Source organism: Dipteris shenzhenensis, chromosome 21 (assembly GCF_047967505.1).
Source record: "Dipteris shenzhenensis isolate YYH24624 ecotype China chromosome 21, Dip_SZ_1.0, whole genome shotgun sequence".
Classification (NCBI taxonomy): domain Eukaryota; kingdom Viridiplantae; phylum Streptophyta; class Polypodiopsida; order Gleicheniales; family Dipteridaceae; genus Dipteris; species Dipteris shenzhenensis.
The window spans coordinates 12,954,943-13,027,031 of record NC_141616.1 but is presented as its reverse complement, the minus strand read 5'-3'; the positions used below and the strand labels follow the sequence as shown (position 1 = coordinate 13,027,031).

The window sequence follows — 72,089 nt, the reverse complement described above, 5'->3', positions numbered from 1 at the left end:
CTCGATATCTCAACACTCCCCCTCGAGCTCAATCCCAATTCCTGCACACCAAGCAGGTCTCTGAACTTGCGCAGCTTCTCTGCGCCCAATGCTTTCGTGAATATGTCAGCTACTTGATCCTCTGTGCTGACATAAAGTAGATCAATAAGACCTAGTAACACCTTCTCCCGCACATAGTGATAATGCACCTCAATGTGCTTTGTTCTAGCATGAAAGACTGGGTTCTTTGCCAAGTGTATGCTGCTCATGTTGTCACAATAAATGACAACTGGCCCATCTGTAGACTGGATGCATATCATAAAGTAGCTTATACAACCAAGCTACCTCACATGCAGCCATTGCTGCACCCCTGTACTCAGCCTCTGTGCTCAACAAGGCAACTGTAGGCTGTTTCTTGCTGCTCCAAGTGACTGCAGCACTCCCAAAAGAGAACACATATCCACTGGTAGATCGTCTATCAGAAATACTACTAGCCTAATCAGCATCAGTGTATCCATGCAACTGTATCTGAACCCCAGCCTCATAAAATAGTCCATACTGCAATGTGGACTTCACATACCTGAGTATGCGTCTAGCTGCATCCAAATGCGGTTTCCTTGGAATCTGCATAAACTGACTTACCAATCCAACATCATAGCTTAGATCTGGCCTAGTAATAGTCATATAAATTAAACTTCCTACTATGCGTCTGTACATAGTAGGGTCTTCCAAAAGCTCACTTGCATCTGTGCTCAGCTTCACATTCTGCTCCAAAGGAACTGAAATAGGCTTACAGCCTGTCATCCCATATTTGGACAGCATGTCCAATCCATACTGCCTCTGCAAGAGCTGTATCCCACTTGGTGATCTAATCACCTCAATGCCCAAGAAATAACGCAGCTCTCCCAAATCCTTCATCTCAAACTTCTGCCTCAATAGCATTTTCACATGAAGGATATCTTCATCACTATCACCTGTGATGATCAAATCATCAACATAAATGACCAGCAGCATAATCCCTTTCTCTGTTTTTCTCACATAGAGTGAGAAATCTACCTTGGAAATCTGAAAGCCAATAGTGACACAATACTGTCCTATCTTGTCAGACCATGCTCTAGGTGCTTGCTTCAAGCCATACAAGGCTTTCTTCAACCTGCAAACAAACTCAGGATGAATAGCATGAACATAACCTGCTGGCTGCTCCATAAAGACCTCTTCTTGCAAATCACCATGCAAGAAGGCATTTTTTACATCCATTTGATGTAAAGACCATCCCTTTGATGCAGCCATAGCAATGGCTGCTCTTACGGTTGCCATCCTTGCAACCGGGCTGAAAGTTTCTTCATAATCAATGTCATATGTCTGTGCATACCCCTTGACAACTAATCTTGCCTTGTATCTATTCACAGAACCATCTGCATTGTGCTTGATCTTATAAACCCACTTACAGCCAATTGCATTCTTGTCTTTAGGCAGAGGCACCAATTCCCATGTAGCATTTGCATCCAAGGCATCCATTTCTTCATCCATGGCTTTCTCCCATTTTTCATTCCCCATGGCTTGCTCAAAAGAAGTGGGTTCTGGTTCCTGTATCACTTTGACCATATAGGCATAGTGAATGGCTGTAAATCCATCATATTTCAGCCTATCCACAGGATACCTAACCCTGGTAGACCTGCGCAAAATAGGCTCACTTCGAGGTGCTCTCAAAACATCCCTGGTCTTCCTTACTCCAGGTGTAACAACAGAAGGAATACCCAACTCATCATCAATGCTCTGTTCTGAGCCACTGGATTCACCATCCACACAAGAGTGACCTGCATTCACATCAAACATGGGCTGATCTACCTTCTCTTTTCCTTTTCGTGATACCTGCATACCACTCTCTGCATTGCTTTGAGGAGATTCTCCTGATCTCAATCTGCCTGTCCATGGCGAAGTATGTGAACCACTGCTAGAGGACACTCCAGGTCCACTAATATTTTGTGATTGCTGCTGTGAATTCTGTGCAGCATTACCATTTTGTGCATCTACATCAATCATCACATTTACTGGTTTATACCAGCTGCTCATCTCATCAAAAACAACATCTCTGATCACTGTGAACTTACATGTAGAAGGGTTATAGCATCTATACCCTTTTTGCTTGCAGAGAATAACCAATAAAGACGCACTTCTCAGCTTTTGGATCCAACTTGGACCTCAACTCATCTGGCACATGGACATAGGCAATGCAACCAAAAATTTTCAAATGAGAAATATCTGGTTTCCTACCAGTATACATCTCCTCTGGCGTCATGCCATGTATTGCTGCAGTGGGAGTCCTGTTCATTATATAAACTGCTGTAGTAACTACTTCAGCCCAATAATAATCTGGTAGATCTTTTTCATTTAGCATAGCCCGAGATACCTCTCCAATATGCCTGTTTTTCCTTTCTGCAATTCCATTTTGCTGTGGGGTATGACTGCATGAATATTGCTGCTTTATACCATGCTCCTGCAAGAACCTTGCAAACTCATTTGAGAGGTACTTTGCCCCTCCATCTGACCTTAGGCATTTTATTTGCAGGCCTGTTTCTTTTTCAACCATAGCTTTAAAAGCTTTGAAGTGCCCAAACACTTCACTTTTCTTTTTCATAAAATACATCCAAAGTTTTCTGCTGAAGTCATCAATAAATGTGACAAAATAGTGACAGCCAATAGATGCAGCTTTAGTAGTCCACACATCAGAGTGGATTAATTCCAATGGCTTTTTACTCTCTTGAACATGCCTAGGAAAAGGTTTCCTTGCCTGTTTCCCAAATTGACAGGCTTCACAAACCTTGTGCATTTCTGCAACCTTGAATTTAGGCAATCCTGCAACAATATTTTGGGCTTGCATTGATTTAAGTCACTGTATATTAACATGACCAATGCGTTTGTGCCAGATATCAATATCTGCAACTACACCGGTCCCATGTGCAAACATTGCTGCACTCAATTCAGGCATGTCCGCATCCAACGTAAACATCCTGCCCTTCTTCTTTCCTTTTCCTATCAAGCGACCGTTATTTTTCATATCCTCAACAAAGCATCCATGAGGATTAAATCTAACCTACAAGCCCTGCTCAACCATTTGACCAACAGAAACCAGGTTCTTGGTGATGTTCGGGACATGAAATACATCGGACAGGTATTTCTTTTTCCCATCCTGCATAGACAAAGGAATTTTACCAATCTGCACAATAGGATGTGCAGTATCATCACCAGTCTCCACAAATCCTGGCTTTTCCATTTTCCTTGCATCTTGCATCCATTCTGCATGACCTGTCATGTGGTTTGACGCACCTGAGTCAACATACCACACATCATTTTGTTCTTCTGCACTTGTCACAGAATTGGTCATATGCTGCACCATAAATAGATGCTCATTTTTGTCATCACCCTGCCTACTAGAAGAAGCATAATTGCCTTGCTGCAATTTTCCATTCATAATGTCATTCTGCTTTTTATAGCAGTCCTTAGCCATATGACCCATTTCGCCACAGTAGTAGCATTCAACATTGCTGTTTGCATTTTGGCCTCTCTGCCATCCACCACGGCCTCTTTGGCTCCCCCTGCCTCTAGAGTTACCATGTCCTCCTGCATAGGACTGGTTTTCTTGCGTTTGCTACATATTCTGACTTCTACCATGGCCTGCAGATCGGCCTCCTCTACCTCTGCCTCTACCTCTACCAGCATTTGAGTAAGAGACAGTTTCTTTTGAAGTTCCTACTGAAGAAGATGCACCCCCATTTCTCTGCTCTTCAGAAATTAGAAGAGCAAACAACTCTTCAAAATCAGGAAATTTTTCACGGACGGCAATGGATGTCCGGAACTGCGCATAATCCTTTCCTAGACCATTCAAAGTCACAGAAACTAGATCATCATCTTCCACTGGCGACCCAATGGAAGCAAGTGCATCTGCAATTTTCTTCACCTTCATGTGGTAGTCGTTTATGCTCAAATTTTCTCTCTGCACATTGTGCAACTCCTGTTTGAGCTGCATTTTCCTGGCTTCTTGCGTATTTGTGCTGTACATTTTTGCCAAAGTATCCCATGCCTCCTTTGGCGTACTTGCATCCTGAATATGCACAATCATGGAGTCCGAAATACTGATAGACAGCCAGTACATAACTTTCCTGGCTCTCTCATGCCATCCTTTGAATGCCTGCATTTCCTGTTGATTGGGAACATTAGGAAGAATAGGTTCTTCTTCATTTCCTGTAATGAACTCCCAATAACCTTTTCCCATCAAGAAATTCGTCATTCTAAACTTCCATGCCTGGAAGTTGTTCTTGTCAAGCTTTTCAGTGACAATATGTGAAAGAGAATCAGATGCCATTACAGAACACTGCAAAATATTCTGTCACTGTAAAAAAACACAGCTTTTGCCTCACACGGGCAGATGTGCAAAACTGACGAAAGTGGTATTTCACCACACAGTCACTTCCTAGTGACGATTTTGCATCAACAGGCAACAAGCATGAATCTGCAACTCCCAATATCTCTGCACACAGGCATACGATGCAATTTCTGCGGCAACTTTCCACCGACTAGCTGCGCAGTGGTCGCACAGCCAAAACAGGGCCTTTTTCTGAGTGCCTGCGAAGAACTTCCGCCTTCAAAACAGGCCCCGAAATGGCCTCGAATCAGAAAAAAAAAAGATACTGAGGGCTTCGTCCTCCCTCGCAGCATATACTGCGCTCTTGCCACACCGCGAAGGGCGTCTCAATCTGAGACAGTGCACTCTTGCACTTCTGGCTGTGCTACCTGCACAGATTTGCTCCCAAACTCGAAATAGGAAAGCAACACTGGTCCTCTTACCAGGACACCATGAACTTGGCTTGCTTTCTTGAGCTCCTTACCACGAACAAGGCTCTGATACCATGTAAAGATAGTGGGAGAGAGGGAAGAAGTCTCACGTGTGGCTTTCTCACATGCACAATGGGGGAATACACACAAAGGTGGAGGCTAAAAACAGTTTTCCTCTTCTTAGTTGTGTAAGCCAAAAGAACTCTAGTACAAAGAAAATAGAAGAACCCTATATGTGGGTCTCAAACCAAACTCAACTAAATAAGGTGGCTTACTAACTGAGCCACAAACTAGAGTAGATAAGGATAGTTGTCATCCAGCTATTATTCGTGGGCGGTGTACCAACCGCATCTCGAGCTAACAAGTCGGTGACATAAATACACAACGGTCACCCTGGCATATCGCGAGTGGAGCTCGATATCTCAACAATTATTCCCCACATTCTCTAAAACATCTTGGGGAACTTGGCTTTTCCGTCAAATGAATCACTGAATTGGATCTAGGAAATGGAAAATCTTTGGGATACAGTTGCATTCATCAAAGCCCAAGAGGAGGGGGGGGGAGGGATGGCGGCTCTTATTTAATCTAATGGTTTTGTCTTGCTTCCTTTTCCCTTTGGTTCCTTCTAAGGTTGCCTTTGCATAAGGATAATATGAGACAACAAGGTCCACAAAAAGTTGGAAAAGTAAATTAATGAATTGATTTACATTGTGCACATTGTGATGCATGATGATTTTTTCTCCGAGCTCCCAGTTCTTTGGTACTTCTTGTCTGATTGGAGGAGTTTTCCTTTGTGTTTAGTCAAGATTCTATCCCATGATAGCATCTTTATTTTCATTGAGATCCATGGCAAGTGATGGTTCTTAGCACTCATCTCCCTAAACTATATGTACACATTTTCAATCATGGAAAATTCTGTGGGTTGTATAAAATACAATGCATGAGATGTGAGAAAAGAGAAAATTTAACAAAAACCACCTTTGTCTTCAAAAGAGTCCAATCACGTGACCCTTGGAGTGGTTCTGTCAAGCGCCTATGCCTTTTGAGTGTGGGAGCCAAGGACTACCCACAACCCATGCCCACTCTCTGCCCACTACAAGACATGGGTCGCTTTTGGACACCAATACAGATGCTATGTACATTTTTTTAATTATAAAAACAAGTGAAAAGTGCCAAAAAATTTGTCGGTGTGTGTGCTGCAAAGAAAGCATCTGTATCATCATCGATATGGGTATCGGTAAGTCAATCCCTTAGTGTCGGTATGGATGTTGCTATCAACATCGGTACATATTGATACTACAATGTCGATATAGGCATCGGTACATACCGATGCTTTGACAAAATTTTTATAAACATTTGTGGGACAAGAAAGCCCCATCCTGCCCCACCAAATATTTTTTCATTAGAATCATGATAAAATGTTACAAAAGAGGTCTACAACATCATGCTACAATGTTACAAAAAAGGTCAACAAAATGATGCGTGCTACAAAATGGCAAAAGTGTCAAAGTTCAAAGTGGGAAATCTACCAAAGTATTGCGCTACAAAATGGCAAAAGTGCCAAAATACAAAACGATAAAATGTCCTATGTGACTACTTCTACTCCTTTCCCTCCGAACTCTCCTCCTCCTCCTCGACCTCCTCGCCCTCCTCGTGCTCTCTACATAGTCCTGATCCCTCTCCCTCCTCCAAACCTATGAGCCTCTCTGCATCTTCTTCTTGAGATCCAGTCTCTGAGAATGGATCTCCAATTGGGTCAAAGTTGTGTCCCTAAGAATGAAAAGCTAGAAAATAAGATAAGAGCGTCGATTGTAAGACAATGATGATACTCAAATGACAACAATGAGGGTTAAGGTGTATCTCACATGAAGCTCTACCACTCTTTTTTCAATTTATTGCATGTCCTTCTTGCTCCATCTCCTTAAACTAAGGCACGGCTCCAATCTTGAATGCCCTTTTGTACTAGTAATCATTTGGAGGCCTTTCCATAATAGATTCCTGTGGATCCAAATTCAAGGAGCTAGATATGAATGACAAAACATTTGAATGATAGAACATATTACATATTCAGTAGAAGATAAATATATACTTACCACCCATGCCTTATTGACTAGTCTATTATCGCTTGCGAGATAGTCTCCAGACGTCTCCTCGCCGCCCTCCGTTGAACGCATCTGGACTCTCCTTAAAGTCCTTCGTTGCTTTCTTCCAATATTTCAGGTCCACCCACCCTAGCTTGTTCTTACCTTTCTTAACAGCTTCCCTCAACTTGTATTTATGAGAGATTAGGAGATCTCCCATGCACATAAGCATAGCACCTCACTCAAACTCATAGGCTATAAGGGTTGGGAAATTTTTTTCATAGGGCCTCTATGATGGCATCGTAGGATCTTTGGTCTTGTTGATTCCAAGGCTTCAAGATATCCTTGGGGAAGTGTGTGCTCATCAACATCCTCATGTAGTTAATGACCCTCCTCCCTTCATTATCCTCTACAACTTCCCCGACGATGTTCACAAGGTAGTAGAGGTCCTCGGGCAAAACATAGTTCAAAGGATACATGGTGGAGGGAATAGCGGAGCCAGAGCATGGAGTGGGAGTAGCAAAGCTAGAGCGAGGGGTGGAGCGAGCGCTTAAGGAGCAAGGGGTGTGGGGGTGCTCTGGCCTATGAGAGGTGTGGGAAAGGGACTAGACTGGAGCTGTGTCTCATGAACATGGAGAGATCTGGAGCACTAGCAGTGTGCAGACTCATCTACATCTCCCGTGCCACCACAACAACATCAACCCTTACTACTCTTTCTGAACCTATGTAGTGACACAGGGGTGATGATCCCGCAGAAGGGGCAAGAGGGGACAGTAGCCTAGTAGGAAAAGCCTACTCTTTCAAGAACTATGCGGTGATGCCCATGTGATGATCCCTCAAAAGGGGAAAGAGGGGACGTCTACCTACTAGGAAAATCTAGTGATATCTCCGTCAATCCACCCCACATTGTTCATGTTGCGAGACAACTCATCAAGACTCCTGACGAAGCCATGGGCTCTTAACAAAGGAGTCACCCGACTTGGGGGGTTCACTTCCAAAACTTTTAGTGTACCATGTGCATTCAAAAGGAGAGGTATTTTAATCCCACTTTTGGGAAAATTTTAATAGGATTACAATTACAGGATGGGTTTTTTAATTCAACTTTGGAAAAAAATCCATTAGCTCATAAGTAAATAGGGGTGTTTTTATTGGGAAAAAATTTTAGTTGAGGGGTTTTTTAAATACCCCTTGAACACATGTGGTACCTAGGATTTCTTATTATTGCAACCCCTGAGTCCCTCGAGGGGTCGGCCCCTGAGGAGTTGGCTGAGTAGAATTGAAGTCCTCTGGATAGTAGAGTCCATGATCTCTCCTCCTAAATGGATTCCCATGATTGCCGAGAGTCTGCCCTCCAGACGTGCAACGTGACGACATGGCTAATTTAACAGGATTGGACAAACACAAATAGAAACAATAAAACAAACACAAAACCAAATAAGAAGCGAAAAAAAAACTTACATTTTACTCTTCTACATCTCGAAAAGAGACCACCATCATATCTAAGGATGGATAAATGCAGAGATAATTTACTACTTAAAACTCAAGTTCTATTAAAAAGCTGAATGATTACAGGAGTGGTCAACCCCTAAAAAAGATATGGGTAATATATATCCAAGTTTTATATCAAAAAATAGAGTAGCCGAACGTATTAGAGGGATGGTTAGCGCTTAAAAAAGACCCGGGTAGTATATATCCAAGATTTGTACAAAAAAATAGAGTAGCAAAAGTTCCAAGAGATCAAGTCCAAGATCTCTGAAGAGCTTTATATTTACGCAAGGCTAAATTTCAAGATAGTAGCTTCACACACAGTAGAATGGGAGCCTTTAGCAACTTACTGCACAAATTGTGGGTTCTTATAACATTAAAGGCCTTCTCGGCATTTCTTTCTGCAATAGATCCATCTTGCGAAGGACACTCTCGGGTCGACATTATGGAACACTATGTTTCTCCTCCAAGCGATCAATCTCAAGTACGACAATCTTCGGTCACCAAGGGACTGACTGACAATAGGCATAAGAAATGACAATAGATATTCAGAATTAGTCATTTGACATTATGGTCCTTGGCCTATGAAAGGACACTATCCAAACTTAGAGTTTTCTCACACCGTGATGAGAATGGAAAGATGAAAACACAAAAAGACGGAGACGCAAAAAGATGAAAAGATGAAAATGCAGAAAAGTGAAAATGCGGAGAGATGAAAACGAGGAAAGATGGAAACATAGAAAGAAAAAGAAAAAACCGAGAAAGATGAAAACACAGAAAGATGGAAATGTGGAAAGACGGAAACACGGAAGAGAAGAGAATAAAAAGAGGAGAAGAGGAATAAGAAGGAAGAAAAGGAAGAAGAGAAGGAGGAAAGAAGAAGAGAAGGAGGAGAAAGAAGATGGAAAAGAAGAAAGAAAGAGGAGAAAAAGAAGAATAAGAGGGCGAGAAGAAGAGCATAAGAAGAGGGAGAATAGAAAAGAGTGAAAGAAAAGAGGACAAGAAGAGGGAGGAGAGGGAGAAAGACAAAAAAGAAAATTAGCGTCTATGAGGTAATAAATCTTTCTCTTATACTTTCATGAGGTAGTAATCTTTTGGGTAATCTTTGTTTCACCATTGCCTCATGCCATCGACTACTAGCAAAAGTGTGCTATAAAAAATTTATAACTTTATAGACGATGAAAGTCCTTGGCAAAAAGATAGAAACAAGGAAAGACAAAAATGTGAAAAGACGGAAACGGGGAAAGACAACAATGTTCATGTGGACGCTAATGAGATGTTACTGAATCTATCAATGAACACAGGAACGAAGAGATAGCCTTCAAAAGATCAAACAACGCCACCTATAGGTTCAAGAGTGCTTCAAGAAGGAGGAAAAGTTGCCTAAAGATGAAGTTGTTCTATTGGCACAAATGCAATCCTTGGTGGACAAGGAGACACCAGAGAATAAGGTGCCCAATCGTGTGCTCCAAAAATAAATTTAAGCAGTCACCTTCTAGACACCCACAGCTAATCTACCCCCCTAGTCCCCCTTCTCTTTGCAAATGCTCCCCGTGGATTCTTCCCCCTCTCCTACTTTGATTCCAATTCCTCTTGATAATTTGGTGTATAGTCACCCCCTCCAAGCCCCCCCCCCGCTAGAACTCGCAATCCTATATCCCCATCTCCTGCTCAGCAAACTTTCAAAAGACATGTGTCCAGGTCCGACCCATCAAGCACCACTTTCAAGGTTCAACATGAAGAGAGGACTTGCCCTCTAAATGCAGGACAAAGAACTCTTGCCCCTATCCTTTCATCCTGGGTACAATTGTTCTCAAGGTTACTTCACACTTCATGCCAAAAGAGGAGCTCCTGGAAGAGGCAACTTGAGTTTTTCAGTTTGCTCACACTTTCCTCCTTGCTGATACACTACTCCTGCCAGATGTCTCGTTTCTACAACATTTTCCCTGATGCAGTTATCCTGCTACAATGGTCTTGTTACGTCACATCTCCCGTGACAATGGAGTTGCTATAGTGCTTCATCTGTCATGCTACAGTTTTTAGTACTCAGACGGTGCTACAGGATATCTTGTTAAATTTACCCTCTTTTTATTTCCCAAGGGTATGTTCCAAGAAGTTGTATAACTTGACAAATTGCTACTATTAATATAAACCCTCATTTTTGGGGGTTTTTTTTTTGAAAAGACGGAAACACTAAAAGACAAAAACATGAAATTTCAAAAAAGCCAAGAGAGAAAGTGAAGAGGAGAAGAGGAATAAGAAGAGAGAAATAAGTAGGAGAGAAAGAGAGTCGATAGAGAAACTGAAGAGGAGAAGAGGAATAATAAGGAAATAAATAAAAAGAGAAGAAGAAAGAGTAGGAAAAGAGAAGAGAAATAGGGAAGAAGAAAGAGTAGGAAGAGAGGAGAGAAAGAAGAAGAGAATAAGTAGAAGAACAAGGGAGAAAGAAAGAAAAGGAAGAAGGAAGAAAGAAGGAGAAAAGAGGAGGAGAAGAGAATAAGGAGAGAAGAGAGAGAGAGAGAGAGAGAGAGAGAGAGAGAGAGAGAGAGAGAGAGAGAGAGAGAGAGAGAGAGAGAGGCAGGGAGGGAGGGAGGTAGGTAGGGAGGGAGGGAGTCAAGAGAGAAAAAGAGGAGAGGAAGAGAACTGGAATAAGAGAAATAAGAAGAGGGAAGTCAGAGGAATAAGAAGAGAGAAATAATAGGAGGGAAGGAGAGCAGAGAAGAGAGCCGAGAGAGAAAGTGAAAAGGATAAGAGGAATAAGAAGGAGATGAATAAGAAGAGGAGAAGAAGAAAGAGTAGGAAGAGAGGAGAGAATGAGAGGAGGGAGAGAGGGAGAAGACAGAGAAGACGGAGAAAGAGGGAGAAGAGGGAGAAAGAAAGAAAAGGGGAGGAAGAAAGAGGATAAGAGAATAAAAACAAGAGCAAAGGGATAACTTGGGAGGAATAAGAAGAGGAGCAAAGGAATAACTTAGGAGGAATAAGAAAAGAAAGAAATAGAGGAATAAGAGAAATAAGAAGAGAGGAGGAAAGAGTAACAAGAGGGAAGGAGGAGAAAAGAAAAGGAGGAGGGGAAAGAAGATAGACAAGAAGAAAGAAAGACAAGAGAAAGAAGAACATACACTATTCCAAAAATTTGGACTTTCTCACTTCATTTAGACTTTTTTTTAAACTAGGCTTAAGTTTGTAGCCTGACTTACAAGGAACTATTAAGGTGATAAACACCACAGTGGTTGGACCGAATTTTGATTAATTCAAGGCGACAATATTAACTTGCATGGTAATGAGTAATTAGAGGTGATTAGGCTTCATGATTTACATCTATGGTAATTAGTGCCCTCTTCTATGAATTCAATACCAAGGAGATTATGAGAAAGAGACAAACATGCATTGTTTTTAATAGATGTTGATAAATATGTGTGAAAGAAAAAAAATAAACAAATTCTCAACGATGAATCCATTTGGAGTCAAAAATATAAACAAATAAATCCATTTTCGAGTCATGGGAAAAACAATAGTGTTTCAACAAAATCAAAGAGTATGAAATCGAGTAGTTTGGAGTTAAATACTTTCAATTTTGATAATTACAAGGTAACCTTGATCCTATGTGGATGATTCTAAGCTAAATCTATATTTAAATAGTTAAAATTTAAAGAAAAGAGACAATTTTCTTCGACAACCATTGTATAGGTCCTTAGCAGTGTTTGACATTCCTATGCTTCTATTAAGCATAGGAACTCCAATGATGCCTTGGCAGCACGTTGTGCTATTGTGGCTGCCATTAGTAGACCTCAGATGACACGCAATGTGCGTATGCTTCACGTCTTCTTCAGATTGCACCACGCACATTGCGAGCAGGCATGATTAGGAGGCAGAGTCTAGAGGATAGTGAGACTGATGCTCTTTGGGCTTCGAGTGGTCGTGCATCTCGCAGCGATCGATTGTTGGATGATTCCACTAGGTCCATATAGCAATTTTGGGAGGAGCATTGCAAAGCATCCCCGGTGTTCAAGAAGGCATTGTGGAAGAGGGTGTCACGCGGTGTGTACATTGAGCATGGTGCATGTTTTTTGGAGTGTACCCAAATTGAGTTGTACACTCAGTTTGTAGAGGCACACTCGGAGTTCAAGATTGGGTAGAGATCGTTTGAGCAATGCAAGCCATGGTTTGTGTGATGCTCTCAGGAGCTTGAGATGTGCTATTGTCACTACCATGTGGATTTTGGATTGATGTATGACGTATTCCGTTCCCTTGATGGTCATAGGGGACTGGTTCCTACTAGCCCTCATGACTTCATTCATTCCATATTGTGTACACGAGATGGCGATGCTTTATTCCACTCCCTTGATTGTGTGGAAGGCAGGTGTACTTTGTGTGGTGACTTTGCTAGAGTGCCACGAGTTGCACTAGATACTTGTGACATGCAGATGGTTCATTGGCAGCAGTATGAGTATAGTACCCTGACATTAGATGGTGGTGCACAATCAAGGAGGTTGAAGCTTGTGGGAAGGAGACTCCACATGTTGTATTCATTGACAGTTTTTGAGGGAAGCTATACCACTACATATGCCACTCGCACACTGCAAAGTGGGATGATCGTCAGTTCTGTGCATGTTTAAGGACATTTCCTATAGGGCTGGTTGTCTCAGTGGTGCACTTTGCAGAGAATTATACCTTTGCACCATAGCATGAGATCCAATCAGAGTATTATTTCTCCGAACAGGTGACGTGTGATTGAGTTATTGGTTTTTTTATGGCCTCATTATATTGAATTATTTCAATAGTCTTTTTTTTTTTCAATGCCATATTGCAAGTTGCTATATTTGTGCACATTAGCTATTGTCATGCACACACATACGCTGTTGGTACCATGCAAATAAAGTAAAACATCTTAAGACCAATTCTCAAACAATATAGGCACCTCATACGAAAAACACATGGCCTAAAATATAAATAATATTTGTCTCCCATGCTCATATGGAGACATTAGTTTTCTTACACATGTAAGACCTACTGAGTTCCCATTTTCAAAAAGTTAAAACTTTTAAAGATCTTTAGGGATTTTTAGAAAATTATATGGATTCTTAGATTTTAAAGGGAAACTTTCAAAAATGCAAAAAGGAAACTATGTAATGTTGCTATTTCAAATGCAACATTGTTAAAAGACACTATCAAAGTTTGACTCCCGTTTGGAAGCTACAACTGTATCTAGAAAAAAGAAGAAAAAAGACCTACAACAACAAGGTGAGAGGTTGAACAATGAGATGAGGATGATGGTGACAAATCAATAAGGATCAAGAAGTTGTAGAAGTCACTATTACAAATTCAATTCTTACAAAACTTTTATAACCATAGATCTACAAGTTGAAAGAAATGAGAGCTCCATTTGAGGAACCTCTCAATATTTTGTGCTCACATTGTAGATCAATCAAGCATATTTTCTTACAAATAAAAAAAAACTTGATGTTCAGCATGGAAACTATATAAGGATGCAAGGAAAAGTAACACACCAACCCAAGTAGTATTACTTTATGCCCTATATCCTTAAATTGACTTCCAAATGAACCAAATGATCCAAGGAAGCCACTTGTGACTTTCCAAAATCCTGATGACTTGTTTGAAGCATTTGACAAGTTCATATGGATTTATATGCTTTGTGGATATGCACTCTATAAGGGCCATTATTACAAGGATGACAAAGAGAAAGAGTATGTGATCTCTAGAAATAGATTCCTTGAAAGATGTAGGTTTGATCCCATTGATAGAAAACACTTTTGTGAAACATGCAGAATTTCATATATTGAAGTTATAAAAGGAAACTTGTAGTTTTGTGCACATCTTGAACACAAATCCCAAATGTGATGGTGAATACACTTAAGATCTAATTTACTAAAAATATAGCACCATTCAATGCATCCAATACATCATCAATTGGTGCCATGACATATCTATTCTTGATAATAGTGTTATTCAACCCTCAATAGTTGGTACACATATTTTTGTTTCTTTTATATCACATGTGAAATAAAAGGTAATAAATTGGGTTGAATCTATCCCAATTGGAGGTATTCTTCTAGTTGTCTATGAATCTTGACTTCTTGTATAAAACTCAACCTATACAGGTTCTACCCTAGGAATAAGTACAACTTTACGTTGAAATTTTCTTTTTGAAGGTAATGCAAATAGTAATGTATCCTTAAAACAAGCAAAAAAATCATTAAGGATCTAATTGGATAATGAACAATCTCCCCATCCTAGGTAGTCAAAGAATCTATTAATGCATGCACACACAACTCAATAGATGTGCAACAAAGAGACAAAACTCACTGAGAGTCTTTCAAGAATCCATAGTCAAGATTGATTAACCTTGAGTAATATCCTTTTCACCTTGAATAATATCCAACGCATCATCAAATTCAAATTTGTAGATATGCTTCTTCCAATCCACAATAGGATTTTTCTTGCCATGCCATTTTGAGACCCACATCTATGTGAGAAAGTCTAGTAATTTCAAAATTGCAATACTCTATGTAGGTGTGGATGTGTAGCTCCTACAATGTGACCCTTTGGTCCCACACCTCAGTTGGGATCTTGCCTAATCTTTGAACTGTATAGGCATGATCAAATGGGCTGCTTTTCATTTAGTTTTTTTACCATTTTGGAATTGATAACGTTGTGCATTTTTTCTGACATGAATCAAAAAATTCAAAAATGGTATGATTGGAAGCTCACCCCTTCATCTTCATCAATTCCATTCTAAAAAATTGAATACTCCATTGCTATGAGTTTAGAAAGGATATTATTAGGTGCATTCCTAAGTCTTTTAGAAACAAAAACACAATAAAATAGGTCCTGACCTAAGATAGGGTCCTACTAACTAAATTTGAAGTTCCCAACCTTGGGAATCTCCTCCATTTTTGAATTGCATTTTGAAATTAGCATTTCATCCACGCGATAGCTCTTATTTCATGGACACCCCTTTCACATGTGGTTGTAGACATTCAAAACATAGACTTTCTTTCCTTTCTCTCCCTTTCTACTTATGAGTCAAGAAGGTTTTGATCAAGCCCATGTTTCCATAAGTAATAATTTAGTTTTAACCCCTATATTGGTACTTGGCTATATAAAGCACTACTAGTTATGTTAACTTGCTTGGCTTAGTTAATTGGTTTGCTATAGTGTACCCTTCCTAACAATCTTGTTCTAGAATTTGGCTTCTTTGCAAAATCATATTGAGCACTAGGGCATAAAACACCACTTGCCTTACCCCTTGCATCTTCAAAATTCATTGCAAATAATATTGTGTCATCAACATGTCTTAGCATATTTACTCATGAGTTCCATCTACACTTTATCACTCAAGCCAAACATGTAGCCTTTGATTTCACAAAATTAAGGCAAATGTTCATGAATACTCACAACTATCTCTTAAAATCTACAAGAATACTTAGCTACCAACAAATTTCAATGCTTGAGATATCTATACGTGTCCCGTGCTCTGGAAGCTTCATGGCAAAAAATATTTTTGGAACTCTAATTTAAAATTATGTCATGTAACTAAATCTATACCATCCTTTTGTGGATCCACCCTTTAATAACATCTAAGTTCCTATTGGACATCCACCTAGCATATTTCTCTAGCTTATAGTTTGCTATATTATGTTAGTTTGATGTACCCTTTTCCATCATCTACACATTGGATTCAAGTTCCATAATTAATTTCTCCTTATTTTTCCTTGAGGGTCTATCTGTCAATGTATGAATAGCTCTACATAACTCTTCCTATCCCTCATTGTCCTAAAATTGGTAATCCAATGATATATGTAAGGCATCTTCCAAATTCTCTATCCTCATATCCAAATAATGAGGTTCATGTGCCATTGGGTGATGTACCTTACTGTACCAATGAAACTCTTGATACATAGGGTCTACACACATGAGGTATCATCCTCAATTTCCATTTCTTGATGGTCAATGCTCTCTATATTTATAGCTTTTCAAAATTTCTACATTTAATTATGTTTCTTCCAACATAACAATTCCCATTAAAGTTAAAAACCAAGCACAGTTTTTCCTATATTAGCGAAACCAATGCATATCCACAAAATTATAAATCCATACACTTAATCGACTTGGAAAATCTTGCAGTAGCTTAACCTATAAATCATAATAACACAAACAACTCAAAAAAAAGTGCAATAAAAAAAAAGAAATCCCTTGTTTGATTATATAATATTTGATCTTTGTTGATAGTCTTCTTCAAGTATCTCCAATCAATAACTTGAATTCATTGGTTCTCTTATTAGTTTGTTAAATGAATAACACCCAATCTTTCACAAACATGATCCTTTGAATCCCATCACCTTCCCATATATGTAAACATTTACCGATTCTTTCAAGATATAATGGTTCTTGTATCATGAATAGTTGGGATACATGGACTCCTAATGCGATACTCTTAGATGGCACTCCTCTTATGATCACTACCATGTGCACTTTTCTTTCTATTATGTGCAATTAACAAATCGGATTAGCTAGGCCTAGTGCCTCCTTTTAACATTCTAACAAAAAGAAAATTTTAAACTCACAGATTGATTCTACTATTGTGAGTACCCTCTTTGTTCATATATATCACACCTAGCCCGACATCAGCATCATCATCTAATTTGTTGCTTGAAAAACCCATGACTAACTACGAATCCATCTTTCATTTGCAAAATCACACAAACAAACCTAAGGTCACAAGGCATTCACTAGAAAAAATAAAAGAGAGAGAGAGAGAGAGAGAGAGAGAGAGAGAGAGAGAGAGAGAGAGAGAGAGAGAGAGAGAGAGAGAGAGAGAGAGAGAGAGAGAGAGAGAGAGAGAGAGAGAGAGACTTCTTCATCTTCAAAATAGACGCTTTTACCCAATCATCATATTGCTCATACAACCTATATACATCAAACTATCAAAAAAATTGCTTCAACTTGGTTGCTACAAGCTATCCCAAGCTCCGATACCAAACTATAACACAAAGGTCATATTCTTGTTTGTTTCCACATACGTATGCCTATCCTTATTAGAATTTCTTAGAGGTTTTTGAGACAAAATCTCCGCGTATTGCATTGGAATCTCCTTGTAGGTCATAAAAATATATGCTTAGCTTGGTATATCTCTTTTACAACTTTCTATATTTGTATGATGCAGTTCCTTAAAAATCTAAAATTTTACAATCCTAGACCTTTATGTGCATGTGTGCATGCGTACACGTTTATGAGTGCATAAGATACCAACATCCCTACTTGATATCCTCTCCCCTCATCTTAGGGTGGCTTCATCTTCTAACGTGTCAGCATATCTGGGCATGTCAACTGCATTGGCCTCTTCGACTGGGTGGCCCTCTACTTGGGCCGTCGGTTGAACCCACAGAGCCTCTGCTCTTGGGGTGGGAGATTGCCAGTGGTCTCATTTGGTTCTTTCTTATCCATTCCTCGATTACTTCAATAGAATCCAACAAAATATTCCTTTTAGTCTTCCCTTCATCAATAGAGTCCTTGTCAATTTGTCCTCTAAATCAAGGAGCGTGAGCTGCACCGGGGTAGTCACAAGGGTGCGAGCCATCACCCACTTCAAAGAGGTCATAATACTGCACATGCATGTTCTGAAGATGGTCAGATGGCTCCCTATTGGTATAGGTGGCATAGTCCATTGAAAACCTGAGGAGATGTAGAAGGCAAGGGAAAGCAAGTTTGTGTAGAGAGTGGGCAGGTATACTGGTGGTGTGGGGTAGTGGCTACTCAAAAACTCACAAGAAATTTTTGGACATATCATAATAGCCATCCCCATGCAATGCCATTATCAAAGATGCCACTATCTAAAGTTCCTAATTACGAGACACATGTGATAGCCCCTATGGTCTAGATGCATTGGGGCAGGTACTTTCTAAAATTCCTATGGTCTAGATGGGCAATCAACCCACATAAGCATCTCCACTTGTTTGAGTGATTTATGGGTAGGTTTTCTACTTATAGGAGACAACATTCTTTTGAGTTAGCCATCTCCTTGCACCGCCTTGAATTTCTAAGAAAACTCTCTACACCTCCCCAGTTTTTCAATGGCCGACAAGGATAGTGATTCGCATGAATTCCCTATTTACCTTGACTGCCATACTGACTCGAAGCTGGCTGGTGGGCATCTTGAGAACCTACACCAATAATATTTTGATCTCAAGAATGGCTGGGCTCTGGACCTCTATGACCTCCCGAGGGTAGTTCTTATTCCAATGAACAAAGGACAACTCTACTTAAATCCAAAATAAAAAGATAAGACTGAGAGGCAAATTTTGGAGGACTCCATTGAAGACATGTTGGAGATGATAGTAGCTAAAGACGGGAGATTGTTGCGAATCCCCCCCCTCCGCCGAGAGCGCAAACTCTGAAGGAGCATCCTGCTATCAAGGTGGAGTGCAATAGGGCAAAGGAGACCACCAAAGAGGCCAGAACTGAGGCCCCCAAATCTTCAAAGTGAGGGAGAATATATTTGTAGGCTATGCTACACCATAGGCATGGTGCAAGTTGTACAAGGTCTTTTTTGGGGGGTTGACCACCCATTTAATGTAAGCCAAACTTAAACCACTTTAAAGTGTTTGAATTTATATTTCCATGCATGTTTTTAGTAAGAATGTTTCAAATATGGCATGGTGTGTGTGTGTGTGTGTAGATTTAATAGTCCCATCAATAAATGAACCATACAATTAATTCCAACATTTGGATAAAAATGTTATAGATCAGACTTGCAAGGACCAAACTTTGAGACAACTAAATTGAATATTTTGACAAAATTATAACAAATTAAGTGTTCCTAATATAGAGTATGCAAAAAAATTAGACAAATTTAAGATTTGGTTTCCATACTAAAATGAAAACAATTCTGGTAATGGAAACAAAAGAGAAAATTGCTATGAAACATTACAAAAAAAAAAAAAAGAGGTATGCAAATTGCAAAAGGTTTGTAGAATGCATAACTATATGAACAAGTTTTTCTTTGATAAGTCATTGTAAGCATCACTTTTATTGAAGAGGGGAATCTACATACTAGGGAGTTCATAAAAAATACGGAGAAATAGAGAAAAGTTAGGAAAATTTTGGGAGATTAGGAACATAAAGAAACATTGGGGAAAATAGGGGGAAATGAGAGAGAGAGAGAGAGAGAGAGAGAGAGAGAGAGAGAGAGGGTAGAAAAGTAGAGAAGAAAATTTAGGAAAAGATTTAGGTAAAAAATTTAGGAAAATTTTAGGACATAAATAGGACAAATTTAGGAAGAAATTAGGAATAAACTAGGAACAATTTAGAAAAAGTAGGAAAAAATAAAAAATAGAAAAAATATTGAGAAACACGAAATAATTAGGGGAAATTGGACATTAGAGGACAATTACGTAAAATTAGGAAAGAGTAGGGGAAAGTGAAAGAAATAGAATAAAATAGAATAAAACTAGGAATGTTTTTAAAAAACTAGGGAAAAATAAGCAAAAACATGAGAACATAAGGGGCTAGATTAGGGGAAAAAGGTTAAGATGGGAAAGGGACAGGGGTTGAGGGAAATTAGGAGAAATAGAGGGGAAGAAAGGTAGAGAGAGTGTGGGGGAGAATTTTATTTATAGAGAGAGAGTGGGGGGGGAGGGGGGGAGGCAGTTAAAAAAAAGGGGGTTCCCAAAGGGTTCCAAAGGGAAGGGATGTAATTTGTATGGATAAAAGAGGAAAAAGGATTGTGTGTGTGTGGGGGGGGGGGAATTTTATTTGGAGAGAGAGAGGGGGGGGAAGGCAGTTTAAAAAAAGGGGGTTCCCAAAGGGTTTATAAGGGAAGGGATGTAATTTGTATGGAGAAAAGAGGAAAAAGGATTGTGTGTGTGTGTGTGTGTGTGCGCATGTGCATGTGCATGCGCATGCACGTGCACGTGCGCATGTGCATGTGCATGTTCTTGTGCATGTGCATGTGGTGTGTGTGTGTGTGTGTGTGTGTGTGTGTGTGTGTGTGTGTGTGTGTGTGAGTGATCCACCATCATTTGCTTCAGAAATCCCATTCCATGTACATGTCATGCTTAACATCAAGGGTAAGAAATGTTCTGTATTTTTACTTTTTAAATCAACACTTTTCAACAAATTTGGAAATTCTTGCTTCATTTTGACATTTTTTCGGAATGGTTACCTCAACTAAATATCCAATTGATAAACTCCAAAATTGGTTGACTTTGCAATGCTACATAGCTCACCTCCACACAAAGATGGACCAATAAACCCAAAAGTTCAACAAAGTGGTAAAAGGTGACCTGCACTCAATAGTGATCTAGTAAACTTGAAATTTTTGTTCAATGATAACTCCATGCAACTTATCTTTACACCTCTCTTTAATGTTTAATACTTAAATATGATAACATATGCATAGAGGTATAATCATGGCTTAAATAAAGGAATTAAAGAATTTGTTGGATTCAACATATATGTGGTTTAAGGATACACCATTTGTTTGAGACATACATTAGGTTGTGTAAATTTGTAACATTTGTTTGGAATGAGGTATAGAATAATATGTTATCTTATTCTTTTAAATCTCATTAACCCCTGTAGCTAGGCTGGGGGAATTGACCAAGCTTAGAGCCTGATGTGGCGTGAACTGCCCCTCCCAAACTTGTTGTCTTTTGCCTGGAATGTTATAGATATGAACCTAGAGTTAGGGGCCACTAATGCTGACAGATGGATGCTAAGTGGATCTATCAAATGCCGCACGTGTAACAAGTAATGTTTTATTTATTTTTTCATACTATGATCAACATCGCATATTAAACTTTGATACGTAAAACATAATTTTCTTCCCCCCCCCCTCTTTATGTTCCTTCCCTCCTCTTGATTATGTCCTTTATCATGTGTGTGCACATGTGTTACGTCATCCATAATCGCGGAAGACCATGGCTTGGTTATGGTGAAGTGGGAAATGAGAGGACTCAACAACACTTGCATTATCAAGGCCTAGAGGGCTTGGGTCTAGGGTCGCATCTAGGCCTAGGCAATATTGAGAAGGTGCAAAAGGAGCCCAAGTGAGGGCTCTTATGATAAAGTCTCATGTGGGACACATGGTACTACAAGAGAAGGCCAATAGCAAGTGATGGGCATTGGGGGGGGGGGAGGCTCTCTAGAGAGGCAGGTCCATCTGAGAGGAAGAGAGTGGATGGAACTCAGGGTACACACAACTCTCTAGCACCCAGATCTTTGGTAGTCCTGTGGCTGGGTGGAAACATATCCAAGATCCCTTTTATTTAGTTTTTGCAACACTGGTGTTAGGGCGAGGTTACATGCGAGAAGGAATTAGGAACGATGTTGGCACTTAGAGCTCTGATTAGTGGTCACAAGCATACAAAGGATCTCTTTACTGGTTTGAGCCCTGGGGAACGAGAGTGGTGGTGCGATTTTGTGCTACTCTCTTGGTTTAGAGGCATCCCTTCTTTGTCACCCTTTGCATCTTCTATTATGAGTGGAGATAAGAGCAATTCCACCCAATGTGTAGCCTGAGAAGAACCAAGGAGACCCAGTTGCGTGAGAGTCCAATGACTTTGAGATCTTGATTTTATGTTCTTCGTCATCTCCTAAACTGTGGCATCCCCCTCAACGCTTTGTCCACTCCGGAAGATTATGAGTAGCACTTCCTCACCTCGTTACTATGCAAACATTCCTATAGACCTCATGTTGCAGAGAGAAGAATATCAAATACGGGCAGAATGAAATACAACGAGAAGGACAACAATAAAAGGGAAGCAATCGGCAACGAGATAACATTGCCTTCCATTAGCACTATAGCCATGCAAAGACAACATCATCTTGGGTGATTCATAAGTATTGAACTAGGTATTAAGAGTGGCTGAGTTAAAGGCACTACTTAAAGGGTGCAACTAGGCATGAAGGGCGAATAGAGAAGTAATTTCATCAACTTGCGCAAATCACAGAGAAAAGCCACGTCATCCCAAGGTCATAGACTTTAGCAAAAGCCACCTTGTCAAATCCTTTTAAGCCCCTCCCCTTTCCAAAATTTAAAGGGTCACCCTTAGTTTCTAATCCCCAGACATGTCTCTTTACAAGGGTCTTAAATGCTTTTAGCCTCGCTGATTACAAGCAAAAGCTTGAGGATCAAAGCTCATGTTGACGAGTTAGAGACTTGGTGACTTATCAAAAGGGAGATTGAAAGCTAAATGCACAAGCCAAAGAGTGAAACGACTTTGAATCCAAAATCCAAGACCTTGAACAAATACCAGGGAAGTGGACATCATATTTTTCTCTCTATTATAAATCTTTCCACTTTATAATTTTTGGAAAAAACTTGCATTTTAAAATGAGAACTCCAAGAAGAGATAAAAGAATTAGGGAGAGTGAGAAAAGAGCTAGAAAGGCAAAATCTATTATTGAAGAGCGAACACATGAGAAATCGCTTACCAAAGTCAAGAGGATAGTATGGAAATGGAGGATGTTGATTCGATGATTATGGAACTCCATATTTGGAATTCATCAATTTAGATACTCGAATGCAAAACATAGAAACACAGTTAGGGACTATTAATAATACATTAAAAGCTCCAATTGAAGCCATATTTAGGTTGTTTGATTCTTAATCGGTAACTCCCACGGCGTAATCAATGACTCCTCTTAGTCAAGTTGAGATCTCAACTTAAAGAGGCCTCTAACATTCTTAAGGACTTGAAACCACCAATTTTCAATGAGCAAGAGAAAGAATGCAACAAGGACACGATAAATACGTTTTTAAAAAAATGGCAAGACTTCCATCGACTCAAGAACACCCATCTTGAAAATCAAGTTATGGAAGCGAGTCTTTCCCTTGGAAATAAGGCTTATAAATGGTGGATGAGCCTTAGGGAAAATGATAGGATCCCTAGGTATTAGGATGAACTCGAAAAGCTTTCTTAAAAGAGTTTTTACGTGAAAATCAGCTAAAAAGAGTTTGAGAGGCTTGGGATAATTATAGCATTGGGTAAGAACACTTTAATCCATTACATAGTGAGCTATAGGGAGGAAGCCCTGAAGTTGAAGGGAATGGATAAGTTCCAAAACATAAGGGGTTTTTTGAGAGGTCTAAAAGACACCTATAATGTCAAGGTGAGAAGAAATTCTCCCAATACCTTTGAAGAAGCAATTAAATATGCCCACATATATGATGACACTACGAGGAAATCCAAAGTTGGAGCTTTGGAACAAATTGGTTTTGTTTCTAAGCTCAACAAATTTCCTAGTTTAAAAAGGAAGGGGCACTTCAAGAACGAGGTTTCGTAGGCACCACACAAGAAATCTCAAACACAAAGATATTCTCTTCCGAAGAAAGAGGATTATGAAAAGGCTAAGCAAGAAAAAGTTTGCTTCAAATGTTTGGGCAAAGATCATGCTGCTTCTAACTGCCCTAGAAACAAACACATAGGATCTAAAGCCCCAAACAAACCTCCACAAAAACAAGTACACGCAGAGCAGGTGTTGCCACTTAATGATATTGAAAAGTGCACTGAGGTAGAGCTTTATCCTAAGGACAACACCCACATGTATTGTCTATCATTGGCAGTGTGGCAACCCACTTTCGGTCCTCATGATCTAATGAGGATACATGGAAAATTTAAGGGGCAAAAAGTAAGAGTTATGGCGAATGATAGTGCAACACATAACTTCTTAACTATTCATTAGCCAAGAAATTGAAGTTGCGAGAGAGTCCAAGTGCTCATAAATATGTGGTCTCTCTAGCAAAAGGAGTGATAGAAAGATTTGAAAAACCATGATTCATGGTGTAGAGGTGGACATTCAAGGCTATTAGGATGCCTTGGATTGCATCTCGACAGAGCATATGTTTTTCTCGGTCGAGAATGGTTGTGTAGCCTTGGTCATAGCTTGTAGCGGAGCTATTTCAATAACTCCATTATATTTGAAAAAGATGGTAGAGTCTTCCAAATTTAGGGGAAAACATGATGTACCCAACTCTCCCCTTATTTGTTCGATGGAATTGGAACGACTTCTACAACAAGCATCAAGCTAATAACATAGGTATCCTAGAAGGGGATATGATGTACTTGCATTTGCCCAAGGAAAGATTGAAAAATAGTCTACATTTCAAGATTCAACCTTTCAGATATAGATCTTTCAAAATTATCAGGCAAGTTCATGACAATGACTATCTTCTTGATCTACCCCCTGGCCTCTTTCTCCCAGCATCCAGTGTTCAATGTCATATTTTTGAAGCCATTTTATCCAACTTGCTGGACATAAAGACCTTGACAACATGAATTGTACTTTGTATGCAAAAAGGGTCACATTCCTTCCAAGCCTATTGCTTGCAGTTGTAATAGGGCAACATTGCCATCTTTTTAGTCAATTTAATACCTTAGGTTGCTATGGCTTGGAGCCAAGATTGTGCAACCAAGGTGAATGCTTTGTATGGTCTAATGTCATAGGGCCATTATCTATGTCTATGAATGGTTGGATCATTAGTTGGGTCATTGGGCCGACCATAATAAACTAATCCAAGTTTGAAGGCTTGGTTACCTAGTTGGAGATTCTTTAGTGGATCCTATTGTGATGCAGGCCTTGCCACGTGGCCATCATGATGATTTAGGTTACACCTAACATTTTGCTAGGTACTCCATGCCTTGTTGAAGAGGCATCCAGGAGCATTCCCCCATTTAATCTCAACTACCTGACATTGCACACTTCCCCTTTTTGGAAGTTAGCCCCTTGATTGTAGGAGATTCCACATACCTACCCTGACTATAGGCTACCTATCTGATAACTCTACCATCAAGTTTGGCTACTTCCTCTATAAATGAATCTCATCTTTCACTCTACATCCTCATCAGAGGGATCTTGTAAATACTGGGTGGATGTTTGGATATCGACCAAACCGTCACTGCTAGATTTTAGTGGTTGGTGAGACTGATGGTGGTAGCCTATGGAGGGGGTTCCTAGCCATGAGATCATATATTAGTGATCCCTCACTTTAGTAGAGGGCTCAAAAAGGAAGTCAAGATCCCACTATAGTAGATGAGTCATCTTGGTGTAGACACTCTTGCTGCCATTATGGACTTCTGGCTTGTGTATTGAGAGTTTCCTCCCTCCATTTCACTTTCTTGAGTGATAGAGTTGCATTTCTTCTCTATCATCATGTTTCATCAATTGATTTGAGTTCTTAAATTCATATTTGAGTGATTGAGTCTTTGCCATGTGGCCATCATGGTGATTCAAGTCACACCAACATTAAGGTAAGTACTCCAGGACTTGTTGAAGTGGCAAACGGGAGCATTCTCCCAATTGAGATCAACTATCTAACACTACAGACTTCCCTCTTCCCAGGAGTTAGCTTCGTGATTGTAGGAGATTCTTAAAGACGTACCCCAGCTGGAGGCTACCTACCTTAGAATCCTACTATAAGATTCGACTAGTTCCCTTAGATAAAATAAAGCTTATCTTTCACTGTAAACACTAGAGGGATGTTGTGGATGCAAGGTGGACCTTTAGATATGCACCAAACCCTTCCTTGTAGGTTTTAGGGGTTGGTGAGGCAAATAGTGGCAGCCTGCGGGGCGGGGAATCCTACCAACTTGGAGAGTCTACATTAGCGATCCCTCACTCTAGAAGAGGGGGTCCTAAAGGAATTCGAGATTATATTGTAGTAGATGAGTCGTTTTAGTGTAGACATTCCTCTTCCTTCAGCTTGCTTGCTGACCTTTGTGGCCTTCTATTTCTCCCTCCATTGCCTAGTGTTGTGGTCTATCCTTGGTTCCATCAATTGATTGATTTGAGTTTCTCAGAGCATATTTGAGTGAGCTCTTTTGTTGGAGTGCACATCAAACTCTCGTCACCTCAAATAAATCGACATAAACTTAGACCCAAAACCTATTTATTTATTTATTTATTTATGATATATCCTCTAGTCTCACCTTAGCATATTGGGTTAGTCTAGGATCTAAATATCAATAAATGAATAGACATAAACTTAGACCCAAAACCTATTTATTTATTTATGATATATCCTCTGGTTTCACCTTAGCATATTGGGTTAGTCTAGGATCTAAATATCAATAAATAAATAGAAATCTTTGTTATATATTTATTTTTTTATCCTCAGCATAACACCCCACTATATCCTTCGTTATGTCTAGGCACATAACAAAGTGCGCCATTGAAACCACACCATCAGCATATTGTAAGCATAACAGTCTACTCTGTTCCATCACCAACTTGTGTTACTAAATGATCTATTGTGCTGTGAGGCTCTGAGCTTTGCAAAACACATCTGTGATCCACAGGTCACATCCTCACCTGCCCCTTTGATCATCCCAATTGCTTACCCTTTTCTGCATCTATAGTCATTGCACGTCACCCTCCATCTCATAGAGAGTCCTGGTATATTCTAGCCACTTTGTGTGTGTTTTGTCCCACATCACGGGAGACCTCCATTGTGTCCTCTCCAAAGACCTTTTGGTGTCCCTCACAATCTAATTAGTTCTCTTCATCTGCATCTCCCGTTCATAGCGTCCCTTTTTCTCCCTGATGAGCAAGTAAAATGCATTGTCTACCTTTCGTCTTTCCTGCCATCTATACCACCTTCCTTGCTGCTTTGCAATTGGTATGAAACCATTTGTTGCATGGGAAGCTTCCCTTGGTTTCCCCTCTTCCTCAAGGCCTTGAAAGCATGCATCTATGCTGTTTGCGATAACCAACACAAGCCTTTCATCTTTTCGTGGTTCTGCCTTGAACCAGCAGGTAGCTGATCACGGTTCACACTCCTGCCTTTGTTAGTCTCACAGATGTAGGCCCCAGTGTCCCTAAATCTAGGCATCTCATTTACAAAAAACATTCGTCACAGTCTGATCAATGCTTGCCCATGCTGACATATCTTTTTGGCTTGTTCCAATACCCTCTCCCAACCCACCTCCTTCATGTCCATCCAAGGGGGTTTGTGTCCTCTGTCCACATTCCCCTATCTAAGTATTAATTGTCCTTGTGGCCGTCCCCTGGTGAAATACTTCCACTAAGAACGGGGATGGTTGATACTAATTCACAGTTTGATCTTTGCTATTGACCTTGGGAGGTCAATATATATTACCCTGGCCGCTATCCTCTCCAATATCGTGGAGGACTCTAGCCTGAAGGCCGTCATGCCATTAGCTAATTCTCCAGGAGACAGTGAACTGTCTGCCTTGGTCAAAATCGATGTCTCTCTCAGCACAGCAAACTCCACAAACGCAGACGACCACATAGGAGGAACACTGTAATAAATGTATTTGTTGTAGCCCACGGACACCTTGAATCTGATTGTGCTGACCTGCAAGCATGAATCTGATTGTGTAGACCTGCAGCTAGCATTTTTGTTGTAACCCACTGTCCCCATGGAAACTTTCTATCCTGGCAAGTGTGAATCTGCAACTAGCATTTTGCTATTCTCTATTCAATAGGAGACTGGTGGCCTTGTGACAATTGAACTGCCGCTGCTATGATACATGCGTCATTTATACATAAAGGAACAAGTAGACCAGCAACGAAACTCAGCTTTGCATATATGTATCATTGATTTGGGGATTCCTCCTATTCTCCACCCCATGCACCATTTCACCAAGGTCAGCACACCAGCATTGTCCTCGATTATTCCATGCTTGAGCATGCTCTCTCATTACCTGGATCTTATCATGTTCCTCCTGCATGTCAGCATCAGCATATAGATTCGACATCAGCACATATGCTACATGGAGCTTTTCATCTAATCTCACCACATTTTCAAAGGCATGCCTCCCAACTACTACATTCTTCCACTTTTGGCAAGCACCCAACACTGTCAACCATACAACTACGTTAGGCTTGAAAGGCATCTTCTCTACCATCCCCACTGCCTCTTCCACTTGGCCCGCACGTCCAAGGAGATCAATCATACAAGTATAGTGCTCAACCGCCGGGATAACGCCATGTCTTTCTGTCATAGACTGAAAGTACTTCCGGCCCTTGTCCACCAAACCCACATGACTGCATACAGTGAGAATACTAAGAAATGTGACCCCATTTGGCTGTATGCCTTCCTGCTTCATCCTCTGAAACAAACAAAATACAAGCTCGCTCTCTCCCTGACGGGCATATCCTGCAATCAATGCAGTCCACTGAACAACATCCCGTCTGGGCAGTACATCAAACAACTTTTGGGCATCAATCATGCTCCCACATTTAGAATACATGTCAATGAGACTTGTTGCCACATTTGCAGTTATTTCAAAACCAGCCATTCTAACTTGAAAATGTAATCTTTTCCCATTTTCCAGAGCTGCCGAATTGCAACATGCTTTCAGGATGGCAATGAAAGTAGCATTATTTGGGGGCATACCTTGCACTTGCATTTGTGTGTAGATCCTAAACGCCTCCTCACTCTTTTCTTGTTCAGCATACCCCAAGATCATGGTAGTCCATGTAACCTCACTACAATGAGGCAATTCATTGAAGACATGTCGAGCATCTTCTATGCTCCCACAATTCGCATACATATTCACTAAGGTGGTTCCCACAAATACATCTGACTCAAAGCCCTTACTGATGACTTGGAAGTGAATGGCTCTACCTCTTGCCAAGGATCCAAATTTCATATCAGCTTGCTTCCCCTCTTCTAGTGCTGCCAGGCTGGTGCAAGCCTTTAAAGCACCAATGAATGTACGATGGTCTGCTGTGACGTCTTCTTGATGCATCTGTGCATATAATTCCAATGCCAGCTCACAGTTTTCTTGCTCAGCATACCCCAAGATCATGTTAGTCCAGGTAACCACATCACAATGAGGAAATTTATCAAAGACACACTGTGCATCCTGCATGTTCATACATTTCACATACATATTCACTAAGTTATTTCTCACAAACACATCTGCCTCAAAACCATTCCTTACAACTTGAGAGTGCAGGGCTCTTCCTTGATAGAGGCATCCCAGTTTTGCAAATTTCCCATCAACTTGCTGCCCCTCTTCCAGTAGCATCGGGGAACTACAGGCCTTTAACAGTCCTACAAAGGTTCGGTGATCTGCTGTGACACCTTCGCGGTGCATCTTTACATACAATCCCAAAGCCACTGCACTGGCTTCTTGTTCAGCATAACCCAGAATAATGGTATTCCACGTAACCACGTCACGCTGAGCCAATTCATCAAAAGCACATTTTGCATCCTCCATACTCCCACATTTCACATACATATTCACCAAGGTGTTTCCCACAAATAAATTTTGCTCAAAGCCACTCTTTACCACTTGGGAGTGGATGGCTCTACCTTTCACAAGGCATCCTATTCTTGCAAATTTACTATCCACTTGTTTGTCTTCCAGACCTGCCAGGCTGCTGCAAGCCTTCAATGCACCAACAAATGTTCGATGATCTATCAGGACACCTTGCTGACGCAAGTGTGTATACAATTCCAAAGCCAGCGCACTATCTTGCTCAGCATAACCCAGGATCATGGCATTCCAAGTAACCACATCACGATGAGGCAATTCATTAAAAATACACCATGCATCCTCCATGCTCTCACATTTAGCATACATATTCACCAAACTAGTTCCCACAAATACATCAGACTCAAAGCCACTCTTTAGCATATGGGAATGGATGGCTCTACCTTTCACCAGGAATCCTGTTTTTGCCAGCTTTCTGTCAACTTGCTTCCCCTCTTCTAGTGCTGCCAGATTACTGCAAGCCTTGAATGCGCCAACAAAAGTTCGATCATTTGGTTCCACACCTTGTTTCTGCATCCGTGCATACAATTCCAAAGCCAGAGAGCTTTCATCTCGCTCAACATACCCAAGGATCACTGTAGTCCATGTAACCACATTCGGATGAGGCAATAAGTTGAAGGTCTGCCATGCATCCTCCATACTCCCACATTTTGTGTACATATTCACCACAGTGTTTCCCACAAATATATCTGATTCAAAGCCACTCTTGACTACTTGGACGTGTATGGCTCTACCTTTTGCAAGACACCCTACTTTCCCTGATTTTCCATCAGCTTTCTTCTGCCCTTGTAGTGTCGCTAGCCTACTGCAAGCTTTCAAGACGCCAACAAATGTTTGATTATTTGGTTGGACACCTTCTTGGTGCATGCGTGCATACAACTCCAGAACCTGTGCATCCTCTTCTAGCTTGCCATACCCCAGAATCATGATGTTCCATGACATCACATCGCACTTTGTCATGGTGCCAAACACACGGTTAGCATCCACCATTCTCCCACTCTTCACATAGATATGCATCAAAGAATTTTTCGTACACACTGAGATATCATTTAAACGTTCTTCGTTATGAATCTCCTTCAGCTGAGGCAGCCTCTTCTGGACCGTGTTCTCAGCTCTGCCCGCACCAAAGCAATAATTGCAGAGGGACAGCCTAGGCTGTGGGCCCATAACCAAGAAAGACGCTAGGAAGGACCTACATTACGTCAACAAGAAAAGATCCCATAACCAAGAGAGAACTACCTCGAACAAAACGAGAACAAGCGAGGAGAGCAAGATAGAAATCTGTCAGGTCATCATTTGATCCTAGAGGGCGTGCCAGACGCTCTGAATGAAGGCATGGATCGCCCCAGAAGCGCGTTTCTAGGCGCAATTCGGGGCCGATCTGGCAGCTGAAGTTTTTCCGGCTGGCTCTGATGGGCGTCTTCCAAAAAGCTGTGCTGAGGGAAGAGTGAAAGAGGTGGTGGGCTGGGGGAGAGCGATTCGCCTGGGACTCCATTTGCGAGCTGATTTGAGACTTTCGAAGATGACAAGCGTTATATGGGATGTTGGCGGTTGATTCATTCACAGTCGTCGGACATAAATAAGTGTTCACAGTTTTCATTCTCTTCTAGGAGCTCTCACCCTGGGAATGCTTCTCGGCCGGAGGGGTATCTCCAATAGGGTTGCTTCTCACCCAGAGGATTTCAATCGGATTTCAATCCTCACATGTGCCCGTAACTCGAATACCGTCTGGTGAGCTTGTGCCCTTACAACCTCTTGACGGAATGCAATCGGAATAGAGACATGTGCCCGACCACGCGAGGAACCACACACTTCTTGTAGTTTCAAGCGGCAGTAAAGCAACCAAACGGACGTCCCCCATCCTCATATGATTGGCAATCTATCCTACGATCGATTCATTCAAGCACTGGAAAGCATAGCATTTTTGCTACTCCTCCTCGTAGTCCACAAGCCAGCCAAGACACCTGGCCTCATGCCCAAATTTCCAAGGGAGACGGCCCTCTACTAACATGACACATGCAAAAGTCCAGCAAGCAATCGATTTAACATTTTCAATCCCTGTAATGCCCACATGGAAACCGTCTCCAACAGACCATGGATATGCCACTTTCTGGTGCCTATCATCACGGAGCTTGAGGTGGGAACACATCAGGTGCAAATGAGCAGATCTGCTACCTTAGCATCATGCAAGAACACTCTTAGAGGAAATCAATCGACTAGGCAAAAGGAGCCGAGGGGCAAATTGCCTCCCCATGTGTTTACCTACGTAGCCACCACCCTCTCCTGGCTACCACTAGCCTAGCTAGTCTCTGTCAATCTCTACCATCGGCCTAGCTAGTCTCTATCAATCTCTACCATTGTCAATCTCTTACAACGGCAACTTACGAATATCCCAATCTAACAACGGAATGTTGGGCCATGAAATTGGTTGGCATTCAACTGTTAAAGACCCAACCCTTGCCCTTCATGGGGTGAGTGGCCAATAGCAAGCGTAGGGAAGGTCTTTTACCACCCTACCCTAATTAGGGGGCAAGATTGTTGAATGTGATGGCAATCAAATAGCATCAATTCATTGCCACCCTACTCTATTAAAGTCTAATTAATGATTTTTAAGAATTTGTACTATAGGCAGTCCAATTTCACTTTTTCTGATCCCTCATGAAGCCATTTGGTAAAATGGTGATCATCAATCTAGATGATGATCGAATGGTGTGGCTCAGAAGATGTATTTTTTGGTTGTGTTACTTTATGGCCAACTTTCATCTTTTCTTGATGTGTCACCATCTTTTCTCTTTGCACTGCTATGTTTCATTGATTATGTGTTGAGCACTTTGGTCCATGAAGGGGGAGCACATTACTTTGCCTTGAGTGCATGGGATGTTTCTATTTGTTGCTTCTAGAACTTCTTCTTTTGTAGACTATAGCGAGTCTTGCTACTGAAGGTATTCATCCTTTGTGTTGCTATTGTGTGTACTTCACAAAATAATATATTATTTAATGTGTGCCTTTGAAGTATTACATGCAGTCGATTGCCTATTGCCTACTTAGGGTCTGTTCGAACTTACTACTCCACAATGTGCAAGTAGCATTCTTGAGCATCTGTGGGTGGTTAGTAGCAATGGTTCCCACAAACACCTCCTTGCCCATCTCTAGCCCACATTTAAAAAAATGCTTGCAATAGAATTGGTTGCAACAAGCTAAAATGGTAGGCGGGCCTTGAAATGCTTGCATGGAGACTCTTTTCCTATCTCTCCAAAAGGCACATGGCTTGCCACATTGGGGGCCCTTAATAATCAGGGAGGCTTGAGGGAATGTTTTTGGCATAGAGAAGAAATGCCCAACCAACGGTGTGCAGGACTGAGCTCTCCATTCCTATTGCCAACCGCCCACTTGTTGCTATCACCATTGTCAACCACCTTTGACTTTACTATTGAGCGATTTAGTGATAGTAGTCTTGCTTTTTATACTATTGTGTGATTGCTAGCTTTGCATACGACGTGCTCCCAACTCATGACTTTCTCACTACTATATACAGGTCCATTTCATTCTTTTTTGCATAACTTTCTTATCTTAAATTATGGAAAGTCAGAACTGCAGAGCGCAAAATCTGTCAATATACTTTCGTAATAATCATTGATACTAGTGACTATTATCATCAATGATCGTCCATAATCAGGACATTAACACACAACTCTCTCTCTCTCTCTCTCTCTCTCTCTCTCTCTCTCTCTCTCTCTCTCTGTGTCATGAGTATATTGATGCGTATACAAACCTACATAATGATGCCTATACGAACATTAGTACTCTAAGAAATTTACCAAAAGTGAATTCCAATAGCTTCAAAGTCATACTACCTTCTTTACAATGCAATTGGAATAAAATTACATTCAAATGGTCAAGATGCATCAAGTATGCCCAAATATATGACAATAAATAAGAAAATCTAGAGTTAGAACTTCATAACAAATTGGATTTGTGTTGACATTCAATAAATTTTCTCATTTGAAAAGGAAAGGGCAATTTAAGAAGGAGGTTTCTCAAGGACTTTCCAAGAAGCCTCAAACACAAAGATATCCTCTTTTGAAAAGAGAGGATCTTTTGTAAGCTAAGCAAGAAGATATTTTCTTTAAATGTTTAGGTAATGATTATTCTACTTGGAACTACCCTAGAAATAAACAAGCGAGAGCTAAATCCCCAAAATAACCACCACAAAAAAAGTGTACACCGTGATGAATTATTGCTTAAAGGTACTTAAAAGTGCATATCTATGGGCACTTGGACTTCTACAAAGCTTCAATTTCTTAAGTAACGAGTAATTTAAGAAAATATGTGTGCATTATCATCAACCATAATCCTTAGTTTTTGCTCCTTCATATTTCCATTTACCCTCATTAAATCATGAGGACCAAAATTGGGTTGCCACATTGCTAATGATAGGTAGCACATATGGGTGCTATCCTCATGATAAACCTCTATCTCGATGTGTCTCTCTTGCAAAGGGCAATGATAAGAAGGTTTGGGACACCATAATACATGCTATAGAGGTGGATAGTCAAGCCTATTAGGACGCTTTGGACTTACAAATTATGCATCTCAAAAGAGCATAATTGTGTTCTCGGTCAAGAATGGTTATATTGTCTTAGACATAGCTTGCATCGAAAGGTATTCAAATAGCTCCATCTTCAATGGAATTGGAATGACTTCTACACCAACAAGAATGTGAGGTATGTACCTATGAACTTACATTTGTTGATGACTATATTTCTTCTGCTTCCGAAACAAGTAAACTTTTACTTGATGCTGTTAAAAATCATAAAGCTTCTTTTAATGATTTAATGGTTGAATTTAAATGTGTTCTTTTGTTTAACTTACCTAATGATTTAGACCATTTAGAGAAAACTAGATCATAAAAATTGAGATATTTCTTAGATCGAACCCTCCTTATAGGATTATTCAAACAAAAAAATGTGAGCTAGAAAGATAGCTTATTGAATATCTTAGAAAAGGCCAAATTCAACCAAGTAGGACATCTTGGTCTCACTAGTATTATTGGTAAAGAAAAAGGATGGTACCAGGAGTGTATGAATGGATTACCGATATTTAAATAAAATTACCACTAAAAATATGTATCCTATGCCTCACATTGATGAGCACTTTGATTAATTCCAAGGGGATAAATATTTTACTAAATTTGATTTAAGATTAGGATATCACAAGTGAAAATTTGACAAGAGTATCTCCCTAAGAAATAATTTTGTGCAAGGTATGCGCATTATTGATTGAGTCATTCTAGTTGGTTTAATCAATGCTTCAGCAACTTTTATGGCAGTTACGAATACTGTTTTGAGGCCATAGTTAAGAAAATTTGCTATTCTTGGTTAATATCCTAATCTATAGTTAAATGAGGAAAAAGTATATGGAACATTTGAGGAAAGTGTTCAAATTCCTTAGTGACAACTCTCTTTTTGCTAAAGAATCTAAGTGTGAATTATTTGCAAAAAATAAGTGAAGTACTTGCTGGGACATATTATATCCCAAGAAGGGATTTGTATGGATCTAGAAAATATAAGGGCCATATTAGAATGGACGCATCATACAAACCTAGAGGAAGAGATATTCTTAGGTTTGTTTGGACTTTATAGTAGATTCATCCAAGACTATGCTAAAATTGCTATTCCGATGATGGACCATCATAAGATGAAGGGAATTTACCTTTCATATGGGATGAAGCTCAAAGGAAGAGTTTAAAAAAAAATAATAGTAGCTATAGCTACATCTTTTAGATAATGGATCCCAATAATTCATTGATGGTTGAAATAGACACCAATGATTGTGCTATTGGGGGTATACTGTTACAAAAGTGTTAACCAAAAGTTAGACTATGCTTAATGTAAATTTCTCAAAATATGAGAAGGAACTATATGCTATAATTTATGCTTTACATAGATGGATGCACGATTTGTATGGTGCTAAGTTTGACACCATTTTTAAATCAAGAAAGTAGTGGATTTGCAACCAAGCAGATCTTAAAGGAAGAAAACCAAGATATAATGAAATAATGCAAGTGCTATTGGGGGTATACTGTTACAAAAGGGTTAACCAATAGCTTTTGAAAGTAAAAAGTTAGACTATGCTTAATGTAAATTTCTCAAAATATGAGAAGGAACTATATGCTATAATTTATGCTTTACATAGATGGATGCACGATTTGTATGGTGCTAAGTTTGACACCATTTTTAAATCAAGAAAGTAGTGGATTTGCAACCAAGCAGATCTTACAGGAAGAAAACCAAGATATAATGAAATAATGCAAGAGTTTAATATCGAATTGACACGTTGGGAGGGGAAACTTAATGTGGTAGTCAATGGTGATTTTTAGTTGATTTCAAAATGATTTCCTAGAGTCCTTCAAATGAAAACATGAATTTAATGATCAACTTTCTGAAATATTAAAGGCATTTATGAGGAGGGATCCAGCAAAACAAATTGATGAGCTTTCGTTGAGGAGTCACATGGAAATGGTGACACATCATAGGTTGGTGACAAAGGACTCAAGTGAAAAATATATAGTATTGAAGATGGTTACCTACTCTACAAAAGTAGAGTATGTGTTCTAGTTAACAATGAAATTAGGTGCCAATTCTTTTTTAGTGTCATGGTAGACCAAGTATTGGACATCAGAGAATTCAGAAGATGTATGCACATCTAAAAGGACAATTTGAGGATATCCAAGGTTATGTATTGAAGTGCTAAACATTCTAGGTTAATAAAGTTGAATGTCTTAAGGTAGGTGGTGTGACGCCAAAAATTGATATTGTTTTCTTCTATGTTTAATAAGAGTTTGAGTATCAAGCAATAGCCTAGCGGCTCTCACTTATTTCTATTTTCTAAGATATTGTATGGCATTGAGAGGATGAGTGGAATGGATCATTGTAAATACCATAGGTATGAATTATAAATACCTTGGTATGGGGTGAGAGTTATTTGTGTATGGGATATTATGGGGTTTTTAGAAAATAGGAAGAGTGAGTCATATAAAGAGGTGGGCTCATGTCCATGTGTTCCAATAATATAAGAGAGGCCACGTGCCAAGCGTGTGGAAGGCATGTGGAGGAGTGTGGAGTCAAGAGAAATCCTTCAGAATTCCCATGTGGAATAAGGAGGATGTGGACGTATGGAAAAGGGAGGGTCCCTACGGGCTCCATGTGGGGAGACTCTTCACTTTTTCAATATTTTAAAAGTCTTGAGCATCTTTTGATGGGACACATGTCAAGAGTAGCCAAAAAGGACATGGACGGTGACATATGGGCTTATGTGACTGATGGGGAAAAGAATCTATAGGCAGCAATTGTAAGTGTGTGAAGGAGGGTGACAAAATCTCTATAAAAGGAGCCCTCCTCTCCCTTGTTCATCATCTCTTCCACCATTAGGCCTCATGTTGCTGTAGCTCTAGTCTCCTCAAGCCTCTTCCATGAGCCTTCTCTCCCTCTTGTAGATATTCTCTTATGTAGACTCTTGAGTCCATCTCTCTCTAGTTAATTCTCTCTCTATGAGTAGTCTTGGAGCTTCCACTCCCTCTTGTATTTATGAAACCCCTTCTTCTCCCTTGTGTTTGTAGTATTTTGAGTGTATTTGAGTGGAGTCTTACTCTCATGGCAATGAAAGTCACTTCTTATCATTTTCCTTGAGTCTCCATTCCTATGTTCTTTTCTCTCTCTATTCAAGTCTCTAAAGTAGTTCTTGTTTGGCCGCTCACTGTGCACACATGGTCCATCCATTTCTTGAGCCACCATGCAAGCTCTTCCTGTCGTTTAGGCAAAATTCTAGGGGTATTGGATCGTTGATAATTGTGGAGCCTTGAGGAAGTAGTTTGCTTAGGCGAAATCTGCATAAGCAGATGGTAGTTCAGATAGCAATTAGACCCCCTGTCAGTATTTGGCCTATAACTTTCTCCTCGGTGTCCCGATTTCAGTGAAACTTATATCAATGCGAAGCTCTCTTTAAGATCTCCCTCCCATGTAATTAGTTTCTTGCATTGGGTCTAGGACAAGAAGTTATTTGTCTTTGTGTATGACTATTTATTTCTATGGCAATTTTTACCCCCTTTCAGTAAACTGTCCATATCTCTTCAACCGCTTATTTGTTTTCAATGAAACTTATATCAACGCGAAGCTCTCTTTAAAGTTCTCCCTCACATGTAATTAATTTCTTGCATTGGGTCCAAGACAAGAAGTTATGATTCTTTGTGTATGACTATTTATTTCTATGGTAGTTTTTACCCCCTTTCAGTCTCCTTTCAGTAAACTGTCCATATCTCTTAAACCGGTTATCTATTTTCAACAAAACTTATATCAGTACAAATATCACTTTAAGGCACATCTTTGTATGTACATTAATTTTTTATATCAGTTTTTTGGTGGAAGTTATAGGCCTCTGTGTTTTCTAGCAGTTTGTAGAATGATTTTGAGCCATTTCTAGAGGCTTCTGTGAAGGAGGTGCCATGTTTCCCCAGAATTTACCCATCCAGCCAAATCAAGCCCCTAGATATATATGAGTTCATGTCATATTGAACCAAAATACCTTCTTCTAACAACGCATCGCTGTTCTCTTTGGCACTGATCGGCTTGGTGAGATAATGGCCTCTGTGGATCCTTTTCTTCTCATGATGCTAGACTACAACATCACTTGGGATATTACCATATTCATTCTCCTCTAAGGGAAGCAAGGAGAAAGATATGTTGTGGTTTTCGTTGCATGAAAATATTTTCTTCATCTCTCTTTGCAAGTGATAAGGGTCTCTATTGTTAAGATTGGGAAGAGCAGGAAGCTAAGAGGTGCATGAAGTTTCATTACCCCCAACTTCATGTCACATCTTTTGGTGGAGATTCCAGGTACGTTTGGTATTGGATTCATCCCACCTTAGTAAACAGTCTCGAGTGTACTTAATTGCATGTTATGCCTAGTATAGGCATGTGATTTCTGATGTGATAAAGAAGATGCCTAGAAAAACTCCATTAGAAGAGATTATAGCTCATTTAAGAGAACTTGAAGATTGTGAATGTGATGCTCAAGCTATTCGCATGGTCATTATAATCATATCATTTATGTTTGCACTCTTGAATATGTTGGTGAATCGACAACGCCGGCAGCAGACACAATGATAAATTGGAGATTATTTTATGCACTAGTAGCTTGGTGTGAAGAAGAGGTGAGTCTTTGGGTAGTTTTGACTATAACAATGGAGTGGTGATTCTCAATGCTTTCAACTTCTTTTGCTATGCAAATGATGAAGAATACAATATCTTGAAGCTGTTATGTACACTTCCAATTGTGGGAAGGGTGATTCTTGAATGCATGTATACACCATGTTTTCACGGTGCTGGTTGGTCACTTATTTTTAAAGATTTTGTTGAGGATCACATTGTGTTGTGGAGGTTTTTCAACAAGTGGTTATGCATAATAAGTTGGTCTTGGTATACTAAAGCTCCATGGGATCTTGTTTGGACCTTGTTTGGGATATTAGTTGGATCTTGGTGTTTCTTTTTTGTGTTTCATCATGGTGAAGATTCCAGTGTTTTGAGGGACCCAAGGGGAAGACCCCGAATCTTATCTTTGGGATTTTGTTCGAGGATACTGGCTTTCTGGATGGTCCATGAAGGATCGGGTGGAGATTTTACTTGATTTTCTTGAAGGTGTAGCCTTGAGTTGGCATGACGGACTCTACCAAGGAGGACTGGGACAAGTGGTGGGGCATGAAGTAGAGATTTGGGGCACTAGAGTCACCAAATGCTTTAATGTTGTAGTTGACCGGTTCTATCAAGGATAGGGTGAGATGGTCTCTGCGTTGGCAATCCAATATGAAACTTTATCGACAAAGTATGAAAGGGCAGCTTTGCAAGTTGTGGCATCTGCATCATCAGCCCCTCAAAGTCTCTCAGGGATGGAGCACTTAAAGATGAGCAAATTTGTTATGGCTTTGGAGCCTCGTCTTCACTCAAAAGTAATGAGTAAAGATCCAACAACATACATGAAGGCACTTCGCATTGCAACCAAGAAAGAAGATTCTCTAAAGATTGAATCCTCTTTTCTTTCTTCAACAACTTCAACTTCTAAGGTGGAGGTAATGGGCACTCCTCAGGTGCCAAAGTTCTCTGAGTTAGATCATAATATCTCCCAATTGATGGCAGAGTTTGTTGATTTGAAATTGCATTTTGTTAATGCACGACAACCTAGAGCACCAAACAGTGAAGTTAGGCCTCGAGATTAGATTGGGGTCACTTGCTATGAATGTAATGAAAAAGATCACTATCGCCCCGAGTGTCCTAGATTGAGAAAGAAAGAAGAAAAACAAGTATCCTTGTTAGAAGCTTCTTCAGGGGATGAGGAAAGAGAGGTAATGATGGCTAAACGGGGGCGTGGTAAAGCTAAAGAAGAAGAAGAAAGCAAGGAAGAAGTGGATGAAGTTCATATCATCTTTGGTCAATTACTTGCTTTGTCTCCAAAACTACAGAAAGAATGGGAAAAGCTAGCAAGCACAAGAGTGTCAAAGAAGAAAAAGAAGAAAAGTGCCATTCCTGTTCAAAAGGTAGATATAGATGTTGGTGATGATGTACTTGTGGTTGATGTGATCATTGATGGTCAAGTGATTTCTAATGTGTACATTGATAGGGGTGCATCAATTAATGTCATGAGTGAGAAGTCCATGATAGATGCTGATTTAAAATACTCTAGTAGTACCTCTCCTTATTGCATCAAATTGGCTGACAACACTAGGGTAAAAACCTTGGGAGTTGTGAAGAATCTAGAAGTGGATGTATGTGGAATTTCTATGCCAGCTACTTTTCAGGTGATCCATACCAAGCTAGATGCACGTGCCTATCCATTGATTTTGGGAAGGCCTTGGCTACGCAAGGTGAAGGCTATTCAAAAGTGGGATACTGGAGAATTGATTTTGCAAGGAAATGATAAGAAGGTGTGCTACAACATTAGAAGCTACAAAAACAAAGTTGTCAAGGAGTAGTCTTCAACATCAGAGAGTTCGAGCTCTGACTTAACCGATGAAGAAGAAGAGACTGGGTGTAGCTCCGAGGAGTCCAGCTTAGAGGGTGAGGTGGAAGGAGTGGCCTTTGGTCTTTGTCTTGGTGCTAATCGGGATGAGTCAGGAGGGAACAAGGTGGTGGTACAAGAAGATCTTGTGGAGACACTTCATGTGGAGGATGTGGAGCACACTAAACAACGCTAATGCAATGAAAAGCTTCTTGATGATTCTCTATCAAGTAGTGAGAAGCTCCAGTACTTGGATATGTTAGATGATTTTCCATGTCTCTTTGCAACAAGCTCTTCACAGGTACGAGTCTCTCTTGTGGAGCACAAGATTGAGTTGAAGCCAAAAAGCAAGCTAGTCGTGCAACACTTAAGGCGATTAGGGGTGATCCAAACTGAGGCACTAAAAAAAGAGGTAACACAACTACTTGAGTCGGCATCTTTCCTGTTGATGATTCAGAATGGATATTTCCTATAGTTGTCACACCAAGGAAAGAAAATAAGTGGCGGGTTTGTGACTTCTGTCCTTTGAATGCATGCACTAAGAGGGATCATTTTCCTTTGCCATTCCAAAATGAAATACTAGACCAAGTGGCAGGGCATGAGATGTATTCTGTATGTGATGGGTATTCTGGGTACTTTCAAATTTGTATTTGGGAGGAAGATCAAAAGAAAACATCATTTGTCACACCTTGGGGAGTTTTTGCTTACAGAGTGATACCTTTTGGGTTGACCAATGCACCAGCTACATTTCAAAGGTTCATGAGTCAAGTGCTCGAGCCTTACTTGGGAAAGTTCATAAGGGTGTTTTTGGATGATTTTTGCATTTATTCTCGACGCATAGATCACATGGAGAAGTTAAAGATGGCCTTAGCTAGGATTGATAAAGCAAAAGCATGTCTAAATCCTAGCAAGTGTCATTTGGCTCAAACAAAAGTAGCCTTGTTGGGGCATATTGTGTTTGAAGAAGGCGTGCAAATGGATCCTGACAAGGTTCAAGCAATCATGGCATTGCCAAGTCCTAAGAGTGTCACTGGTGTTCACAGAATTCTAGGAAAAGCAGGTATTATCAACGCTTTTGTGATGATTTCACAGAGATAGTGTATTCCATGAACTTGTTGATAAGAAACGAAGTTTCTTTCCAATGGGGTGTGGAGCAACAAGAGTCTTTTCAGCAACTTAAGAAGGCCATGAGTAAGGGCCCAATATTGAAGCCCCCTGATTGGTCTTAAGACTTTTATGTAAATCCAAGTGTATCTTTAGATTCAGTTGGTGCTGTATTGCTACAAAAAGGAGAGGTAGGTAGAATGCAACCCATCTATTATGCCAGAGCTGACAGCTTATAGAGGTGGAAATAAGGTATGAAGAAATGGAGCAGCAAGCCCTCTCTTTGGTGTTTTCAGTCAGAAAGTTTCGCTCCTATTTATTACCTCGACCATTTTTCTTCCTCACCTCTCAGTCTATATTAGCATATCTAGTTCACAAGCCTAATCCTAGGGGGAGATTTGCAAAATGGTTGTCAGAGCTTCAAGAGTTTTCTTTCTCTTTTGTCATTGAAAATACCACTAGGTCCACTATGGCAGATTTGCTCACAAGATGACAGGATCTAAGAGAAGAAAAGAAATATAAGGAGGACATTAAGGATGAAAGGGAGTTACCACCAATAGCTTTTATCTTATATTGATGGGGCTTTTAGTCCTTCAAGCCAACAAGGAGCTGGGGGGATAGTCTTAATGAATTCTGAACGTCAAGAGGTGTGGGCAAGAGGACAAGAAATTCCACATATCACAACTAACAATGCAGCTGAGTATAATAACACCTATTTCATTAATTTTGGACTTTTTCTGTTGTTTTTGGACGAAGCCCAAAAATCCTTCCCAAATGAAAAGTTTACTTTGTGAAAATATCCTTCCCAAATCAAAATTTTACTTTCTGAAAATATTCTTCCCAAATCAAAAGTTCACTTTGTGGCACTATCATATTCACATAAAAATATTGTTTTTTCAATCTATACTTTTGCACCAACATGCAAGAATTTGAAATAATCCTATATTAGAAATTCTAGCTATACCTAAGTTATTTGTTAATTTAATTATTTTTAATATTTTTCCTTGACGTGATAAATTTATAAATCCATGAAAGGAGACTTAAATATTTCATGAAAATAACATTGTCACTCGCAATATGCACAAAATTTTTAAAACTTTTAATAAATAGAAAAAAGACATCTTGCCAGCAATTATCAGCTTGTATTCTCAAAGTCGGTGGTAGTCGACCTTTTTCTGCATGTACATTGCGAATTGCCTTCATAATAGATGTTACAACTTGATTGCTATCATGTAGATGCAAGGAATCAATCCATATATCTATAAAGAACTTAATTCCATGCACTAACACTCCACATAGATGTGTCTTTAGAAAGTTCTTTCCTTGTAATTTAGGTGGAATGGCAACAAAACGAGGCAATGTTGTTGTATTCTGATCCATGCCATCTACAATAAGGCACATGTAGTCATTGGGATGCGAAATAGCTTGCTCCTTCCAAAATGCATATTTTTGTCTGGAATGTCGAATAAGGTCATGATGAGATTTTCGGTTTTTTTTGTATAATTCCCTTTGAAATGGACATGTTGCACTCTCAATCGCTTGCTTTAAATCATCACAAACATTGCACTTTGACATTTTTTGCCTCCTTGGGATTTTAACATATCCAAAGTTCTTCTTCCAAAGAGTATACAAAGTATGAGAAGAAGCTACGGCATCCCCTCTTTGCCTTTGCTTTTTTGCAATAGAGTCAAATACTTCGAGCTTTGTCAAGCCCATTGGAAGGTGCATTTCAGTGATCGCGTCACTGTTAGGGAGTTTGGTAGATATATGGGGTTGAGGTAAAGCATTTTCATGTATGAAATCTTGCAAAATTGTTGCTGCCCTGACAGTTGAGATTCTTGATTTGGACCTTCGTCTATTACCGTGAATGCTAAATTTGTTGTTGCCCTTTGCCTTGGTGACTAAATCCCAATATGTACCATGGGATAATCCAGTAATATTGCGATATGCCTTATTGCAAATCTTTTTTCCATTTACGAGAGGTTTTACCTTTTGTCTTGAACTTAGCCTTTTATTGCCATTCTGAAGAAACTTGTGAGAAGGTATTCATTTCTTTCGCTTCCTCTTCTTTGCCACACGTGTCCTCTACATTCCCTGATGTCTGCAAGATCAATAAAGCGCATACATCTTCGCTTGCAACATAGATATCCCAATGCATTTAACATGTTCTCCTCCTTCATTACTCTCTTCCTCTTTGGATGCTTTTGTGGATCTGCTTGGATTCGCTTTCTCTTCATGCATATGTATGACCATTTTCGTTCCTCGTGCACGTTGTTCTCTGTATTTATGCACTTCTTCTCCTCACATTTATTTGTAACCAAGCATCCATGATTGGTCGTTGCATCCTTGGCCATATCACAATCAAAGTTAAATATTGAATAATCCTCTGTTGATCTCATCCTCATTTTTAACATACTCTTAGGACCATTCAATGAATTCAATATTCTACGAGAGTATTGAGAATCTTGAAACTCTTCCCCTCCTGAGAGAAGATCACTCATTGGGACATCTTGCATGGCTTTCACAAATCCACAAGCTTGATTGACACCAGGTTTGTTAATATGCATGAACTCATCCTCACTTGACAAGACATCGCTATTGAAACCTGTGCCCTTCTCACTGTGCAAGAATTCATCCACCCCAGATAAGGCTTCGCTTCTAAAATCATTTTGTTTCTCGGAACCAATGAGCTCATCCACTCCAGATAAGATGTCACTTCTATAATTGAGCACATTGAAATCATCCACATTTGAAGTGATAGTATAGTATACCTTGTCTTTATCATTGAAAACCACATGCCTCTTTCTCATATTTAAAAATTGCATGCTCCATCTCATATTCTTGCCTACCTCATAGTAGGGATCACATAAGGATGTTATGTTATCAACCATACCATCATCAGTGACTTTTAGAATCCTCATCTGTGCAAATGACCATTGCTCCACTTGTTCAAATCCCAATACTTCACCTTCTACTACAATCTTATTTGCAAATGATCTCATTTGTAAAATGTCCCCTATAGTAAAATCCAAGGTGGTGCACTTTGTATTCTTGATAATGTCTGTTGCATAAGTCTCATCTTTGTCCCATGCTATAAATGATTTGTTGGATGTATTGTAGGGCATAACATCTCCAAGTGTTTCCATATCTCCACATTTATACTTTAGCTCAACATGTGCGCTAAGAATCTTTGATACAGTAACTGCCACCTTATCTTCGCCAAGTCTTCAAAAGTGGCAAACTAAATTGAGATCGCTATCATGGATTGTAGCAAATGCAACTACTTCTCTTTTGCTACATAAAATCACATCCATCCCTGGAACAAAATCTATAGCCATCTCCTTTGTGAGAGTCCTTTGCAAGCATTCTGTAGTAGCAACAATTACATAAATATTAGTCTCTTTTTAACAATCTACTCATTTATTATAATTTTTAATTAGTACTTAATTTATTGGTGGGAGAAGTTATCCGATCAAGTACTCATCAGATGGACACGCCAAGTTACCCTTTGCATGGTCGATCGAGCATTAAATACTATTTTTGCTCTAGTGTCATGCACATCCGGAAAAAAACACGATGCTAGGTATGTTATCCGATCAAGTACTTATGGGATGGGAGCACCACTTTGCATGCAAGTCAATTCCACCTAGTTGAAGGTGCTTTGCATGGTCAATCGAGCATTAAATACCATTTTTGCCTTAGTGTCATGCACATCCGTAAAAAAACACGCTGCTAGGTGTGTTATCCGATCAAGTACTTATGCGATGGGAATGCCACTTTGCATGTAAGTCAATTCCACCTAGTTGAAGGTGTGTGCAAAGTATTGTGCCCATCGGATATGCTTTGCATTTTTTATCAAGCATAAAACACCGTTTTTGCCTTAGTGTCATGCACAATAATAAAAGAACACGGTCCTAGGTGTGTTATTCAAACAAGTACTTATGGGATCGGGGCTCCACTTTGCACACAAGTCCATTTAGACTAGGTTGAGATGCGTGCAAAGTATTGTCACCATCGGATATGCTTTGCATGGTCGATCAAGCATTAAATACCATTTTTGCCTTAGTGTCATGCACATCCGCAAAAAAACACATTGCTAGGTGTGTTATCCGATCAAGTACTTATGCGATGGGAATGCCACTTTGCATGTAAGTCAATTCCACATAGTTGAAGGTGTGTGCAAAGTATTGTGCCCATCGGATATGCTTTGCATTGTCGATCAAGCATAAAACACCGTTTTTGCCTTAGTGTCATGCACAACCATATAAAAACACGGCCCTAGGTGTGTTATTCAAACAAGTACTTATCGGATGGGAGCTCCACTTTGCACGCAAGTCCGTTTCAACTATGTTGAGGTACGTGCAAAGTATTGTCACCATCAGATATGCTTTGCATGGTCGATCACGCATTATACCCCGTTTTTTCCCTAGTGATATGCACATCCACAAAAAAACACACCCTTAGGTGTGTTATCTAACCAAGTACTCATCGGATAGGTGTGCCTCTTTGAGAAAATTTCAATACCACTTGGTTGAGGCATAGGAAAAGTGTTGTGCCCATTGGATATCCTTTGCATGGTCGATCGAGCATTAAATACTATTTTTGCTCTAGTGTCATGCACATCTGTAAAAAAACACGCTGCTAGGTATGTTATCAGATCAAGCACTTAAGGGATGGGAGTGCCACTTTGCATGTAAGTCAATTTCACCTAGTTGAAGGTGTGTGCAAAGTATTGTGCCCATCCAATATGCTTTGCATTGTCGATTAAGCATAAAACACCGTTTTTGCCTTAGTGTCATGCACAACCATGAAAAAACACGGTCCTAGGTGTGTTAATCAAAGAAGTACTTATCTGATGGGGGCTCCACTTTGCACGCAAGTCTGTTTCAACTAGGTTGAGATGCGTGCAAAGTATTGTCACCATCGGATATGCTCTGCATGGTCGATTACACATTATACAACGTTTTTCCCGTAGTGATATGCACATCTGCAAAAAAACACGCCCTTAGGTATGTTATCTGACCAAGTACTTATCGGATGGGTATGCCACTTTGAGACCATTTCAATACTACCTAGGTTAAGGCATAGGAAAAGTATTGTGCCCATTGGATATGCTTTGCATGGTTGATCAAGCATTAAATACCGTTTTTGCCTTAGTGTCATGCACATCCGTAAAAAAACGCACTGCTAGGTGTGTTATCCGATCAAGTACTTATGCGATGGGAATGCCACTTTGCATGTAATTCAATTCCACCTAGTTGAAGGTGTGTGCAAAGTATTATGCCCATTGGATATGCTTTGCATTGTGGATCAAGCATAATACACCGTTTTTGCCTTAGTGTAATGCACAACCATAAAAAAACACTGTCCTAGGTGTGTTATTCAAACAAGTACTTATCAAATGGGGGCTCCACTTTGCACACAAGTATCTTTCAACTAGGTTGAGGTGCATCCAAAGTATTGTGACCATCGAATATGCTTTGCATGGCCAATCACGCATTATACATCGTTTTTTCCCTAGTGATATGTACATCCGCAAAAAAACATGCCCTTAGGTGTGTTATTTGACCAAGTACTTATCGGATGGGTGTGCCTCTTTGAGAACATTTTAATACCACCTAGGTTGAGCCGTAGGAAAAGTTTTGTGCCCATCGGATATCCTTTGCATGGTCGATCGAGCATTAAATACTATTTTTGCTCTAGTGTCATGCACATTCGTAAAAAAACACGCTGCTAGGTATGTTATCCGATCAAGCACTTATGGGATGGGCGTGCCACTTTGCACATAAGTCAATTCCAGCTATTTGAAGGTGTGTGCAAAGTATTGTGCCCATCGGATATGCTTTGCATTGTCGGTCAAGCATAAAACACCATTTTTGCCTTAGTGTCATGCACAACCATGAAAAAACATGGTCCTAGGTGTGTTAATCAAACAAGTACTTATTGAATGGGGGCTCCAGTTTGCACGCAAGTCCATTTCAACTAGGTTGAGATGCATGCAAAGTATTGTCACCATCGTATATGCTCTGCATGGTCGATTACACATTATATAACGTTTTTCCCGTAGTGATATGCACATCTGCAAAAAAACACGCCCTTAGGTATGTTATCTGACCAAGTACTTAGCGGATGGGTGTGCCGCTTTGAGAACATTTCAATACCCATGCCACTTCTTGTTTTTCTTTGGGGTGACTACCACTGGTGAAACCCATTCAGTATTGTGAACTGGAACAATAAACCTAGCTTCTACAAGTTTTTGCAACTCTGAGCGCAAAGCATCGGTCTGTAGGGATCCTAATCTCCGATACTTCTAAGCCACAGGCTTCGCATCAGGCTTCAGCTCTATCTTGTGCTCTATGGCAGTCACATGGTGAAGGTGACAGTAGCTAGTTGCGAAAAGGTTAGGGAAATCTTTGAACATTTCTAGGAATTCATCTTTCTCACTTGGAGTGAGGTCTGGGGAAAGCATAGATTCAAGCTGTTGAGGACTAGCTGTTACCTTTTTTATAGGTGGTGGGGTTGGAGACACCCCCATCATGTAAAATTCCTCCTCTGAGAGCTCCCCCCCATTTGATCCTTCCATTGATTCAGACATCGAGGATGAGAGAGTATCACTGTCTTGCTCCTCTTCTTCTTCTAGTTCCGTGGCACCTGGTTGCACTGGGATCTTATCCTTAGAAGCACCAAAAGACATGTGTCTTGTATTCCAATAGCTGACTGCATCACTCTTTCTGAACCATGGTCTCCCGACTATGGTTGGGTAACTCTTGCCTGTATCTTCGATGTCCATTACATAGAAATTGACGGTGCTGGTCAACCCATTGACAATAATGGGCAAATCCTCAATGACTCCCAGGGTGGTGAGTTGTCGACCATCTACTACCTTGATTCGAGTGGAGGAACGCCTTGTGCATTTCAAATTCTTCATGATTCGGGGCACCATGATATTACATGCAGCTCCCCCATCAACAGACACACTTTTGACACGACAATTATCTATGATGACATCTAATGTATGTGGGTGCTGATCAATTTCTTCAAAGATAGAAGAGACCTCTCGTACCTTTTCCTTTTTCTTGCTCCTCCTTGTTGAGAGCCCTTGTTGTAGCTCACGTCTCACCTTAGGGCTTAATGCTATTAGTTGAGGGAGCGTGGTGCTCAAAGATTGATGAGCAAGGTCCTGAACGATCGAATAGTCCTCTTGCCTCGAGCCGATGGGAAAATCCGAGGGTGACCACTTACTCCTGCAAGATCTTTTAGTCTTCTCTGTTGGTGGGTCTGCCATCTCAGCATTTGAGGGCTCTGAGAAGGACACCTTCTTCCTAGGGCGGCCCAGTCCATGGTTTCCGAGGTGGTACGACTTATGTTCCTGAGGTCAAGGATCTCTATGTCAGAATCCTCAATGCCTGATTTACTTAGAAGATTCACCCTTGGAATATTCAGACATTTCATGCAATAATGACCCTTCTAGTGGCACTGATAGCACACAACATTAGCACGTTCTCTTGGAGGGAGATTGGATTGACTTTTGATGCCCACAATCTCAAGCCGAAGATCATTCAGGGCCTTGGCTAGGTCATTAACTCCAGGTTCCTTAGCAGGAGGGGCCGGGGGAGTAGGAAGGAGGGGGGCTAGCTAAGTGTACATGCTCAACTTTTGTCGCACGTTGGCTGCTAAAAACCCTTAGAGGTCCTTTGAGTTTGTAGCTGGTCTGCTACACAATTAACCTACATAGGTAGCTCTCTCTTTTCAACTCCATAGTTTTCTCCATACTTTCCTACATTGTCGTGTAGGCACTTGAAGACCCCTAGGAGAGCATTGCCTTGCGGCCCCAAAATGGCCCCGCAAATTGTCTTGTGATTGGCTACACCCAAGCAAACGTTGTTTCATCCCCTTGGAAACAGCAACCTCCCAAATGTGTCATCCTACTCCTCTAAATGTGTAGGTGAGGTTTTCCTCATCAAAGATTACATCTCTGGAGATAATGACCTTGCGGTTGATGGGATCATACAATTTGTATGCTTTCTTTCTTCACTGTAGCCAACCATGATGCATTTGCATGACTTCGCATCCAATTTCTTGCGATGATCATCATGTATGTGGGCATATGCTATTCAACCAAATATGCGGAGATGTCCAATGTGTGGCTTTTGTCCAGTGAATGCTTCATAAGGAGTCATACCCTGTATCACATTCATCTACAGAACAAGTTGATGAAGAAGAGAAAGAATTGCCAGCAACACCCCAAGCAGAGCCACAGCAGCTCAGATGGTCTACTAGGGAGAGCAGACCACCAGCCAGATTGACCTATACTCAGAAAGGCAAAGCAATTCAGGTGGAAACCAACAACTATGCTCTTATGACTACCGTCATGGCTACAGAAGAACCAGTGTACTTCGAAGACGCAGTAGACAAGCTAGAATGGCAAACTGCTATGAATGAAGAAATGAATGCTTTGTATAAAAATAATACTTGGGAATTACTTCTCCCCTCTTCATAGTGAGAGAGCTTCTCACACAATCTTTCGTCTCTCAGTATTAAAATCATGACATGCAAGAGCACCTCACACACTCTTTTCTCCCCTAATCTTGCAATTGTGACATATGAGAGCTCCTCACACAGTCTTCAAAAGCCTAATTTGGATTCTCTCTCCAACTTCACCAAGTTGAAAATGAAGTGAACATGAAGGACGGATATGTTGTTTGTCAAAGTAGAAGGGTTAATGTCAGTGAAATCATGATTGAAAGCACTTGCATTTGTAGAGGTGATTTGCAAGAACAATTTTGGAGAAGTCATGGAAAAGAAAGGATATTTTATCCTTATATCTCAATGCTCAAATTAGTACAAATGCTGGAGCGAAGGTTTTGAGCTTGCCGACATATGTTCAAAAAGTGTTGAAATAGACAAGGCCATACTTTCATGATACTAGAGAAATTGTGAAGTTCTGGCATGTTCAAGTAGTAGTAGAGTAATTGCATGGATATACGGTCTCTTTCTCAAGGGCAATCTCCAAGAGCACAATGAATCACTTTAATAATTGTAGAGATGGATCCAAATTGTCATCTCAGTCAAGGCGAGGCTGGGAAAATCTTCCAGGTGGAGGTTGAGGATATACTCCTTGTTGAGGGTAAGCATCTAAGGGAGAACCATACATTTGAGGTGGAGGCGGTGGATACATCCCTGATGAGGGGTGGGGGTGTGCCCCTAAGTTAGACCCCCCAGGTTGTTGTTGCAAGAATTGAGGGGGTTGCGGAGGGACAATCGTCTTCTTTGAAGCGGTGTCAGACTGAACTTTATCAAACTTTTGAGCAATCTCATGTGCTAGCACCATAGTTCTCCCATTTAAGCTTAAGGCGAAATTCGTCACTTGCTCCTGCTACAAGGTAGCCCAGCACATGTTGAGTCATTCTAGCTCAAAATCTGGCGTTGTCCTTCTGCATGGCAATCAAACGGTCTAGGAGCACGGCCATTTGATCCACATATCGATGCGCCATTTCACCTTCTGATTGCTTCAAGTTTGCCACCTATAGGTACACATTCTCCAACTCCTCTTCTTTGTCCAAATACTCAATCATTGGTGCTGTTAACCTTGGCCAGCTTTGGCAAATGTCGTCGGCCTACTTCTCATACCACACTTGAGCCAAACCCTCTAGAAATGTGCGAAGAACCAACAGCCATCCATCTTCAATAAGAAAGTTGAGAGAAACACAATGGCGCTTGAAGGCCACAAGATACTCATTTGGATTTTCTTCAACCCGTCCATAGAACATGGGAATGTTAGCCATGCTTGAAAAATGGAAAAGAGAGAGTCGAAATGAGGCTTATCTATTGGCAAACAATGGAAAGAGGTAGCTTGAACTAAAAATTAGGTGAAGATACATCCACAAAGCACACATAGGCAGGGTAGGGTGTGATTGGTGTATTGTGAAATACTACACGGGAAAAATTTTTAGCATAGAATAGCTCATAGACAATCTTAAAAGGATCAACCCTCATGATATCGCATCCATCTTTACAAGCGAGGGTTAGAGACACGACACTGCATGAGGTTGTTCATCAAGGCAAACAAGAATGCCATGACAAATGTCAACAGTTGGAGAGCTTGCACATCACCTTCAGCTTCTTCTAGTTCTTGATATTGCCATGCTATTTCTTCAAGGGGTGTGCAGTCGAGCATCCTTCTTTTGAGCAATGTCCTTGAGGACCTTTCTGATGATCTTCCAAAGTCGGTAAACTCATATCAAATATGCCCAACACTTACTTTCATGATGACCACAATCTTTGCATTCCTTACAAATGATCACCCTCCTTTGTGGCTTGCGGCTTTGTTGGGGTGGTGCTTCCACTCGCGTCATGCGTGATTGAAGTACAAGCTTCACATGCCAAGAAATCAGCAACTATATTTTGAGCTCGAGGGATATGCTGAATTTTTACCTCTTCAAGTTGTTAGCACAGTTCCAATGCTTGTTGATGTCGTGGAACCAAGCCTTTGCTCACACCTTCCACCTTCCACTAACTTGTTCACACACGAGTTGAGAATCCCCTTGCACCTCAAGTTGCTTGATACGATGTTCTTGTGCCTTTTGTAGCCCAAAAATGAGTGCCGAGTACTCAGCTTGGTTGCAAGTACTTGCTGGTGTAGACTTGCTATAACAATATACCTCACCCCCTGGTGAAGTGAGCTTCACACCCACACCAGTAGCCTTGGTCGAAGGTTTGTATGCGCTGTCAAATTGGAGGAGCCAAGATGTCATCACACCAAGACTAAAATTCGGACATCCCAAGTTTCTCAATAGTCCAAGATAGGTAGAAGGAGAGGGTGGGGAGAATTCAATACTTGAGCAAGACGTTCAACACCAAATAAACTTGCAATCCTTTGTTGATAGTTTATCTTTAGACCAAAAGAAATTACAACTTGGAGCTCAAAATGAGGCACAAAAGGATTCCTTGGTCGAAACATTACTAACCATAGCTGAGCCCTAGAAACCTTTGTAGTGAGATTGAGAATAAACCATTCAAGACGAGCTTATCCACAGGAATTAATAAGCAGATGCGCCAAATCTGCCCCCAAGCTTGGGGAGCATCCCACTCTTCGAAGAAGGACACCCTTTTAATTACCTCCAAAGCAGCAAGTAGCTCGATCACCGCACAATGAGTAGAATTGAAATCAAAGTCCTCCCAATGTATCAGTAGTTCTTCACCTTGGATCATCCACAGTGTATCATCCCACCCATCGTCTCCTTGAGCAGTGCATTTTACAATCAGTTGTTGAAGATCGACATAAAGATCAAGAAAGAGATCTCACCCATTGGCTATGAAGATAGTGGGAGAGAGGGAAGGAGTCTCACTTGCGGCTTTCTCACATGCACAATGGGGGAATACACACAAAAGGTGGAGGCTGAAAATAGTTTTCCTCTTCTTAGTTGTGAAAGCCAAAAGAACTCTAGTACAAAGAAAATAGAAGAACCCTATATGTGGGTCTCAAACCAAACTCAACTAACTAAGGTGGCTTACTAACTAAGCCACAAACTAGAGTAGATAAGGATAGCTGTCATCCAGCTATTATTCGTGGGCGGTGTACCAACCGCATCTCCAGCTAACAAGTCGGTGACATAAATGCACAACAGTCACCTTGGCATATCGCGAGTGGAGCTCGATATCTCAACACTCCCCCTCGAGCTCAATCCCAATTCCTGCACACCAAGCAGGTCTCTAAACTTGCGCAGCTTCTCTGCGCCCAATGCTTTCGTGAATATGTCAGCTACCTGATCCTCTGTGCTAACATAAACTAGATCAATAAGACCTAGTAAAACCTTCTCCCGCACATAGTGATAATGCACCTCAATGTGCTTTGTTCTAGCATGAAAGACTGGGTTCTTTGCCAAGTGTATACTGCTCATGTTGTCACAATAAATGACAACTGGCCCATCTGTAGACTGATGCATATCATAAAGTAGCTTATGCAACCAAGCTACCTCACATGCAACCATTGCTGCACCCCTGTACTCAGCCTCTGTGCTCGACAAGGCAACTGTAGGCTGTTTCTTGCTGCTCCAAGTGACTGCAGCACTCCCAAAAGAGAACACATATCCACTGGTAGATCGTCTATCAGAAATGCTACCAGCCCAATCAGCATCAGTGTATCCATGCAACTGTATCTGAACCCCAGCCTCATAAAATAGTCCATACTACAATGTGGACTTCACATACCTAAGTATGCGTCTAGCCGCATCCAAATGCGATTTCCTTGGAGCCTGCATAAACTGACTTACCAATCCAATAGCATAGCTTAAATCTGGCCTGGTAATAGTCATATAAATCAAACTTCCTACTATGGGTATGTACATAGTAGGGTCTTCCAAAAGCTCACCTACATCTGTGCTCAGCTTCACATTTTGCTCCAGAGGAACTGAAATAGGCTTACAGCCTGTCATCCCATATTTGGACAGCATGTCCAATCCATAGTGCCTCTGCAAGAGCTGTATCCCACTTGGTGATCTAATCACCTCAATGCCCAAGAAATAACGCAGCTCTCTGAAATCCTTCATCTCAAACTTCTGCCTCAATAGCATTTTCACATGAAGGATATCTTCATCACTATCACCTGTGATGATCAAATCATCAACATAAATGACAAGCAGCATAATCCCTTTCTCTGTTTTTCTCACATAGAGTGAGAAATCTGCCTTGGAAATTTGAAAGCCAATAGTGACAAGATACTGTCCTATCTTGTCAGACCATGCTCTAGGTGCTTGCTTCAAGCCATACAAGGCTTTCTTCAACCTGCAAACAAACTCAGGATGAATAGCATGAACATAACCTGTTGGCTGCTCCATAAAGACCTCTTCTTGCAAATCACCATGCAAGAAGGCATTCTTTACATCCATCTGATGTAAAGACCATCCCTTTGATGCAGCCATAGCAATGGCTACTCTTACGGTTGCCATCCTTGCAACCGGGCTGAAAGTTTCTTCATAATCAATGCCATATGTCTGTGCATACCCCTTGACAACTAATCTTGCCTTGTATCTATTCACAGAACCATCTGCATTGTGCTTGATCTTATAAACCCACTTACAGCCAATTGCATTCTTGTCTTTAGGCAAAAGCACCAATTCCCATGTAACATTAGCATCCAAGGCATCCATTTCTTCATCCATGGCTTTCTCCCATTTTTCATTTCCCATGGCTTGCTCAAAAGAAGTGGGTTTTGGTTCGTGTATCACTTTGACCATATAGGCATAGTGAATGGCTGTAAATCCATCATATTTCAGCCTATCCATACCTAACCCTGGTAGACCTGCGCAAAATAGGCTCACTTCCAGGTGCTCTCAAAACATCCCTGGTCTTCCTTACTCCAGGTGTAACAACAGAAGGAATACCCAACTCATCATCAATGCTCTGTTCTGAGCCACTGGATTCACCATCCATACAAGAGTGACCTGCATTCACATCAAACATGGGCCGATCTACCTTCTCTTTTCCTTTTCGTGATACCTGTGTACCACTCTCTGCATTGCTTTGAGGAGATTCTCCTGATCTCAATCTGCCTATCCATGGCGAAGTATGTGAACCACTGCTAGAGGACACTCCAGGTCCACTGATATTTTGTGCTTGCTGCTGTAAATTCTGTGCAGCATTACCATTTTGTGCATCTACATCAATCATCACATTTACTGGTTTATACCAGCTACTCATCTCATAAAAAACAACATCTCTGCTCACTGTGAACTTACGTGTAGAAGGGTTATAGCATCTATACCCTTTCTGCTGCAGAGAATAACCAATAAAGATGCACTTCTCAGCTTTTGGATCCAACTTGGACCTCAACTCATCTGGCACATGGACATAGGTAATGCAACCAAAAATTTTCAAATGAGAAATATCTGGTTTCCTACCAGCATACATCTCCTCTAGCGTCATGCCATGTATTGCTGTAGTGGGAGTCCTGTTCATTATATAAAGTGCTGTAGCAACTGCTTTAGCCCAATAATAATCTGGTAGATCTTTTTCATTTAGCATAGCCCGAGATACCTCTCCAATATGCCTATTTTTCCTTTCTGCAATTCCATTTTGCTGTGGGGTATGACTGCATGAATATTGTTGCTTTATGCCATGCTCCTGCAAGAACCTTGCAAACTCATTTGAGAGGTACTCTCCCCCTCCATCTGACCTTAGGCATTTTATTTGCAAGCCTGTTTCTTTTTCAACCATAGCTTTGAAAGCTTTGAAGTGCCCAAACACTTCACTTTTCTTTTTCATAAAATACACCCAAAGTTTTCTACTGAAGTCATCAATAAATGTGACAAAATAGTGACAGCCTCCAATAGATGCAGCTTTAGTAGTCCACACATCAGAGTGGATTAATTCCAATGGCTTTTTACTCTCTTGAACATGCCTAGGAAAAGGTTTCCTTGCCTGTTTCCCAAATTGACAGGCTTCACAAACCTTGTGCATTTCTACAACCTTGAATTTAGGCAATCCTGCAACAATATTTTGGGCTTGCATTGATTTAAGTCGCTGTATATTAACATGACCAATGCGTTTATGCCAGATATCAATATCTGCAACTACACCGGTCCCATGTGCAAACATTGCTGCACTCAATTCAGGCATGTCCGCATCCAACGTAAACATCCTGCCCTTCTTCTTTCCTTTTGCTATCAAGCGACCGTTATTTTTCATATCCTCAACAAAGCATCCATGAGGATTAAATCTAACCTGCAAGCCCTGCTCAACCATTTGACAAACAGAAACCAGGTTCTTGGTGATGTTTGGGACATGAAATACATCGGATAGGTATTTCTTTTTCCCATCCTGCATAGACAAAGGAATTTTACCAATCTGCACAATAGGATGTGCAGTATCATCACCAGTCTCCACAAATCCTGGCTTTTCCATTTTCCTTGCATCTTGCATCCATTCTGCATGACCTGTCATGTGGTTTGACGCACTTGAGTCAACATACCACACATCATTTCGTTCTTCTGTACTTGTCACAGAATTGGTCATATGCTGCACCATAAATAGATGCTCATTTCTGTCATCACCCTGCCTACTAGAAGACGCATAATTGCCTTGTTGCAATTTTCCATTCATAATGTCATTCTGCTTTTTGTAGCAGTCCTTAGCCATATGACCCATTTTACCACAATAGTAGCATTCAATATTGCTGTTTGCATTTTGGCCTCTCTGCCATCCACCACGGCCTCTTTGGCTCCCCCTGCCTCTAGAATTACCACGTCCTCCTGCATAGGACTGGTTTTCTTGAGTTTGCTGCATATTCTGATTTCTACCATGGCCTGCAGATCGGCCTCCTCTACCTCTGCCTCTACCTCTGCCAGCATTTGAGTAGAAGACAGTTTCTTTTGAAGTTCCTACTGAAGAAGATGCACCCCCATTTCTCTGCTCTTCAGAAATTAGAAGAGCAAACAACTCTTCAAAATCTGGAAATTTTTCACGGACGGCAATGGATGTCCGAAACTGCGCATAATCCTTTCCTAGACCATTCAAGGTCACAGAAACTAGATCATCATCTTCCACTGGCAACCCAATGGAAGCAAGTGCATCTGCAATTTTCTTCACTTTCATGCAGTAGTCATTTATGCTCAAATTTTCTCTCTGCACATTGTGCAACACCTGTTTGAGTTGCATTTTCCTGGCTTGCGTATTTGTGCTGTACATTTTTGCCAAAGTATCCCATGCCTCCTTTGGCGTACTTGCATCCTGAATATGCACAATCATGGAGTCCGAAATACTGATAGACAGCCAGTACATAACTTTCCTGGCTCTCTCATGCCATCCTTTAAATGACTGCATTTCTTGTTGGCTGGGAACATTAGGAGGAACAGGTTCTTCTTCATTTCTTGTAATGAACTCCCAATAGCCTTTTCCCATCAAAAAATTCATCATTCTAAACTTCCATGCCTGGAAGTTGTTCTTGTCAAGCTTTTCAATGACAATCTGTGAAAGAGAATCAGATGCCATTACAGAACACTGCAAAATATTATGTCACTGCAAAGAACACAGTTTTTGCCTCACACGGGCAGATCTGCAAAACTGACGAAAGTGGTATTTCATGACACAGTCACTTCCTAGTGACGATTTTGCATCAACAGGCAACAAGCATGAATCTGCAACTCACAATATCTCTGCACACAGGCATACGATGCAATTTCTGCGGCAACTTTTCACCGACTAGTCGCGCAGTGGTCGCACACCCAAAACAGGGCCTTTTTCTGAGTGCCTGCGAAGAACTTCCGCCTTCAAAACGGGCCCCGAAATGGCCTCGAATCAGAGAAATATAGTGCGCTCTCGCCACACCGCAAAGGGCGTCTCAATCTGAGACAGTGCACTCTTGCACTTCTGGCTATGCTACCTGTAGAGATTTGCTCCCAAACTCGAAATAGGAAAGCAACACTGGTCCTCTTACCAAGACACCACGAACTTGGCTTGCTTTCTTGAGCTCCTTACCACGAACAAGGCTCTGATACCATGTGAAGATAGTGGGAGAGAGGGAAGGAGTCTCACTTGCGGCTTTCTCACATGCACAATGGGGGAATACACACAAAAGGTGGAGGCTGAAAATAGTTTTCCTCTTCTTAGTTGTGAAAGCCAAAAGAACTCTAGTACAAAGAAAATAGAAGAACCCTATATGTGGGTCTCAAACCAAACTCAACTAACTAAGGTGGCTTACTAACTGAGCCACAAACTAGAGTAGATAAGGATAACTGTCATCCAGCTATTATTCGTGGGCAGTGTACCAACCGCATCTCCAGCTAACAAGTCGGTGACATAAATGCACAACAGTCACCCTAGCATATCGCGAGTGGAGCTCGATATCTCAACATTGGTAGCCGTAAGGCGCAGAGGCCTAGGCACCAAATCCTTAAACTCGTCGAGAAGTGACATAAATATCCACCCTCCTCATGTGGCGTGCGTCCGTGAAGTGAACTTGAAAAAGTTCAAAATCTGTGATCTAGTAGGAGATATGAGTAGAGCACATGAAGTGAAGTACTTTTGCTTTTTACAGCATGTGAAAACTCCCCACGGTTAGAGAGTCACAGTTCATGGGATTTCAATATATAAGCAATATCAGTACATTTTCATCACTTCTTATCTACTGGCCCAATGATAAGTGTCCCTTTTGTGAAGGGGGAGGTCTTGGGTTCAAATCCCACTCTTTAATAAAAAGAGAGGAGAGGAGGAGAAGAGAAAGAGAAAGAGAAGAAGAAGAAGAGAAGAGAGGGGAGGCGCGGGATCTGTTATAGTTTTGTAAAAGCCCAAAAAAATTGTCCACGACCAGAAGATGTAGGAGCCCAAAAAACCATCGCGATCTGTTCGTGATGCATGCAGGTGTACACAGTAGACGCGTGAATGCACGCGTAGGAACTCAGAGGGAGCACGGATGTTACAGTTCTATAGATGCGACCGGTATGAGCAGAAGATTTGCCAGCCAGAATACACGTAGGAACCGAGCAGAAAGCAGGCAGACTAGAAGCACAGAAGCAAGGAGGTTTTGCAGTCGTAGAGACAGGGAAGGCACATAGTTTGGAGGTGCAAAAGTAGAGAACTGCGCATGGAAGAGGCCGCAGAGCCGCACCCAGTCATAGGAGTAACATATTTTACACCACTAGCCGTGGAGATTTCGATCCCAGTAGCCACACCATTTCTATTAGTTGGAAAAGAAATCAAGACAAGAGGCTAGAGGATAGGTATGGCGATGCTCGAGGGCCATAGAGGAATAGGGAACATGAGGGGAGGAGCGTTAACATGGGTGGGGAAAAGGGATTAAGAGGGGAGGGAAAGAAGAGGGAGACTATGGCACAAGGGGAGAGGGAGAGGGGAAAGAGGAGTATGTACATGGGTGGAGGAGGAATGTAGAGATGGAGACATCAAGGGAAGAGGGTCATGCTTTATTTGAAAGTAAGGATGAGGGGAAATATCAAAGTACTAGCTAGGTGGCTTTACAAGAATGAGCGTGTCCCATTAAGGAATAGCCCCCTCCTTTTATAGCCAAGAGAGAGTGTCTCTCCCAATAAATGCATCCTCCCACATGCACGGTGTGTGTGGAAGAGTCTCCCATGTGGGCTAGGTGGCTACGCACTCTCAATTGTGTGCGATAATGCTTGGCCACATTTTTCCACATATATCAACTCCCATATCCCAAGTCTATGATACTCCCTTGGTCCCTTTCCAATTTTATATTACGTTCAAACATCTAGGAGGACTAGTGGAGGGTTGAGACAAGGAATCTTGCTACCTCATCCTACTTTCTCCATTATTTAACTTGCACTCTTGGACCTTCTATACCTCCCCCACATGGGCCTATCCTATATGGAGGGAATAACCCAATATAATATCCAACTCCACCTATTTTATATTACTTCTCCCATGGACTTTGGGCCATATCTCACTAAATGCAGGCATGGGACTGCCTAGGTGGAGGGGTGGCACATGGAGGAGCCATGCCACCTTAACATTTTATAATATTACTACCATGGATTATGTACAACACACCTTATGGGTCCTCTTACGTGGAAGGGTGGCACATGGTCATGCCCTGCCACCTCAACCTTGGGCCCTATGCACTCCATATTTTATTATACTATTGCCACACATACAAGCACACACTCATATTTATGCCTTTTTACTTTGGTCAAATTTATCCATAACAGTATGTGTGTGTGTGTGTGTGTGTGTGTGTGTGCACGCGCGCACACACACACGTGCCTATGCATTATGTGCCCGTATAAGGCTTAAGCCCTATGTGCCTTATATGATGACCACAATGTGGGCACATAAGTCTCATTCCTTATGTGGGCACGTAAGTTTCAAGCCCTATGTTCCCACATAAGGCATAAGCCTTGTGCTCCCACATAGGACATGTGCCACATTGGGGGCACACCTTCCTCTTTTCTCGATCAGGACTTTCATTTGGTGTCAAATGTGTAAAAAACTTTACTAGAAAATATTTTTCATTCCCCTCTAATTCACTTCCCCACCCACACATCTATTTTGTTTCTTAGGCCACATTTGTGTGAAGGTGAATATATGTAGTGTTGGAAAAACACCTATTTTTGGGTCTACTAGGTTAATATCAAGTGGACATGGGTGGTTTGAAAAAAGAATCCAAAGCACGAGAAAAAGTTCTAAGTATACATAATATTAAAAAGCACTCTAATGTGACAGGGAAACCTAGGAAAGTGGATGAGTGCTACTTTGATTAAATCTAGCGTTATAGATTACATGGCATCTACAAAAGGCCATACATATGCAATATATACCCTAGAGGATGGTATGCTTAAGCAAAATGGCAAGGTAGGAGTACCTAATCGGAATGATCTTTGGCCAAATGTCATCCACTAGTGCCATGCCCTTGTGTGGAAAATTCAGATACTGTCAAGACATGTGAGCTTACAAAATGGGATTTTTTTGGCCAATATGAAAAAAGAATATTCATGAGTATGTTAGACGATGTTTCTCATGTCATGTGAGTAAAGTAAAATGACTGAAGCCACATGAACTTATACATTTGTTGAAAATACCACAAGGTAAATGGGAGAGCATTTCCATGGATTTTATTTTCAATCCACCCAAATACAAGGGGGTTATGATTCTATCCTTGTAGTGGTTGACCATATTACCTAAATGGCTCACTTCATTTTGATGATAGAGTAGTAAATGACATATTGTCTGCATGGTTTACCAAAATCTATAGATTAAGCAAAGACACAAGGTTCACCAATCATTTTTGGGCTACTACATGTGATGCACTTAGAAATGAGTCATGGGGACCATCCTAGAATGGATGGTTGAACAAAAGGAGTCAACCAAACTCTTGAAGAAATGTTGAGAACATATGTGTAATGAAGGCAAAGTTCTTGTAATGATAGGAAGCATACATCCACCACAAACATGAGTCCTTTTGAGTTGAAAGATGGATTACAGCCAACTGATCTAGCTACAATGGAAGTTCCACCAAAAGTACCTTTTGATGTAGATTATGTAATCTAGATGTAGAGAAATTAATCAAGGAGAGAAACTATCTCTGAAGATTTCTTCACACACTAAGTCAGCTACAAGACAACGCATTAAACTATAAATCCGATATTGTGGGTTGTGGTTAATTCTAAAGAGAATGGACAAGGTTGCCTACCGATAAGAATTACCATAGGGTTGCAAGGTGAATCTAGTATAGTAAACAGCAGAATCCTAGACTAAGGAGAAATGACTTTAGTCTAGCAAGCCAACAGAATCGTAGATCGAGGAGAAATGACTCTTTGCAACTAGAAGAGACCTATAGCGCTGGTTGCTTAGCATGGAATCCCTCTTTTGGAGGCTATATGGAAATCCATTTACTAGATACGAAGAGAATTCCTTGATTCATTGATGCCCTGAAGAGGGAAGGAATGTTAGGACCTCAAACAGATCAGTGACAAAAAACTCTTAGACCATTGTAATGTATAAATATAAAAGGGGTGGTTATAGTTTATTGAAACAATTATGGTCAAGGATTTGTTTGTCAAGGTCCTTGTTGATTGGTTTTGATGGACCTCCGTGCATATTTTTTAGAGGTTTCTTTGTTAGTCATATGCCTAGGTGACTAGGACTAACGTGGACACCCAAGAGGGATAAACAAGTTAATGCACATGTGGTAGACACGTGGCAAGAAGCCAAGTTAAGCAATGAAGATTTTTGGAGGATCTTGGGGTGACTGCATCTTGTTGGTATAGAAAGTTGTAAGAGATATACCCAAGTGAAGGTGCAATTGTTGACCACCTACATGAGTGTGAGAAGATCGCAGTAGGCTACATGGGGATTTTGCCTTAAAAGCCTGTGAGTGAGTGTCATAAGGACAGACATGGCTATGGGAAATGAACAAGAGTTTGATGGTTGAGTTACAAGTTTCAACAAAAGGTTGAGATTTGTTTAGGAGGTAACAAAATAGTGTAGCAAAGCAATTCAAGCCCTTAAGATGTGATGGAGGACTCAACATTTTAGATTGTTTTTTTTTTATAGAAGATTAAGGGACAAGGACTAACTAGAGAAGAGACTTAAAAAGGGAAAGCACAAGTTAAGGAGATGGCTGAATAAGAGAAGGGAATTCATCCATCTCATCCACTTTTAAGTTGAGAGGGGTTTGAAAAGGGAAAGAACAGGTTAAGGAGATAGTAGAAGAAGAGAAGGGAAATCATCTAGCTCTTCCACTAAAGGCTTAAGGAAATGTTGGTCATAAACCAATACTAGATCTTACGAGGAATGCTACTCGAGCTTTTTGTGATATGCCAACTTCTTCACTTGTCCAAATCGAGAGCAAGTTGAGAGTTTCTTTACATGGATATTTGGATCACCTTGACCTTTTGGTAAGTCTGCTGGCAAATGTTGATGCCATTTTGGGGCAACTGTGATAGTATCAATGCAGCCTTCTTTTGACAAGATGGTCACAGTTCGATAGCATGGACATGACATCACCATTTCAGTCAATGTTACAAGGAGTTGCATTCCTATGGTAAGGGATGTTCAAGTTCATGCACTGTGTTCTCATTGGATTTATGTAGAATGTGCATGTTGTTAGATCTTTCCTAGGCCCTCTACTCTTTTTATTGAATGTTATCCATCATTTCATGCATAAAGCCTCACAATTGCATGATTTGACATGGAAGATTGTTTGAAGATAATCCAATCTCCCACCCGGCACCTTGTAGAAGAGTGTCCATTCGTCGTGGGTCTTAGCTAGTATGACCTCTTTCTTGTCCACATTCAGTGTAAGCCTAATGTGCTATAGAAATATGCCAATGACTGCATCATTGTCCATGCATCATCCTAAGAGCACGAGAAGGGAACCACACCAACCATGTACACTTGGAGTATGATTGTTGTCCGCCTAATCAAGGACTCAAAACCCCCCTTACTATGTAGTTGCCATTACCATTTGTTCCAACTTGACTATACATAGTCGATAGCCTTGCTGGACACAAATATCACAAGAAAGTTACCTCTGCGATGCCTTCTTTCATCTGACGTGGCATTTTACATGCTTCTACACTCTAGCAATGGCATCAAAGTGATTGTGTCTTCCATCATTCCCAAGTCCAATCTCGAATTAAATCAAATGCCTTCTTGAAGTCAACAAAATCAGCACTCAAGGCTTACCCCCACAATTGGCTCCTTTCCACTAGGAGACTTTAAGTGACAGTTTGATGATGATACTTTGTGTAGCAGACAATAGCTTGCCCCTTAGCTTGTTTTTTTAATATTTGGTCCATTTTCTAATTTTCAATGCTATGATTATGCCAATCAGCTTGGCCTTGACTGAACTAATAGTAGAGTGGGCATGACTGAACTAATAACGATATTTGATTTGTAACTACCCATGGTACTTTGTCTCGTTCCTTGTGGGGTGGCTTAATCCATTTTTTTGGCCACTCAGCAGGGGACCCCTCATGCAGAATGACATCAAACATTTCCAAGATCTAGGAAGCAATTAGCCCTCTTGTCCATTGAAGCATTTCTACACGGAATTGTTGCAGGCCTACAGACTTGCTATTTGTCATCTTTGACGAACCCAATGTAATAACAACTAGAGAAAAGGAAATAGTAGGTACTCTACTAAATGCAGGTGTTTGCTTGAACCTCATCTTCTCATTAAGTGTGTTCTCATGTGGAAAGATTAGCAAGAAGCCAACAAGAATTGGGCAAGTGCCAAGTTATGAGAAGTCTCGTGGACTTCTAGGCTCTACTATAGTGGGAGATAGATTGACTAAATGCTAACTACTCAAGTGATGATGCTGTGGATGTGAGTGAGAGAATCAGAGGGAGAGAATATAGCGGGCCTCGGAAGAGGAAATATATAACTGAATGTATGAATGCCCATAGGGGCTAAATATAATTGTATGAAGGGATGAAACCCTCACTACAAAACTCTAATGGAGAACAAACTGTGGAGAGGAGGTGAGTCCTCATTGTGATGATCCCTGTAGGTCCAAGTGCCTTGCTAGTCTACTGCCAAGAGTCCTGGCTACTGAGCTGAGCCACTGAAGGCCCAAGTTGATAGATGAAGAATAAGGTCAAGGGGCTAGCCTTATATAGGCTTTTAGGGCAGGTTGACCGACCTGGTCGACTAGTCAATGCCGATAGTTGACCAAGTTGATCAAAAGTCAACTTTGACAAAAAAATCAACGCTCAACACGTTGACTTGTTTGACCAAAAAGCCAACTCTATTTTTTGACCTATTCTGTCTTTTGAGTCTTTGTGGCGATGTTTGATGGCATTGTAGCTTGTAGGTAGCATTCCGTGGGTTGTGGATGCCCATGACATCCCCTTCTACTAAAACTCGAACTAGTGTATGGAGAGAGCCACTTGGGATATTGAAGGGTGGGAAATAACCTGTAGAAAGGACTTCTGCAACATTCGTATACCTGGCTAATGGATCCTGATTTGATGGAACTGAATACCTGGCTTATGAATCCTGATTTGACGAAACTGAATCCCAAAGTCTTATGCTGACTTGTGGTAAGTATAATTCTTATGGTGTAATGATCCAGGAAGATGCTCAATTTGATTCGCCTCTGTGCATATTGGTGATAGGGATGGAGGAAGATTCGTCATGAGAGAGACATCTTGGTCCTGCTGAGTCCTGGCTCGAGCCCTCTGAATTACTGAAATCAAAGGTCGAGCAGGAACACCTCTAAGCCAAGAAATGAACTTGGACCCATGGCCTACGATCTTGATATCCAAGCCTTGGTTCTGATAATCTGGTCGGACTTCGAACTGGTGCCACCATGATGTCCCCAAGATGATGTCCGTTGCCTGGGTAGGTGTGACCTTGAGTGGTCGACAGTCTACCCACCCTGAGATCTTCAGAGTGGTTGAAGCTACTTGCATGATGCTCTCTATCTGTTGCCCTGGAAATGCACCATTAAAGGCAATAGGTTCCGTTGTTGGCGTAAGAGTCAACTGAGCCTGCTTGGCTGCTTTGGTGGAAATGATGTCCTTTGAACTACCTGAATCTGGACCTTCTAACCACCAATCTGTCCATAGAACTGAAATATATTGGGAAACTGACGAGGCTCCCCCTTCTTCTGATCTTCAAGCTCCTCGATGACCATTGAGGTTGTCCCTGTAGGAGTTGAAGCTATAGGTGAACCACTTGACGTGGCTCCTGCTGCTCGAAGGTTCTGGTAAAGCGGACAATCTTCCTTGTTATGGCCCGGCACATGACAATGGAAGCATCAGTTCTCTTTGGCATAGTGTGCTCGTGTCCCTGCATCCAAATATTCGCCATATCTGTTGCTGTCCTTCACCATCCAGCTCTTCTTCTGCTGCCTATTCCCACCATCACTTGACGTGGAATCTGGGACTCCTTACTGTTGACCTGCTTGGGTCCTTGATGAGCTCAAAGTTCTGAGCAAACTCTTATGCACACTCATAATCCCGTGGCCCAAAACTTCTGACATACCACTAGATGTTTGTACGCAGCCCATGGAGAAATTTTCTCAGCTTCTGATTTTCCTCCAATTTGGTCATGATGTGTCTGACTATTGGTATGCAAAGAAGAGGACTCCAGCTATGAATCAAGTTCACAAATTGGGTGAACTTGTTGGCGGAATGATTCGCAATCTCAGTATCCCCCTGGCCCATCTCATAGAACTATTTTTGAAGTCTATCCAAGGACTAAGGTGGCAGGAACTGGAATCGAATGTCGTTCACGAATTCCGTCCATCTATAAAGTAGTGCCTCCTCACCTGCATCATAGTGGTCCTTCTGCCACCTGAGCCACATATAAGATGCATGGATGCTAGGATGCAACGCTCATCGTCATTTGTAGGCCTCACTGAAAAACAACTTTCAAACTGATTGAGCCACGAAGTCAACACTAAATGTTCTTGCTTACCATCGTACCATGTGAAGTTGAGCTTCCCCAAAAAAGAAGGATTGATTGTGATTGGAGGTAGGAGTCTCCCCCCCGCCCGCCCCCTTCCCTGGTTGGAGTAGAGAAAGTAGGAGATGCCGGTCTCGTTCTTCCTTCTTTTCTCAAGTGGTATGTTCCCTGAGCTCCCTAGCCTCCTGGTCCCTTAGTTCCTTGGCTTCACGAGCCTCCCGATGGCGTTCCTCTTCTGCCTCCCAAGCTGCCCTATCCCACTCTCTTGGCGATCTTCCTGCATTGGTCATGCGGTTGAAGAGAGCCTTGGATGGCTGTTGCTGCATGTGTATCATAGTCTGCAACATGGCTATCATTGCAGACATGAAAATATCTGCAGGATTCTGTGGTGGTGGGGTTCGGGAACCTGATCCTTCTTCCCCTCCTGTCTTGGACTGCTCACTAGTGCTCATGGTGTCCTTCCCGGATCTTGTTTGGACCATAAACTAGTGGGGCTGTCCCTGAGACCCTCCCTATCTCAGGGAAAAAAACTGAATGTAGCGGGAGATAGACTGACTCACTCTCTCCCCTACTCAATGCTAATTGAACTGGTAGAATAATGCACTTAATTCACAAGTGATGCTATGGATGTGAGTGAGAGAAACAGAGGGAGAGAATATAGCGGGCCTCTGAAGAGGGAATATATAACTCAATGTATGAATGCCCAAAGGGCTGTATACAACTGTATGAAGGGATGAAACCCTCACTACAAAAGTGTAATGGAAATGGAACTGTGAAGAGGAGGTGAATCCTCACTGTGATGATCCCTGTAGATCTAGGCTGCCCTGCTGGTCTGTTGCTGGAGTCCTTGCTGCTGGGCTGAGCCATTGAAGGCCCAAGTAGATGGAGGCCAAGGGGCTGGCTTTATATAGGCTTTTAGGGCAGGTTGACCGACCTGGTTGGCTGGTCAACGCCAGCAGTTGACCAGGTTGGTCAAAATTCAACGTTGACCAAAAAGTCAATGCGTTGCCTTTTTGACAAAAAGGTCAACTCTCCATTTTTTGGCCTGTCCTGTCTTCTGAGGCTTCCTGGCAATGTTTGATGGCACTGCAGCTTGTAGGTAGCATGTCACCGAATGTGGATGCCCATGACATCCATTGAAGCACAGACTGTTGTACACCATTGCATGGGGAAGGCACCCACTTGGGGCTTCTCGCTGTGTCCTGACTCCTAATGCAAAGCACTCTATCACAGACTCCCAAAGTGTTCTGCAGAAGCCTCCCAATTCTCATATAGAGGAAGGTTTGTATCGAACCACTTAATCAAGTGACCTTCAATAGAGCATCCTGTTCAATCCTTCCTCCATCTATCAGTGTTCTATGCTATTCTTGAGATTCATTGCTCCAGCCCGAAGGAGAAAAGTATCACTTTTTGCAAAACAGCCCATTTGTCCTTCATAAGTTGTTACTGTATTGAAGCTGGCAGATATTCTCTCAAGCATCAAGCAGCATTCCTAGTCTTAAGATCGGAGCAGAAACAGTAAAATGAGTCTTTAGAACTACCTCCCTAACTTACACCATAACCAAAGAACCAGCAATGTTCGTCTTGCAAAATGCTTTGCAATGGCCCAGCACACATCCATCCAAAGCACAGAGGACTCTATTGCAGTACCGACACTGCTGCTAACTCATGGTTGTCAGCATTTTCCATTCTTGTAACAGTCAATGTCCTTCTACCTCTGCCAACAAGGGTTCACCACCCTGTCTCTGAAACAAGGGAAATGGACTTGTGGGAACCATTAAGAACCTGCAGACCTAGTGGGTGTGCCCTCTGGGATATAATTACGGCACAAGCAATAGCCAGCAGCTTGGTTTGACCAAGCAGTGCATGTCCCCTTTATTATTTATTACAGACTTGCTTTGGGCATAAGTACTAACCCAATGGATCACTCCACACATCAGCCCCAGCTTTGTCCTCGTTTCTTCCATGCTTGACCATTCTTTATCATTACTTGGATCTTATCATGGTCCTCCTGCATGTGAGCATCGGCATATATATTTGCCATCAAAACATATGCTACACGAAGGTTTTTATCTAATCTCACAGCATTTTCGAAGGCATGCCTTCCAACTTTCACATTCTTCCACTTCGAGCAGGCACCCAACACAGTCAGCCACACAACAGCATTCGGTTTGACAGGCATCTTCTCTACCATCCTCACTGCCTTGTTCAGTTGGCCTGCACGGGCAAGGAGATCAATCATGCAAGTGTAGTGCTCAATCGTAGGGGTAATGCTACATTGTTTGCTCATAGCCTCAAAAAACTTCTGGCCCTTGTCCACGAGGCCCCCGTGACTGCATACAGTGAGAACATTAAGAAACGTGACCCCATCTGGCTGTATGCTTTCATGCCTCATTCTCTCAAACAAATGAAACACCAGTTCACTCTCTCCTAGTCGGGCATATCCGGCAATCAATGCACTCCATTGTACAACATCCCTTGTGGCCAATGCATCAAACAACTGTTTGGCCTCAACCATGCTCCCACATTTAGCATACATGTCAATAAGACCAGTTGCCACAATTGCAGCAGAGTCAGCCCCAACCCTGCTAATTTGAACATGGAGTTCCTTTCCACTTTCCAGAGCTGCAGTGTTGCCACATGCTTTCAGGATGGCAACAAAAGTAGCCATACTTGGTAACAGACCTTGCTCTTGCATTTGTGCATAAAGTATAAAAGACTCTTCACTTTCTTCTTGCTCAGCATAACCCAAGATCATGGTAGTCCACGTAACTTCATTCGGATGAGGCAACTGATCAAAGACACACCGTGCATCCTCCATGCTCCCACATTTCATGTACACATTCACTAAAGTGGTTCCCACGAATACATCCAACTCAAAGCCACTTTTTACTACTTTGGAGTGGATGGCTCTGACTTTTGTCAGGCATCCTAGTTTAACAAATTTTGTGTCACCTTCCTTTCCCTCTTCTAGTGCTGTCAGGCTACTGCAAGCCTTGAGTGCAACAACAAAGGTTCGATCATTTGGTTCAACACCTTTCCGGTGCATCCGTTCATACATTTCCAAAGCCAGCACACAATCTTCTTGGTCAGCATACCCAAGGATCATGGTAGTCCACCTAATAACATCGGGATCTGGTATTTCATCAAAAACATGCTGTGCATCCCCCATACTCCCACATTTCACATATAAGTGTACTAATGTATTTCTCACAAACACGTGTGACTCAAAGCCATGGTGTACTACTTGGGAGTGGATGGCTCTACCTTTCACCAAATACACTATTTTCATTGATTCTCCTTTAACTTGCTTCTGCTCTTCCATTGCTGATGCCAGGCTACTGCAAGCCTTCAATACACCAACAAAGGTTCGATCATTAGGTTGCACACCTTCCTGGTGCATCCGGGCATACAATTCCAAAGCCAAATCATTCTCTTCTTGCTCAACATGCCCTGAAACCATGGTAGTCCATGTAACCACATTGCGATGAGGCAATTCGTCAAAGACACGTTGTGCATCTTCCATGCTTCCACATTTAGCATACATGTTTGCCAAGGAGTTTCCCAGGAATACATCTGACTCAAAGCCGCTCTTTACTACTTGGGAGTGGATGGCTCTACCCTTTGCCAGGCACCCTATTGTTGCACGATTCCCATCACCTTGCTTCCCCATTTCCAGTTCTGCCAGGCTACTGCAAGCCTTCAATGCACCAATAAAGGTCCGCTCACTTGCTTGGACACCTTCCTGGTGAGTCCGTGTATAAAACTGTAAAGCCTGTGCAGCCTCTTCATGCTTGGCATACCCCAAGATCATAATGTTCCATGACACCACATCACGCTTTGGCATGTGGTCAAACACAGTGCGAGCATCCACCATGCTCCCACGTTTCACATACATTTGCATCAACGTGTTTGTCTTGAAGAGTGGAAGCTCATTGAAATGTTCCTCTTTATGTTCCTTAACCTCTTTCATGTGAGGTAACCTCTTGTGGACTGAATTTTCAGCTCTGCCAGCACCAAAATATTGACAGTAGAGGGGCAGCCTAAGCTGTGGGCCCATAATAAAGAAGAAAGCTACCTTCTAGAAGACAAGATTTCTACAACTCAAGAGAACTGCCTATACACGAACAGATTCAGCAAGTAGAGCAACGAATCACGAACGCGAGGACCATTGCATAACTGCATGCATCTGTTCGACAGAAGTGGAGCACGAATGAAGCGCAACTGCTCAGCAATTGAAATCAATGCGAATCTACTCCAAGGGGGGTTATCGATGGACTCTTGTTCTCCAGAGAAGCTGGGAAAAGGGTGGCCAACCTCATGCACTGTACAAAACCATGTACCAAACCACTGCCCTCCCCAGATGAGTGCCTTTTGATACAATTCGTAGAGGATTTCGGCTGTGGGTGTCAATGGATTGCCGCTGGGACTAACAAGCCTGGTCCCAAAAGACCAAAAGAAACAAAGGTGGGTTCCCCTTGCTTCTGACCCGCCGTGATATGACTCCATGTGTGTGAGGAATTTGTTACCTTAGAGGCATCGACTATTTCTCCGGCTACCGAGCACGCAGAGATTGGTCTGCAATTTAATTGAAATGCAGCGCAAGTACGGACCCAGACCGCAAGGATGGTACGACGCAAGATCAAAATTAGGCGAATTGAGAATGCCAGGGCGACACGCCGGGAAAATCGCTCGATCACCTCAAAATTTCCATTTGGGTTTTCAAAATCCGACGGACCCAAATCGCCATTCCTGCCGTGGCCTTATGCATGCATGCTTGCGCATCCTATCCAGAATTCTCACCATTGTTATCGTATACGGATGTCTGGTCGAAGTGCCTGTTCCCTGCCGAATTTGCATTGCATTTGGGGCAATGACAAGGATTGCAATGACAGGGAGTCCAATGCAAAGCCGCTGTTGGCACTGGTTGTTCAAGAGTCTCTTTTTGCTCTGCGAGCTCTTATACCATGTCCGAAAATAAAACTTTTGCATGTCACACGTTCTTTCATGTGCTCAAACAAAAGGATTGGAGAAACGCACGGAGAACTTGCTCTTGACTATCAGTTGAAGGAGCAGGAAATCGGCTCCGGTCGTCGATTCCTGAAACCGGCGGCTCAACAACCGGCAGAGGAAACCAGGCAAACTGGCAAGCAACCGTCAAGCTGAAAGTCAGTTCTCCCGGTTTCCAACCAGAATTGGTGATCAAATATGATTGCCAACTTTCAACGGCTTGGGGAGGAGGTAACAACACGTGGCGGCTTTTGTTTTGCAACAGGACGAGGGGGCAGGGATATGTGGAGTTTTGATCTCTAAGACTGTGAAAACGCATGCGTTGAGGGCATCGATTGCATTGGTTTGGAGGCAATGGCTATGTGTTTGGTGGACCATTGGGATGTCCAAGTTGATATGAGG

At 41.3% G+C, this 72,089-nt stretch overlaps 1 protein-coding gene across 1 annotated transcript; it reads right to left on the bottom strand.

Annotated features, from left to right (window-relative positions):
* Positions 1-26,514: 26,514 nt before the first annotated feature.
* On the bottom strand, positions 26,515-71,429 carry LOC147888510 (uncharacterized). The gene is made up of 4 exons (XM_087392173.1): positions 68,619-71,429; positions 65,414-65,826; positions 30,884-31,127; positions 26,515-30,825 (listed from the first exon to the last, which is right to left on the bottom strand). Exons 1-4 carry the CDS (start codon positions 70,735-70,737, stop codon positions 27,935-27,937), a joined length of 5,667 nt encoding a protein of 1,888 aa, XP_087248299.1. The 5' UTR covers positions 70,738-71,429; the 3' UTR covers positions 26,515-27,934.
* Positions 71,430-72,089: the final 660 nt, after the last annotated feature.

Excerpts from the sequence above, each read along its gene's own strand:
- LOC147888510 (XM_087392173.1), bottom strand. The coding sequence starts at position 70,737 with ATGGGCCCACAGCTTAGGCTGCCCCTCTACTGTCAATATTTTGGTGCT. Across the intron at positions 65,827-68,618 it reads GAAACGAGGACAAAGCTGGG|ATTGGTGGTTAGAAGGTCCA; the intron begins GCTGATGTGTGG and ends TTCTATGGACAG. Across the intron at positions 31,128-65,413 it reads GGACTCAGCAGGACCAAGAT|GCGAATCGCTCTCCCCCAGC; the intron begins GTCTCTCTCATG and ends ATGGAGTCCCAG.